Below are 60,948 nucleotides of genomic sequence, written 5' to 3' on the forward strand. Positions count from 1 at the left end.
ATCTTCACCACTGTGCAGGGACTCGGGGCTCTGTCCAGTGGAGGGAGCAGCTTCTGATCTCAGGGCATCACCTCCTTTCCCCTGCCCCTCTAGTCCTCCCAGCACTGTGACCAGCACCTTGTGTTAAATCCCCTCTGTTTGAATACCTGGATGGGTTTCTGTTTTTCAGACCAAGAAATTACAGATCAGCTGCTCATGAGAGCTGACGTCACTGTAGGTACAGAGCAGCTACAGATAAGGGCTCACAATGAAATCTGGAAACCCCCCATGTCTCCCCGGGCCTTCACCCCACATGCAGTGTGGTGGAGAAGGCACAGGGCCCCTGTGTAGAACCACTTGACAACCATGGGCCCTGGGGTCCAGCTGCCTTCAGAACAGGCAGCTCTCTGTCCTCTGAGTTCCAGGAAGAACAGCTGGGAACACTTTCCAGAAGGTGACAGACTCGGAATCAGAGAACCTCAGGCAGGAAGGACGTGCAAGGTGGCGGATTCAACCCATTTATCCTGCCACTCAACAAATACTCACCAAGCCCCATGGCCAGCCAGGCCGGTTGCTGGGCTCTGGGGGCAAGGTCCGGGCACAAGAAGGGCCTGAGCTCAGCCCTCCCCCGTCCAGGGCGGTGAGTCGCAGCCCTGCCACCTGCCAGCTGTGGGGCTCAGGCCTCTATCTCACTGTGCTCACTTACCAACAGAGTTACAAAGCCCTATTTTGTGTGAGATGCTATTCCACGAACTGTGCTCCCAGGTGCTTGCCGGATGGAGCTGTCTGAAATCCGTGGGCGGCAGTACAAGTGCTCTGGGGGGCGGAAGCTGGTGGCAGGTGTGATGTGAGGCCTAGTAGGAAGAGAAGGTCCTGGGAGCATAGGTAGACCCCGTCTCTCCTCCCTGTGCAGGGTGCTGGCAAACTCCCTCAGGAAAGGGAAGAAGGAATAGCCCTGATCTGTAGAGCTTGACAATTTCCAGGGCGTAAATCCACCCAGCTTGGCTGATTCAGAGCCACCAGCCCTTTACTGCTGCTCCAGACATTCCTGAGTATTTAACAACCTGCTCTCCAGAAGATGGGTGCTCCAGTCACCGCTGCCTGCGGGAGAGAGAACGGGATTGCCCAGGCTCGTGGCACCCACCCCAGGGCGCCCAGGCCATCGGTCCAGACCACCAAGCCCACCTCGAATTAGGGATCTTGAGATGAGATCACCCTGGATTAGGATGCATCCTAAATCCTTATAAGAGAAGGAAAGGAGAGAAGACGTACAGAGAGGAAGACCATGTGATGATGGAGGCAGGGATTAGAGGGCTGCAGCCACAAGCCAAGGGTTGCCGGCAGCCACTAGAAGCTGCAAGAGGCAGGAAGGGTTCAGAGGGAAACAGCCCTGCTGACACCTTGAATTCACACTTCCGGCCTCCCGAACCGTGAGAGAATAAATGTCTGCTCCTTGAAGATGCTCAGTTTGTCCAAGGGGTGAAAGTGGTGGTGGTGGGGGGATGAACTGGGAGATTGGCATTGACATGCATACGCTAATATGTATAAAATAGGTAACTAATAAGAACCTGTTGTATAAAACAATAAATAAAATTCAAAAACAAAAAGATGTTCAATTTGTGGTGGTTTGCTACTGCAGCCATGGGAAATTCCTGGAGATGCTACCAAGTGTGAAATTCCAGGCTTCTGCTACTTAGGGAGGGGTTGACAGGACACACATGTGGAGACAACACACAGAGTGCCCACGCGCCCAGACTGCAGCACTGCCGTGCTGTGTGATGCTGGGCAACTTTCTAAACCTCTCTGTGCTTCATTTCCCTCCCCTGTAAAACAGGGTCATAACAACCCTCCTCCTAGGGCTGCCGAGGGGACTAGGTGAGACAGAGCACGGGAGGCGCTAAGAACTCTTCCCGCAGCAGTACCCGGTCATTACCCTCATTGTTATTTTTTTTCTTGTCTTGGGGCAGAGAAATGTGTGTGCTGACTCTAAAACCAAATAAAAAGATAGAGGCTGAGGCTCCACTGCAGGAGGAGGAATCCATGGGGGACTAGTTCAGGGGGGGCTTTGCCGTGTGGCCCCAGGACACTTGTCCAGGGAAGTGGGCGGTGGGAAGTGGGAGGCTCAGGACCGGCCTCGGTGAGGGTTCTGCCCTGTGGACTCAGACGCTTGGTGGAGAGACTGGATTCTGCGTGGGGGTGGAGCGTGAGGGTTGCGAGATGACCTGGTAAAGTGAGACCTCGGAAAGGGGCAGGACGCTTTGACGAAGGTGTCCAGGTACACTCTTGCCCCTCCTCTTCTAGAATGGTCAAGAAAGGACCCCTCTTCCCACAACCCCCCAAAATAAGTTTCCAATTCAATCATTTTTTTTATTGAGCACCTACTATGTGCCAGGGGTGGGGTCGTGGTGCAGAAAACCAGATCCAATGCCTGCCCTCAGAGGACTTACAGTTCTAGGGGGTGGGGTGGTGGGCCCTAGCAAACGCTTGCCCACCCACATGGAAAATTGCAGCTGTGACAAGGGCACCATGAGGCCACCAGGAGCACCTTCCACAGGGAGAAGGAGGGCTGAGCCAGGACAAGTGGGAGGGACAGGCAGGAATGCTGAGCCACCAGCCCTGGTCCCACAGGACAGAGCAGAGATGGAACCCTGGTCTTCTGCTGTAACCCAGAGACCCTGTCTCCGGAATAAGTGAATGAGTGAGTGAGTGAATGAATATCTCTCTTGGTTTCCCTGGTAGGTCAGGGACAGTGTGAGCCATTGCTGTGGCATCTAAATGATAAACAAGATAGGAAGAGAAGGCGGGGGGGAGGGACAGAAGGAGGGAGCAGTAGCCCTGTTGCTTTGACACTGCACACCAGCAGGAAGCATCTTCCTGTATTTCACCCTGACTGTTATCTAGAAGCTGCAGCCTGGACCGAGGGGAGGAAGCTAGTGTGGAGTATAAAAGGGAAGACAGTGACTTCTCTGGAGGCCTGTGGTGCAAAGAGCAAGGAAGGCAGAGTCTGGCAGATGCAGCTTGTAGGCTCAGCTGTGGCCGTGATGAGCTGTGCAACCTTGGGTAACTTCCTCAGCTTCTCTGAGCCTTGGTTTTCTAAGAGTTCTTTCCTTAAGGACTGCAGACTCTATGGGGTGATGGACACAAAGAAGCCCTGGGCTGTGCGTGTGAGGTGTGCTCAGGTGAGACTGAGTGCCACGTGGACATGGAAGGCAGGGGCTAAGGGGGGAGAGAAGGAGGGGAGAGCTTGTTGGGGAGGAGCAGGGGAGGGAGAGAAAGAGTAGAGGGGGTGGAGGAGCAGGGAATATTGCTCCCCCTGAAAAGAGTCAGGCAACAGATGTCCTGCAGTGGAGCTGAGGCTCAGCCTGTCTCAGAGCTTCAGCGAGCTGCCAGGTGAACAAGACGAAGCCTGCACGTAGGGAGAGCTTTCAGCAGGGCAGGGAGAAGCCCCTGTGGGTGGGTACCTGACTGACGACGGCTAAGGGAGAATGTGGGGGCTGTAGCTGAGGACGGAGTTCCAGGTGCCAGGCCTCCACCCGTGCTGGCAGAGAGGCTGTACCCAAGCTTCTCTCGGACCACAGCGGCAGCACTAACAGCTGTGGCAGTGGGAGCCCACTGGTGCCCACACCTTCCTCTGCCAATCAGAGGAGCTGAAATCCCAAGAGGTTGGGACAAAACCAGTTGCTTTTTGCCCTGTCCTCCTACTACTTGGCCCTAGACTCAGGTGTAGTCTCAGGGAATGTATAGCAAAACAAGGTAAACAGAGCCCTAGCCTTTCAGCTAAAAGACAGAGGAGGGGACCTCAGGGAACATCATGAAGAGGAAGGAACTTGGACTCTGACATCATAACACTGTTCCTGAACCCCTGGCTTGCCCCCTGGGCTGCACACGTGTAGATCTGACCATAAAGAGCCAAACAAGACATTGAGAACCCATTTAAGGTAGACCGCCTCTCAGGTCCTGGACTGGCCACTGGGTGGCGCACACACAGGATAAATCACCGCAAAGACTGAAAACAGAACTGATGTTAAAACCACGACCCACAGAAAGCTGGTGGATCCTTGTGAGCTGGACCCAGCCGGATCCATTGCCTGCTACAACAAAAACATCAATATTCTCCATAGGACTTAAACAAGACTCAGAGTCTCATAACATAATATTCTGAAGGTCCAGGATACAATCCAGAATTACGTGGCATACGAAGAACCAGGAAAACTTCCACTTACCTGGGAAGAGACCATCAACAGATAGCAATGCCAAAATGTCATAATTGTCCGATTAAAACTTAAGGCAGGGCTTCCCTGGTGGCGCAGTTGTTGAGAGTCCGCCTGCCGATGCAGGGGACACGGGTTCGTGCCCTGGTCCGGGAGGATCACACATGCCGCGGAGCGGCTGGGCCCATGAACCATGGCCACTGGGCCTGTGCGTCCAGAGCCTGTGCTCCACAATGGGAGAGGCCACAACAGTGAGAGGCCCACGTATGGCAAAAACAAAACAAAAAAAAAAAACAAAAAAAACTTAAGGCAAATATTGCAAAAATAACCCAAGAAGAAAAGGTGAACACTACTAAAAAAAAAAGATTAAAAATCTAGGCAAAGGAATAGAAGATATAAAGAAGAACTAGATGAAAATGTTAGAACTGAAAATAAATACAATTATCAAACTCATTGTATGGACTCAGTAGCAGAACGAACATGATGGGAGAATAAGTGAGTGAACTTGAAGATAGAGCAATAAAAATTATCCAGTATGGAAAAAGAAATTAAAAAATGATCATAAAATCCAACACCCTTTCATGATGAAAACACTCAACAAACTGGAACAGAAGGAAACTTCCTCAACCTCATTAAGGGTGTCTATGAGACAAGCACGGCTACCATCATACTCAGTGGTGAAGATTGGATGATTTTCCCTAAGATCAGGAACAAGGCAAGAGCATCACTTCTACTGAACATCGTCCTAGAAGTTATAGCCAGGACAATTAGTCAAGAAAAAGATAAAAGGGAACCAGATTGTAAAAGAAGAAGTAAAACTATCTTGATTCACATATGGCATGATCTTATATATAGAAAACCTTAAGAATCCACTGAAACATCTGAGTCACTAAAAAGGGGAGCAAGGTGGTAGGATATGAGATCAACACACAAAACTATGTTGTATTCTTATACAGTAGCCATGGACAATCCAAGAAAATAATTCCATTGATAGCATCAAAAAGAATGAAATACTTAAGAATAAATTTAACCAAAGAATAAATTTAACCAAACTTCAAAACAGTGTTGAGGGACTTCCCTGGTGGCACAGTGGATAAGACTCCATGCTCCCAATGCAGGAGGCCTGGGTTCAATCCTGGTCAGGGAACTAGATCCCACATGCCACAACTAAGAGTTTGCATGCTGCAACTAAGGAGCCCACTTGCCACAACTAAGACCTGGCACAACCAAATAAATAAATACATATTAAAATTAAAAACAGTGTTGAAAGGAATTAAAGGCCTAAATAAATGGGAAGACTTCTTGTGTTCATAGATTGGAAGGCTTAATATTGTAGGCAATACTCCCAAAAATGATCTACAGATTCAATGCAATCACCATCAAAATTCTAACTTGCGGTTTTTCAGAAATGGATACACTGACCCTAAAACTCATTGAAAGGGAGCCCAAATAGCCAAAACCACCTTGAAAAAGAATAACAAAGTTGGAGGATGCACACTTCATGGTTTCAAAACTTACTACCAAGCTAGCATCATTGAGACAGTGTGCTTCTGGTATGAGGATTAACAAATAGATCAAAAGGAGTAGAAGCTAGAAACCAGAAATAACCCATACACTTATGGCCAATTGATTTTCTACAAGGACACCGAGACCATGCAATGGGGAAAGAATAGACTTTTTAACAGATAGTGGAGGAGTAATTGGACAGCCACATGCAAAAGATAATGAATTTGGACCCCTACCTCACACCATATACAAAAATTAACTCAAAATTAACACAAAGACCTCAATGTAAGAGCTAAAACTACTAACTCGAAACATAGGTATAAGACTTTGTGACCTCAGATTTGGCAACAGTGTTTTTAGATATAAAACCAAAAGCATAATCAATAAAAGAAAAAATATATACACTGGACTCCATCAAAATTAATAATTTATAAAGAGTGTTACAAGAGATAAGGAGGGATAGTACGTAATGATCAATGGATCAGTCCAAGAAGAACATATACCAATTATAATGTTTATGCACCCAACACAGGAGCATCTCAATACATAAGGCAAATGCTAACAACCATGAAAGGAGAAATCGACAGTAACACAATAACAGTAGGGGACTTTAACACCCCACTTACACCAATGGACAGATCATCCAAACAGAAAATAAATAAGGAAACACAAACTTTAAACGACACAATAGACCAGATAGATCTAATTGATATTTATAGAACATTCCACCCAAAAGTGGCAGAATACACTTTCTTCTCAAGTGCACATGGAACATTCTCCAGGATAAATCACATTGTGGGTCACAAATCAAGCCTCAGAAAAGTTAAGAAAATTGAAATCATATCAAACATCTTTTCTGACCACAACTCTATGAGATTGGGAATCAATTACAGGAAAAACAAAACTGTAAAAACCACAAATACATGGAGGCTAACCAGTGTGCTACTAAATAACCAAGAGATCATGGAAGAAATCAAAGAAGAAATTTAAAAATACATAGTAACAAATGACAATGAAACACAACGACCCAAAACCTACGGGATGCAGCAAAAGCAGTTCTAAGAGGGAAGTTTATAGCAATACAATCTCACCTCAAGAAACAAGAAAAATCTCAAATTAACAATCTAACCCTACACTTAAAACAACTAGAGAAAGAAGAACAAAGAAAACCCAAAGTCAGTAGAAGGAAAGAAATCATAATGAGCAGAGCAGAAATAAATGAAATAGAAATGAAGAAAACATAGCAAAGGTCAATAAAACTAAAAGCTGGTTCTTTGAGAAGATAAACAAAATTGAAAAACCCTTAGCCAGACTCATCAAGAAAAAAAGGGAGAGGATGCAAATCAATAAAATTAGAAATGATAACGGAGAAATCACACTGACACTGCAGAAATACAAAGGATTATAAGAGACTACTACAAACAAATATATGCCAAAAAAGTGGACAACCACGAATAAATGGACAAAATCTTGGAAAGGTACAATTTTGCAAGAGTGAAAAATTAGAAAATATAAACAGACCTATCACAGGTAATGAAATTGAACCCGCAATTAAAAATCGTCCACAAACAAAAGTCCAGGACCAGATGGCTTCACAGGCGACCTCTATCAAACATTTAGAGAAGAGCTAACACCCATCCTTCCCAAACTATTCCAAAAAATCGCAGAGTGAGAAATACTCCCAAATTCATTCTATGAAGCCACCATCACCCTGATACCAAAAACAGAAAAAGATATCACAAAAAAAGAAAATTATAGATCAATATCACTGGTGAACATAGAACCAAAAATCCTGAACAAAATACTAGCAAACAGAATCCAACAGCACATTAAAAGTATCATACACCATGATCATGTGGGATTTATCCCAGGCATGCAAGGATTCCTCAATATACACAAATCAATCAATGTGATACACCACATTAACAAATTAAGGAATAAAAACCGTATGATCATCTCGATAGATGCAGAAAAAGCTTTTGACAAAATTCAACACCCATTTACGATAACAACTCTCCAGAAAGTGGGCATAGAGGGAACCTACCTCAACATAATAAAGGCCATATATGACAAACCCATAGCAAGCATCACACTCAATGGTGAAAAACTGAAAGCATTTCCACTAGGATCAGGAACAAGACAAGGATGTCCACTCTCGCCACTCTTATTCAGCATAGTTTTGGAAGTCCTAGCCACAGCAATCAGAGAAGAAAAAGAAATAAAAAGAATACAAATTGGAAAAGAAGAAGTAAAACTGTCACTATTTGCCAATGACATGATACTATACAAAGAAAACCCTAAAGATGCCACCAGAAAACTACTAGAGCTGATCAATGAATTTGGTAAGGTTGCAGGATACAAAATTAAGGCACAGAAATCTCTGGCATTCCTATACACCAACAATGAAAAATCAGAAAGGAAAATTAAGGACCCACTCCCATTTACCACTGCAACAAAAGGAATAAAATGCCTAGGAATAAACCTACCTAAGGAGGTGAAAGACTTGTACTCAGAAAACTATAAAACACTGATGAAAGAAATCAAAGATAACATAAACAGACAGAGAAATATACCAAGTTCTTGGATTGGAAGAATCAATATTGTGAAAATGACTGTACTACCCAAAGCAAGCTACAGATTCAATGCAATCCTTATCAAACTACCAATGACATTCTTCACAGAATTAGAACATAAAATCTTACAATTCCTATGGAAACACAAAAGACCCCGAATAGCCAAAGCAATCTTGAGAAAGAAAAATGGAGTTGGAAGAATAGGCTCCCCGACTTCAAACTATACCACAAAGCTACAGTAATCAAGACAGTATGGTACTGGCACAAAATCAGAAATATAGATCAATGGTACAGGATAGAATGCCCAGAGATAAACCCACGCACATATGGGCGCCTAATTTATGACAAACGAGGCAAGAACATACAATGGAGAAAAGACAGCCTCTTCAATAAGTAGTGCTCGGAAAACTGGACAGCTACATGTAAAAGAATGAAATTAGAACACTACCTAACCCCATACACAAAAATAAACTCCAAATGGATTAAAGACTTAAATGTAAGACCAGACACTATAAAACTTTTAGAGGAAAACAGGAAAAACACCCTTTGACCTAAACCACAGCAAGATCTTTTATGACTCACCTCCTAGACTAACAGAAATAAAAACAAAAATAAACACATGGGACTTAATTAAACTTAAAAGCTTTTGTACAGCAAAGGAAACCATAAACAAGACAAAAAGACAACCCTCAGAATGGGAGAAAATATTTGCAAATGAAACAACAGACAAAGGATTAATCTCCAAAATATACAAACAGCTCATGGAGCTCAATATCCAAAAAACAAACAATCCAGTTAAAAAACAGGTGGAAGACCTAAATAGACAATTCACCAAGGAAGACATACAGGTGGCCAAGAGGCACATGAAAAGATGCTCAACATCACTAATTATTAGAGAAATGCAAATCAAAACTACAATTAAGTATCACCTCATGCCGGTCAGAAGGGCCATTACCAAAAAAGCTAGAAACAATAAATGCTGGAAAGGGTGTGGTGAAAAGGGAACCCTCCTACACTGTTGAAGGAAATGTAAATTGATACAGCCACTATGGAGAACAGTATGGAGGTTCCTTAAAAAACTAAAAATAGAACTACCATACGACCCAGCATTCCCACCACTGGGCATATACCCTGAGAAAACCATAATTCAAAAAGAGACATACACCACAATGTTCATTGCAGCACTATTTACAATAGCCAGGTCATGGAAGCAACCTAAATGCCCATCAACAGACGAATGGATAAAGAAGATGTGGCACATATATACAATGGAATATTACTCAGCCATAAAAAGAAACGAAATTGAGTTATTTGTAGTGAGGTGGATGGACCTAGAGTCTGTCATACAGAGTGAAGTAAGTCAGAAAGAGAAAACCAAATACCGTATGCTAACACATATATATGGAATCTGAAAAAAAAAAAATGATACTCATGAACCTAGTTGCAGGGCAGGAATGAAGAGGCAGACATAGAGAATGGACTTGATGACATGGGGTGGGAGGGCGAAGCTGGGGCGAAGTGAGAGTGGCATGGACATATATACACTACCGAATGTAAAATAGTTGGCTGGTGGGAAGCAGCAGCATAGCACAAGGAGATCGGCTCGGTGCTTTGCGATGACCCAGAAGGGTGGGATAGGGAGGGTGGGAGGGAGGCTCAAGAAGGAGGAGATATGGGGACATGTGTATGCATACGGCTGATTTGTTTTGTTGTGCAACAGAAACTAACATGGTATTGTGAAGCAATTATACTCCAATAAAGATCTATTTTAAAAAATGAATAACTTTCTGCCAAGGACATTCTCAAGGAAGTGAAAAGGCAACACACAGAACGGGAAGAAATATCGGCAAACCATGTATCTGATAACTATCTGCTGTCTAGAATATAACAATAAAAAACCCAAATAATCCAACTTGAAAATGAGCAAAGGATCTGAAAGACATGTCTCCAAAGAAGATGTATAAATGGCCAACAGGCACACGAAAAGATGCTCGACGTCATTAGTCATCAGGGAGATGCGAATCAAAACCACAGTGAGACATCACTTCACACCCACTAGGATGGCTGTCACCAAAAACAGAAACAGCTGGTACTGGTTAGGATGTGGAGAAATTGGAACCCTTGTGCACTGGTGATGGGCATGTAAAATGGGGCAGCCACTGTGGAAAAGTTCTCAGTGCCTCCAAAAGTTAAACATGGAATTTTCATGTGACACAGCAATTCTACTCCTAAGTATATAAGAAAAATGAAGAGAACAAGAGAAATGAAAACATAGGTCCACACAAAAACCCGCACATAGATGTTCATAGCAGCATTATTCACAACAGCCAAAAAGTGGAAACAGCCTACATGTCCACCAACGAATGGATTTTTTTTTTTTTTTTTTTTTGCGGTACGCGGGCCTTTCACTGCTGTGGCCTCTCCCGTTGCGGAGCACAGGCTCCGGATGCGCAGGCTCAGCGGCCATGGCTCACGGGCCCAGCCACTCCGCGGCATGTGGGATCTTCCCGGACCGGGGCACAAACCCGTGTCCCCTGCACCGGCAGGCGGACTCTCAACCACTGCGCCACCAGGGAAGCCCAGATTTTTTTTAATGTGGTCCATCCAGACGATGGAAGATTATTCAACCATTAAAAGGAGTGATGCACTGACATAGCTACAACATGGATGAATCTTTGAAAACACTACGCTGACTGAAAGAAGACAGACACAGAGGCCACATGTTAGTGGATTTCATTTATAAATGTTCATAGTAGGCAAACTTATAGAGACAGAAAGCAGATTAGGGGTCATTAGGGGATGAGGGCGAGGGGGGAATTGGGAGTGACCACTGACAGGTGTGGGGTTTCCTCCTGGGATGAGAGAAATATTGTGGAATTAGATCGTGGTGATGATCGCACGACACTGTGAAGATACTAACGCCACTGAGTGGTGCACTTTAAAATGGTGAAAACGGTGACTTTTATGTTACATAAATTATATCTCAATAAAAAATGCAATTTAATAAAAGGAAAAAAATGGACTTCCCTGGCGGTTCCATGGTTAAGACTCCGAGCTCCCTCTGCAGGAGGTGCGGGTTCGATCCCTGGTTGGGGAATTAAGATCCCACATGCCGTGCAGTACAGCCAAAATTTTTTTTTAAAAAAGGAAAAACCTGAATAAAGTTTCACAGGCCTGTGAGGAATAATGTAAGGTCGAACGTTTGTGTCATCAGAGTCCCAGACAGAGAGGAGGAAGGGGACAGTGCAGAAAAAAAATCTCAAGAAATAGTTGCTGAAAACGTCCCACATTTGGCAAGACATAAGCTTGAGAAAACCCAAATGTCCTTCAGTGGGTAAACAGATAAACGAACGAGGTTACATCTGTACAACGAGAGCCACCCAGTGGACAAAGGAAGGTCCCGCTGACACAGGAAACTCCTGGGCTGGTCCCCAGGGCATCTCGCTGAGGAAGGAAGCCGTTCTCCAGGCCTCCCTGTCCCCCTGGGTTTCTTTCACAGTCGTTGCTCGAAGCCTTCTTCAGATCATCCCAATGTCCTATTTCATCTATAAGATGTTCTGGAAAAGACAGAACGTGGTGATGGAAAGTAAGTCACTGGTGGCCAGGGGTTACGGCTGGGGGAGACCACGGGCAGCTCTGGGGTGGCTGACTGGACCCCTGGGCCAAGGAGGAGAGGAAATGTCAGCTCCCCAGACGCGAGAGTCCTGACACTCGACCTGTGATGTGTGGGCACCACGCCGGGTCCAGGAGGAAGCCGGGGACGCACGGAGCGGCCAGCCCTGCTTCCCCAAGGAGCCCCAGGAAGACTCCAGCACCCGGGCAATGAGCCCATCACCCTCACTGCCTGTCCCGACTTTGCCGTGGACACCCGCATCCTCCCCTCGAGCTCAGCCAGGCGGTCGCCCAGACCCCTCTCAGCACGCGACCCAGTTCACGGCCACCAAGCGTGTCCCCAGAAAGGTGGTGTCTGGCGCTGAGATGAAAGCGCCAGGTCTGCTTTCCGGGCAGCGGGTTTTGTCTCTTAGCGGCAGGTAGACGAGGGAGCGTCTCGCAGTGGTCCGTGTCTAAGAGTCAGGAGGCTGTGCTGGTTAATCATTCCTGCAGCTGACACAGGCAGTGTGCCGCCAGGGGCTTCACTGGAGGAGGAAGCCGGGCCCAGGGCCGTGGACCATGCAGCCCTGCACAAGCGGGGTGAGTGAGTGGCAGAGCAAGGTCGCCCCAAGTGTCCACGCTCTGAGCTCAGCTCTGGCCTGATATCCGCCCTCCCCAGGCACCCTCCCTGCCCGAGCCCCCTCCACTGCCGACCTCGGCCCTCCCCAGGCCAGCTCCGGAGGCCTCTCCGGCCCTCACACCCTGGGAACACAATCCTTCCTTCCTCTTAAACTGGGAATATTTGAGATTCCACACAGTGCCCCATTGAACTTTTCCAGAAATATTTCCTGAGCAGCAAATTCTTGAGCCTTTTTTGCAATGCATTTTCCTTCTGTCCTGCTTTCTCTGCTGCCCTTTGCCTCTCCCGTGGCCCAGAAACTTCTCTGGCTCACAGGAAGACCTGTGTCCTTTTGAGCAGGGTTCCCTGGGGGGCCTTACTGAGGGGCTGTGAGTTTTCAGCCTCCATGGGTCCCATGGGCCTCCGTGCAGATGGATTCTGAACCTTGTGTCACCTTGGGAAACACCTCCCCCGGGAAGCCCTCCTGACAGCCAGCCCCACCCCGGGGCAGCACGTGGGCAAGGCGTCCGTGGGGAAGAACCAACTCATCCCAGATCCAAACCTACAGGTCCTACCGTGCGTGAGCGTGCAGCCTGCGCCACGTGGGATTCGCCACGTAACTGGCGTGTCCGCATCAGGATGACATCTGATGAGCACGTGCTGGGTGCTGCTACCAGGCAAACTGCGATGAAGTCTCCCAACGCTTGCCGGGAACCCGGGACAAGCATTCTGCGACAGCCCCATGGTGCGAACTGCGCAGAATCGCCTGTCGGGGCCTCTCAGCTGTGGTGTGTCCTGATCCCAGGCTGAGCCCCCGAGCAGCGAGTGGGCGCCACGTCCCAGCAGGAGGCCTCCGGGCAGAAGCCGCGTTGAAGGAAGAAAGGAGTGAGTGTGAGCGAAGAATGAGCAGGAGAAGGGGCCCGTGGCCGAGAGGAGGGAGGCACCCGGCTTCCGGAAGGGCACGGTGAGCACCGGAGGCTGCCCTTCGCAGGCATGTGCCGTGTGAACGACCCCGACTGTGCTGTCGGTACCCTGCAGCACACGCTGTACACCGCTATTTCCTTTTATGGTCTGGACTTTCCTGTCCCGGTGAAGAAAGCATTCTCTAACCTGAGATCACAAGAACATTCTCCTGGATGTTCTTCTCAACGTTTTGGAGTTTTGTTTTTCCCATGTAGGTCTTCAATGCGTCCAGAATTTGCTTTGTGTACGATGGGGCCCTATGTCTTCATTGCCCACACAGACAAGCAATTATTTCAGCCCCATCTGTGAAAGTGCCTGCCCTTTCCACACTACATGACAGAGGGGAGCCAAGACCAGCTCTCTGACTTGCGATCCGGAATGCCCTCCTCCCCCTTAACCAACTCCTATTCATCCTTCAATACCCGATGTGCTCACTGCTCCCAGGCAGACTTCTCTGATGCCAGGCCTGGGTTTGGTGTCTCCTCTGGGCTCCTGCAGCCTCTCTGCTTCCCTCTGCCACAGCAGAAAACACAGAAATGAAGTCTGATAAACTGGGGTAGGTCGTGAAAGGTTGAAATCCTTCTCTTTCACTTGTGTGACCTTGGGAAAATTCCTTAACTTCTATTAGCTCAGTTCCCTTGTCTATAAAACAAGGGTAATAATGTATGCCCTAAAGGTTGTGGTAAGAATTAAATAAGGAGGGGCTTCCCTGGTGGCCCAGGGGTTAGGAATCCACCTGCCAGTGCAGGGGACATGGGTTCCAGCCCTGGTCCAGGAAGACCCCACATGCCGCAGGGCAACTAAGCCCATGCGCCCCAACTACTGAGCCTGCGCTCTAGAGCCCACAAGCCACAACTACTGAGCCCACGTGCCACAGCTACTGAGCCCACGAGCCACAACTACTGAGCCTGTGTGCCACAACTACTGAGCCTACGCTCTAGAGCCCACAAGCCACAACTACTGAGCCCATGTGCCACAGCTACTGAGCCCATGAGCCACAACTACTGAGCCTGCGTGCCACAACTACTGAAGCCCACGCGCCTAGAGCCCATGCTCCGCGACAAGAGAAGCCATGACAATGAGAAACCCACGCACTGCAACGAAGAGTAGCCCCCACTCGCCACAACTAGAGAAAGCCCGCATGCAGCAACGAAGACCCAACACAGCCAAAAATAAATAAATTTTAAAATAAATAAATTGACACCTTAAAAAAATAGAATTAAATAAGGAATCTTTATAAGCTTCCTAGAATATTACAAAACTCCATGAATGATCATTATAGCTGCAGTGCTGCCTGTGGGTGTTGTGACCATCTCTTTCCTTGTCTGTTTCCCCCAGTAGATGGAAGGTTTCCTGGGGGCCGGAACTGGGACTGCCCCGGGGGGTGTTTGTGTTTGCATCCCAGGACAGCGAGAGGACACAGCTTCGGCCATCGCGGCGGGGAGCAGGCAGTTAAAAGGAAGAGCAGCCCGGGCTTGGCTTGGAATCGGGGCTCCAGTCCGCGTGGCCACCCCATCCCTTCCAGAGCGTCTCTTTTCACAGTGGAAAATCAGCCCTGGCAACCTCCCGCCGGAGGTACAGGCACTAGCGGGCGGGCCCTGCAGAGGGTTTCTCCAGATGGCCCCGGAGCAGCGCGGCTGAATTCCTGCTGAGAGCGCTCCCCTTCCCGAGGCGGCAGCCCGGAGCCCGGCGCGGGGGGTGGGCTGCTCATTGCCACCTTGTTTCCCGTCGCCCCGCTGGGGACACAGCCAAGCAGCGTCAGCACAGGGACCCAGGCCTTCAGCTTCCTCTCCTGCACTAAAAGTCAGAACGGAAAAGTTGACATGTTTAAAACCCACCGGTCCTTTCAACACGACTTTCTTGCCCTTTCTGTGTCCAGCCTGTGATAGGAGCAGGGGGTCAGAGAAGATGGAGCCCACCCAAGTCCCGGGCCGAGACCCCGTCGCCGAGAGAGGAGCTGACGGGCCCTGGGGGGTTCTGTCCGGCCAGTCACAGCAAAAGGCCCAAGGCAGCTGCTGTCCAGCCCCCAGATGGTCTGTACCGAGCCAGCTACTGACCCACCCACCTCCCTCCGGCCAAACCCGGCTCTTCACGTCAAAGGCAAGATAGTTCATGGCCGAGCCCAGGAGGCAAACTGGCCTTTCATTTGTTCATCCATCCATTCATCCATTTGTTCATCTCTCTGTGCTTCAATTTCTTTCTTTCTTTCTTTCTTTTTTAAGTGAAATGTGATTTATTTCAATGTTTTTATTTATTTATTTATTTTTGGCTGTGTTGGGTCTTTGTTTCTGTGCGAGGGCTTTCTCTAGTTGCAGCGAGCGGGGGACACTCTTCATGGCGGTGCGCGGGCCTCTCACTATCGTGGCCTCTCTTGTTGCAGAGCACAGGCTCCAGACGCGCAGGCTCAGTAGTTGTGGCTCACGGGCCTAGTTGCTCTACGGCATGTGGGATCTTCCCAGACCAGGGCTCGAACCCGTGTCCCCTGCATTGGCAGGCGGACTCTTAACCACTGCGCCACCAGGGAAGCCCTGTGCTTCCATTTCTTCATCTGGAAAATGAGGATAATAATAGTGCCCGCAGGCTTCCCTGGTGGCACAGTGGTTAAGAATCTGCCTGCCAATGCAGGGGACACGGGTTTGAGCCCTGGTCCGGGAAGATCCCACATGCCACGGAGCAACTAAGCCCGTGCACCACAACTACTGAGCCTGCGCTCTATAGCCCGCGAGCCACAGCTACTGAGCCCACACTCCACAGCTACTGAAGCCTGCGCTCTAGAGCCCGCGAGTCACAACTACTGAGCCCACACTCCACAGCTACTGAAGCCCGCGTGCCTAGAGCCCATGCACTGCAACGAAGAGCAGCCCCTGCTCGCCACAACTAGAGAAAGCCCACACACAGCAAAGAAGACCCAATGCAGCCAAAAAAAAAAAAAAAAAAAAATAGTGCCTGCCCCATAGGGATGGCGTGTGGATTACTTCCCGGAGGGAGGAGGTCTTCACTGATCAAGCTCGTGTGTCCTGCCCAAGACTGGAGCCAACTGGGGACAAAGAAATCAGGCAGGTGGGATTGGGAATAAAGCATCAGCTTTATTACTTAAAACAGGCAAACAAGGCTGGATTCAGAAGAACAATCCTGGGATGGGTACCAGCAGCGGCTTCCTAGTGCCGCCCACCACAGTCAGGCTATCGTCGGGCCACAGGCATCAGTGACCCCTGCAGGCCTCCTGTCGGGGCTGCCCCGAAACCCGGCCACCAGGTGGAGCTGACCACGCTGCGAACTTGGAGGGGACACGTCCGACCACGCTGCAAACTCAGAGGGGACAGAGAGCGGAGAAGCTTGTGCACGGCCTGCTGCCCCAGCAGGGAAGAGGTCTCTCCTCCAGGCAGGTTTAGGAAAATCCCTCCTTAAGGAGACTAGGTGAGGAAAAATGCCTTCTGCCGCTCCCACTCTGTCTACACAGGGTTGATATTGATATAAAGTGCTTAGACAGTGCCAGGTGTGGAGAAGGTGCACACTGACCATTGGCTGTTATGATTCTTACTACTATTATTTGCTAAGCCCTTGCTATGTGCCAGGCACGAGACTAGAAGCTGAGGATGCAGAAGTGAGCAGAGCGGGCACGGTCCCGCCCACCTGAGCCTCCAGCCCAGCACCCACGAGCTGTGGGATCTGGGTAAGGCAACAACTTCCCTACACCTGCTTCCTCTTGGGCTCGTGGAAAGGATGCCATGAGATACCGTGTTGTGTGTGTCCTCCTTCAAATAGTGGATACTTCAGCTTCACTTTGTTTGTTTGTCTGGCTGTACCACGTGGCTTGCAGGACCTTAGTTCTCCAACCAGGGACTGAACCAGCATCCTGGGCAGTGAAAGCACCAAGCCCTAACCGCTGGGCCACCAGGGAACTCCCAGCTTCGTTCTTTTCAACTTGTTTTGGACACTTTGGGTCTTTTGCATTTCCATATGAATTTTAGAATCGGTTTGTCAATTTCTACTAAAAAGCCCCCTGAGAGCTTGCCCGGGATTACATCAAATCTACAGATAAATTTGGGGAGAAGAGTCATCTTAACCTCTTCTGTGTCTTCAGGTCTTTACTTTCCGCAGTATTTTGCGGTTTTCAGTGCACCAGCCTTTCAGCTCTTTCGTCAGATTTATTCCTATTTCGCACTTTTTGATGTTCTCGTAAATGGTTCTTTTATATTTCAATTTCCAGTCATTCATTGCTAGTGTATTAAAAATGGCTTTATATATTGAACTTGTATCCTGCAACCTTACTTATTCGTTCTAATAGCTTTTTTGTAGATTCCATCAGATTTCCTACATAGATGACCACGGTGTATGTGAAAAAGACAGCTTTACTTCTTCATTTCCAATACGCATGCCCTTTCTTTCTTTCTGTTGCCTCCTTGCACTGGCCGGCCTTCAGTACAATGCTGACCAGGAGTGGGGCAGCATATAACCTTGTCCTGTCCCTCTTCTCAGAGGCAGTCTGTCTTCCTCCACAAAGTACGATATGAACAGGGGTGTTTTGTAGGTGTCCTTGATCAGCTGAAGGAAGTTCCCTTCTATTCCTAGTGTGCTGAGAGTTTTTATCAGAGATACATGTTGGGTTTTATCAAAGCTTTATTTGCGTCTATTGAGATAATCATGTGTTTTTTCATTTTCAGCTTATTAATGTGGTAAATTACATCAATTGCTTTTAAAATGTTAAACCAACCTTGCATTCCTGGGATAAATCTGGCTTGGTCATAACATATTATTCTATTTATATATTATTGCATTCAACTTGTTTAAATTTTTTTCACTTATGTTCATAAGAGACGTTAGTCTGTACTTTCTGTAATGCTGTTGTCTGGGTTTGGTATCAGGATAAGGCTGGCTTCATAGAAGGAGTTGAGAAATATTCCTTCCTCTTCTATTTTCCAGAAGAGTCTGGGGATAATTGGTGTTATTTCTTCCTTAGATTTTGGTAGCATTTTCCAGTGAAACCACCTGGGCCTGAATTTTCTCTTTGGGGAGGTTTCAATTACTAATTCAATTTCTCTAATAGCTATAGGGCTACACTCTGAAAAGAGAATCTTTTTCTTCTTAAGCTTCGGTAGTTCATGTCTTTCAAGGAATGTGTCCACTGTAGCTAAGTTGTTGCGTTTTATGAAGTTGTACGTACTATTCCCTATTTTCCTTTTAATATCTGTGAAATCTGTAGTGACGTCACCTCTCTCATTCCTGATATTGGAAATACCGGTAGGCGTAGCCCAGACAGGATTTCCTACAAAATAGTAAAGACATGCTGAATTGGCTTCTCCGGTAGCTACTTCACATTCTTTCTGGAACCCCTAACGTTTCCTCCCCTCCTTCCCTTCTGCTCGTACCATCTGGTCCTATATCCAGTTGAGCCCCAAGGATGGCCAAGCAAGGTAGGACCAGGTATGGCTGCACACAACAGAAAACAGAATTAAATGGCTTAAAGAGTCCAGCAGGAGACATGAGGTCAGCGGAGACCCCAGAGCCTGCTCCCTTCCTGCTTCCACATACTCACTGTGCGGTAGGTATCTTCAAAGTCACAATCTGGCTGCTACAGCTCCGACTAGCACATATGCATCCCAGCCAAGAAGAAGGGAAGAGGAGAGGTTAAGGGGGTGAGCACCCGCTATCTGTCCCCCTTTAAGGAACATTCCTAATTTTCTACTCCAGTACCTCCACTCCACTTCACTGGCCATGCCTGCAGCTCCAACTTCACCTGCTCTTCCCTTCAGCCCGTCTCTTGGGGTCTCACCAAGCCCACTCCTTCCCCAACACGACTCTGCACCAGAGTTCTGTGCCGCATCTCCTTCCCACCAGAGGCTCAGAGGATGGTCCTCATTCCCCATCCCTCTACAGATGGGGAAACTCAGGCCCCAAGAGAAGGGGCTCACCCAGGGTCTCACAAAGTTGGTGCCCCAGAAGGGCGACCACGCCAGCCCCTATTCCCGCCCAGAGCTCTAGTTGGCACAATCCGTCTGGCTCTCTGAAGACGACATTCCAAGAGATTGATTGCAGGATCCAGGACCACCCAGAAAGCGGCTGAATGAGTCATCTCACAGCCAAGGTGCCAGGTGCCTCTGAGCCCTCCAGAAACGGGGCTGTGGTCCTGCTGACCACGGCGGGCGGGGTTCTCTCATCCACTCCCCAAGTCTGCTCAGCCCCCAACACGGGTCAGACGTGGTGCCGAGCATGAGGGTTCAGCAGAGGGTCCTTTTGTCTTCCTAGAACGGTGCTTCAGTCCCCAGTGCGACTCACTCGCCTCCCATCTCCCAGAGGGTGGGCACCGCTCACCACTGCCCGTGTCCTCGGCCGAGGAAGCACTGGGACAGAAACAGGCAAATGACCCCAGAGCACGGGCACAATCCCACCCTACACTCAGATCACCAGGGTTGGAAAGAACTGGAGAAAGTTCTAGACGATCCTACAGCAGCCCCCCTATGCTGTCTTCTGTCCCCCGCCCACAGGTGGACCACCTGGGGGTCCCAGAAGCACCTTGGAGCGCCATAAGAGTCAGGGCCTGGCTGCAGGCGGGCTGTGAGCAGAGACGCGTCCGCAGCAAAGGCTACTCCCTGCCCTCGGTCAGTCATCTCCCAGCCACCCTGCACCGGGAAGGCCCTTCCTCATTTTGCAGACGGGAAGTTAAGTTAAACTGCCCCAAGGTATTTTAGACCCCTTGCTCTGCTGTCCCACCTGGAGCCCTAACTCCCCTGACCCAGCCCCTTTGCCGTCCACCCCATACCAGCCCGGTCAGGAGAACCTCGGCAGGCTTCCTGCCCCCCTTCTGCCCTAACACCCAACTGAAGCCTGGACGGGCAGAGCCAGGCCAGTGAGGGCCAGCACAGGGAAAGGGCACTGTCAAAGCAAAGAGATTCCTGAATGCAACTCAGTTCTTGGAAGTCACTTTTTCCTTCTCTCTCCCCAGGTGCCCGCCCTCTTCGCGTCCTGCCAGGAGTTTGTACCTCGTGAAAATCCTGAGAGGAGGGGGCCGCCTCCCAGCTGTGGGCCTGCAGCTGACGTGGCCTCGAGCCTGGCCACCAGCAGGAGGACGAGGGGGCCAAATCGCCTGGGCCCCTCCTGGCCGGAGAGACGAGCCTCCACCAGGATGTCTTTGGGGGCTTTCTGGGTGAGGGGGCTGGAGACGAAGCGGAGCGGACCCCCTCAACAGGCGCCTGGGGCTCCCCTCTGTTATTTGGCCCCAGGGGTGCACAGACCCTGCAGGGCCTCCATCCCAGCCCCTGTCCCCCACAGCAGCCCCGCCATACCCTCCCTCCTTCCTGCAGACAGGAGGTGCTGCCCTGGGCACCTGTGCAGGTAAGGGCAGAAGGGTCTGACCCAGGTTACTCAGAGTGCGTGCCAAGGCCAGGTGTTCCGGACCCCAGAGCCTGTGCCCTCCCTGGCCATGACCTCTTGGGGCTGAAAACAGACTCTGTGAAGGAGCAGGAACCCAGGAGACTGTCAACGTCAGAGGACACCTGAGCTGGAAGGACGAGAGAGCCACCCAGCCTGTCCTCAGATGAGGATTTGGAGGCCCAGAGAGGGTGGGGGCCCCGACCTCACACAGCAGGTTGGTGAGAGGGCTGGGACATGCCTGCCACTGCCTCCCAAACCCAGGAGACTGTGCCCCTCCCCTTCAAATGGCCCCCCTTCCCTCAGCTCCCTCCCCCTCCTCCCTCCCTGGCACTAAGGGAGAGAACTTCCCCAGGGTCTGGCCCTGATTACCACTGGATAGAAATGAATTTCAAAATAAATTTCTGGATGAACCATGGCAGCAGGAAACCAAAAGCTGCCTGTGTCTGCTGGAGGCTTCTGCCCCGTCTCACCTGTCAAGCGGCTTCCTGCTGTCTCCTTTTTTAAATCCTGGAAATAACTCACTGCTAATCGTTCATTTGGAACAAATGCTATGCGGCTGCAACACTGGGCCACCCAACCAGTTAGAGCTGCACTGAAGGCTGCCTGGTAATTATGACCAGTCACCCAGTACTAGGCACCTTCTGCAGTTGTTCAAGTTCGTTCTCTTTCCAGACACTAATGAACTGGGTGACAGAGCATCGCCATCAAGAAGAGGCTCCCCCTGTACACTAAGCCCTCATGCAATGTCTGAAATCAGCTAGGAGAGACGCCAGGCTTCTCAAGAAGTTGTCTGCTTGGTCGCGCGGGTTACACCGTTACAAGGTTACATTACTGCAAATGTCACTAGGGACACCGCTTGGGATAACACAGTGCTTAGCGCATGGAATGTCCCTGGTTCAATAACATCTTGCTGGACTGAAGGAAGAAAGCAGGGAGGGTAGGAGGGAGGGAAGGAGGAAGAAAGGAAGGGAGAGAGAATGGATAGACAGGTGGATGGTGGGTAGATAAAGGATGGATGGATAGATGGATGAGTGGGTGGTTGGATGGATGGATGGATGGATGATGATGGATGGCTGGAAAGATGGGTAACTGTGAGGATAGATCCTACATCCCCACAGGTACATTCATTCATTCATTCCACAAACATTTATTGAGCACCTATTATGCACCAAACCCATTCCAGACACTGGGGATTCAGTGGTAATCAAGAAAGACACAGTCTCTCTCTTCCTGGAGTTCACAGCCTGGAACTGGAAGGGGAACAAAAAGTCAGGCTCCATTTCCACAGAAGGAGTGCAGAAGGCAGTTTCCCCTTTTGCATAAGCCAGTGCACTTCAACCTTGGCTGGATATGTCTGCGTTTCTGTTGTGAGCTCAGTCATAATAAAAGGCAGTGTGGTGCATGAGAAGGAGCCTGCACTCTGGAGTCTGATCAGGTTAAATCAATGCATTGCTGCTTACCTGCTGTGTAACATGGGCAAGTCAGTTCACTTCTCTTGGTCTGTTTCTTCACCTATACAATGGAAGTAACTGTCCCCATTTGCAGTGCCGTTATGGAAATTGAATGAGAGAATGTAAAGCTCTCAATAAGTGGTAGCTTCTATGAATGTGCCTCAACTGTCAGCTTTATCCTCCCTCTTGAGTACTGCAAACATAGGGGTGTTTACCTATAGGACCCATCCTGTCCCTTGAACCACGGCTCCCTTCCTGGAGGAGGGGTCTTTCCAGTGCTCCCTATGGCCCCGTGAACCTACCTAGGCAGCTCACAGACATTCTGTCCAAGGCCCAGGCCCCACCGCAGCCGTCCAACCCCCTCTCGATGTGCTGTTGATGCTGCCAGGCTGCCCTGGGCTATCAGAGGGGCAAGGAGCAAACCCCACTGCCGTTTATCTCCCCACCCCTCGTTTCCCTCTTTGGTCCTCCTGCCAAAGTTGTAAAGAATCATGAAATTCCCTCTGAAGGTTAAGAAATTAAAAGACACGACAGTGTAAAAAGGAAAGAATGTAAACCTGTCTAATCAGACTGACTTTTCACACGGTCCAAAGGGAACCCCCCCCCCAAAGTTAAGCCTTCCTTCCCCAGCCATCTTCCTTGTCTTCAGAGGCAGCACATCCACCTGCAAACTTCTGCCCGTGACCCCCATCATCTCTCAGGGTCACAATGGACTTGGCACCAGCCACCCCCCTCAGGCGCTGAGTGGCCCCAGGTGGACCTGGGCCTGCAGCTCCACAGGATGCCCAACCCCCAGGGCCCTCAGGCCTCTCAGCTTCCTGAGGCTGACCCTGCTGGGCCAGCATGACCCCGAGCTAGCCCTGGCCCAGAGCCATCAGCAAACCGTTGTGACTCGTCGGGGGAAAAAGGCAGAGAAATCGAGAGTAGACAGAAACGTTTGTGACAGCTTGACAAAGCGACTTTGTTGTTAAATCTTAAAACAATGATTTTTAAATGAGCCTGTCTTTTGAATGACTTTTTATTTCATTTTCTAACAGTTTACTATATTTTCCAAAGGTATTGCTCTGACAGATTGGGAAGTTTTTGAAACTGTTCTTCCCCATAGATCATTTGAGAAGTGCAGATCTGAACGCGTAAGAAAAAAGAGGGTCTATCTTCCTGAGGGCCTTGCCGCCGCAGCCCCGCACCGCCACGCGGGGACTCAGGGTGTCTCATCCTCACACAGAACCAGGCTCCTTTCTGTCGGCCCATTCCTCTCCCCCACCCCTAAACTCCCCAGCTCAGGGACCTCCTGGGAATAGAAACCAACTTATTCGAGACTCCCTCTTAGCAGTTGATCCCCTCAGCCTCGGCACCCGCAGGGAACCTTCCTGATGGCTGCGTAAGAGGCCCCAGGGAAGCCAGAGGAGCACGAAGGCCAGGCTGTCAGGGACAGAGGCCAGGAGGGGTCTGTCCCGTCTGCAGAGAGTCTGGGCCGGGCCCCCACCACTTACGTCTCTCTTGTCTTCAGCAGAAGGAAAGCAGACAGTTTACAAATAGAAGACAATGTTGGTGCAGCTGGCGGCCTCCGGGCGGAGCGGGGGATTGGGGGTGGTAGGTAGCAGGCGGGGGTAGTCACAGGCAGCCTGCGGTGTATTCCGGGTCACGAGATCCGAGCCCAGACAAGCGGCACAGAAGGGTCTCGCCGGCTGTGCCGGTCAACGTGTCGGCCTCTAGGGGTGCTCATGTTGAAGCCGGTGGCCATGGCCCTGACTGGCCAAGACTCAGGCAGCCCAATCCTTCCAATAAATGGCCTCGTACAAAATAACAGTGTCTTCTGCAGCCGCTGAGCACCTGCTGTATGCCGGGCTCTGACCAAGCGTAGGGTGCACGTGTAGCTCCCTTGAAACACAAGGGAAACCAGGACTCAGAGAAGAGACACGTTCTGACCAAAATCACAGAACATTTAAGTGTTAGTGCTGAGACTGGGACCTCGAGCACCAGCAGCAAAATCTGGCATATTTTTAGCCAAAAGGCCCATCTCACAAGCACAGAAAAGCCGGCCCAGAGCACGGAGGTCCTGGCTGCTACGTCAGCCAGCTGACCAAGCATCAGCTAGACAAATATTTCTTGAGCTGCTAGGACATACCAGGCCCTGGGCCGGACTCCTGGGGTCCAGCCAGGCAGAACACAAAGTCCTGTTTCTAGAAGCAAAAGTGAACCGCCTCAGATCTGGCCCAAGGGAGGATATTTGAGCCAAGCCTGAGAGGGAGCAGTGAGTGAGCTGCATGAGTATTTTGGTGAAAGAATACTGCAGGCAGCGGGACACCCTGCTCCCTGGCCCAGAGGCAACACCAACCCCTAGTCCAGCCCCAGCCTCCTACACGTTCTTCAGGCTCATCCCAGGGTCACCTCCCCGTGGAAGCCTTCCCAGATTCACCCCTCCCCAGCCTGGGTCCGACACTCCTCTGGGCTCCCACGGCCCTGGTTCTGCCGCTGGTGACACTTGTCACCTTTGAGTCCTCGTCAGCCCAGGAGCAGCGTGGGGACAGGGGCTGTGTCTGCAGCACCATTTCAGAGCCTGGCACAGAGTGAGAACCCAGGGTGCGAGTCACCGGGCACCCTTCACTGGATGGTGAGCTCCTAGCGGTCAGCTTGGCGGGGCTCAGCTTGGATTCCTCGAGGTCGCTTCCTCGGAGCCTAGAACAGGACCCAGCCCAGAGCAGGAGTTCTGAGAGTATTTGTTAAATAAATGAACTCGAAGTCCCGGTGCGTGTGGACGGGCATCTCACGTGGTTCTCCCAACACGCCTGTGTGCCGGGGAGTCTTGTGAATTGTCTCACTGCGCAGCCCTGAGTTGGGGGGAGTATTTGGTAAATTTCTTAAGTAGCTAGAGAAAGTACACTCACTGGGCAGCTGGACGAAGTTTCATGAAGCGGCCACAGCCGTGCAGTCGCTGCCCAGATCAGAAAACACAGACCAGCACCTGCGCTCTGAGGCCTCTGCCCGCCCCCCGCAAGCACCACATCCCTCCTGAAAGCAGCACATTCTTCTCCCGCAGGCGCAGATGGCCTTGCCTGGGCGGGACCTTCTCAAAGGCGGCACACACGACACATCTCCTCTGTCCGGCTGCCCCGCGCAGCAGTCCGGTGCCCAGGACCCACCCACGCCGTGTGCCATGCGAGGCCGTGTCACTGCTGTGCGGTTCTCCCTCGCACTCAGGTCGGCCACTCGCTGTTGGAGACACCTAAGTGGTTTCCAGTGGGTGCCCGACATGCGCGTTTTTGCTGGGTGTCCACCCGGGAGCGGGAGCGCTGAGTCGCCGGCCAGCAGATGCTGCCAGACGGTGTGACCCAAACTTTGGCTCAAAGCGCCAGAACCCGCTTGCCCCAGCGGCAGCGGCGCCCCGCGAGCTCCGGCTGCCGCAGCACTTGGAACGTCTGGTGTATTTCAGGACTTCTTTCTGCTGGGTGCTGAATGACCCTGCGTGTGGTTCAATCTGCATTTCCCCGCGGACTGAGAAAGCTGAGCACCTCTTCAGGGTTCCCGATCCTTTGAATATCCTCTTTCCTGAGGTGTCTCTTTAAAGCCTTTTCCCCGTTTGTATGTTTTATCTGCCTTTTTCTTAATGGTTTGCAGTTGTTCTTTATTGTAGATTCAGATATTTTTGTCCATCGTACGTACTGCGAACACCTCCGTTTTCAGCTCGCTGGTTCCTTTTCTTACCGGTAGCTTTTGACGGGCTGACATCCTTAATTCTACTACAGCCCAACTTACAATGCTGTCTTTATGAGTAGGACTCACGTACGTGTCCCGGTGCAGAAACCTCTGCCTTCCCCCCCGCCCACCCGAGCCCTGAAGATGGTGTTCTACGTTGTCTTCCAAAAGGCTTCCTGTTCTGACCTCCACGTTCGGATCTGCGGTCCATCATAGACTGAGCTGGGGTGTGCGGAGAGCCGGGGGCGAGGCTCACTTTCCCAAAGACACGCACCTGAACGGGAAAGTGCACGCTTCCCCTGCAGAGGCGCCTTCCTCCCCCATCAGTGCAGGGACTTGGGGGCTGCACTGGATGTCCCGCCCTCTCGGTCTGGCTGCCTGTCTGGGTGCCAACACCTCCCCGGCTCGATTACGCCCCTTTATCACAGGGATGAACCCTGTCAGTGAGTCCCTCCAGCGTAGGTCTGCTTTTGCAAGATCGCCATGACTGTTCTCGGTTCTTCACACTTCCACGCACCTTTGACATCCCCCGTTGATTTTTCCCAAAGAAGGAACCACTGGGGTTTTATTGGCAGTTATTTTCCTTCAGCCCTTCACAGAGGTCGCTCCCGTTTCTCCCGGTTTCCATCACTCGTGTCGAGGAAGGGGACAGCGCCGCACAGGTTGGACAGCCAAGACCCAGGGAGACGGCCCTCGGGCTGTACTGCTCACCTGCCGCGGAGCTGACTCGGCACAAACCGGCTTCCGGGGCGCCTAAAGCCGCCCGGGGCTGCTCTTCCAATTCAGGCAATTCTCTGCGCCCAAGTCAGACTAAACTGGTGTAGGTGGATCCCTGTGGGAAATGACGCCAAGGGAAGGCTCCCCGTCGGGAGCTCAAACGGTGGGTCATCGTGAGCCCCTGGTGCACCCAGAACGCGCACGTTTAGCAAGCAGGTACCGGCATCCCACCAGCCTCTCATCCCGCCCTCCCGAGATCCCACCGGGGAGGCCAGTGCCCCATTTTACAGATGAAGAGGCTGAGCTGCAGGCTGGTGAGGGAGTTTCCCGAACGCATTCTCAGTGGCTGAGCTGAGACCCCGGGCGGGTCCGCCTGGCTCCCTCATCTGCGACCCCACCAGTGACTCCCCCAACCCGTCCCTACCACCCCAATCCAGGTCCCAACATGTGTCCTCCGGGCAGGCGACGGGAGGCGTGTCGCCGGGGGCAGGGAGCCACTGCAGGGCTGGAGGAAGGTGCTGAGCCAGACGCCTGCCCAGCTCTGCTCTCCCAGCCCCCGGGTCCTGCCGGCCACGGGAGGCACACGGCAGCCTCCCCCAGGGATCTGGCCCCTGAGATGCACCCAGCACAGGCCGCAGTGCCTCCTTCCCTCTGTGCCAGCCGGGAGCGGGGCCAGGACACAGACAGGGGCCTGCGCAGAGGCCGTCAGCAACCGTGAGCACAGCCGAGGGCCCGGAGGAGGGAGCCTGGGCTGCGCCACGGCAGATGCAGGCCGGGAGCACCCGCTCCCTCGTCCACGATGTTTGCTGTGTCCACTCTGTCCCGTCCGGTCCTCGTGCTGAGCACACAGCAGTGGACCCTGCCAGCAAGGTCCTTCAAGCTCCGTGCTGCGAGGCTGACCCCAGCACCCAAAGTCACGTGAGGGTGGGGACGGCCGGTAGGGCGGGGTGCGGGGTGCGACTTGAGAGAGGAGTGGTGGCGACGCTGACAGGGCTAGGCTGCTGACCGGCCCTGGGGTCGGGGAGGAGACACCGGGCGGACCCCAGGCTTCTGAGCAGGGCCAAGACAGGGACGATGTCACCCGCAGGAGCCGCTGTGGGCCTCGACTCCGCTCACAGGCCCGGGGCTCCCGGAGGCCCCTGCTCTGTGCTGCCGAAGTGGCACGAGCCCCCTCCCCCGGGGCTCGGCCCTGCTGCCCCCTCTCCCAGGTCACGGCCCCGCACCCCTTCCCTCACCCGCTCCTGTCTCTGCCGGACTGTCACCTGCCATCATGCCCCCTGAAGCGGTTCCTCGGAGGTTCCCATCGACTTAGCACTCGAACCTCTGAGATCACTGGGCGGCTCACGTGCCCACGTACCTGGGTCTGTCCCTCTGTCAGGGGCAGGTGCAGAGCCGCCTGGCCGATGGACACACCCGTGCTCTTTGGGGGCCACCCACACGGGGAGCGAGGAGGGCGGCTGGCTTCGGGTCCCCACGGTGGGAGACATCTTTGGGGGGCCGTCATCACAGACCACCACCGGGGAGAAAGTAAGCAGCCCCCGGCATCAGTCCCCCGGAAATCACCACTCAGCATTTTCCCATGTGTCCTTCCTGATTTTCTCTGAGCGCGCGTGGTTTCAGGAAGGGACCCACGCTCTCTGTGACTCGCTATTGTGAAAGCTCAGGGCGTCCGGGGCATTTCAGTGACACTCAGCACAGGGCCCTGTATGGCTGCGAGGACACCGCCCCCCCCGAACCCCGCCCATCGGACACAAGCAGCAGCTGCGGCCTCTTTCCCCGGTGGGACGCTCAGGCGGTTCCCACAGTTGGTTACATAGACTGCAGGGAGCATCCTCTGGTTCCCTCTCCACGCTCACCCTTCCTCATCAAGACCCTGGGCTGAGCTCACTCCCCAGCAGCCTCTGGCCGTGGCCAGCTTGTCCTCTTCGGGTAGCCGACGGTCACGGTCGCAGGCGGAGGTGGCCAGGCAGAGCGCGGAGACCGGGGAGCAGCACAGACTCTGAAGCAGACCCGGGACCCTGGGGGCCTGCGCCCCTCAGTCCCATGGCTCCCTTCTCGGCTTCCGTGTCCCAGAGCCCCAGGGACCCCCATTCAGCCCCCTCGCTGGCCCTGCCGGCTCCACACTGCAGTCCCACCTCAGATCCACGTCTATACCCCTCTGATGGCCCCCGTGCTCCACCCTCTGCACACACTCCCTGCTTGTTTCATCCCCTCCCACTACCCCAGGTACCATCTGGGGTCAGGAGAATAGTGTCCCCTCCACCCAAGACGTCCCTGCGGGAATCCCTGTAAGCCGTGAGGTCAGGTCACGCTGCAAGGGGGAGTGAAGGGTGCAGACGGCAGGAAGCTGCTCACCAGCTGACCTTGAGATGGGCGATGGTCCTGGGCTGTCGGGCGGGCCCGATGGCATCAGAGGGTCCCTCAGTGTGGACGAGGGAGGGTCACCAGCAAGGACGTGACTGCGGAAATGGGGCAGGGGATGTGACAGGGCTGGCTCTGCAGATGAGGAGGGACCGCAAGCCAAGGAGTGCGGGCGCCTCTAGGAGCTAGAAAAGGTGAGAAGTGGATTCGCCCTGGAGCCTCCAGACGGGGTGTGGCCCTGACCACACCTGACTTTAGCCCATGAGACCCCGATGATAATTGGGGTTGTATAAGCCACCATTTCTGTGCTAATTTGTTACAGCAGCAAAAGGAAGCTAACTAACATCTCCATCTCTACCTGGGTGGTCCAAAGGACAGCTCCAGCCCAGATCCCGCTCGAGTCCAGACACATGAACCCAGCTGCCCCCAGTGTCTCCACAGGGATGTCACCCCAAACTCAGCACACCCAAGTATGAATTCACCACCCACCCTCTGTGCCACCCCTTTTGCATCCCGAGTGACGGACACTGGGTCAAACACCATGACTGGAAGCCAACCGAGGTGGGCTTTGACGCGGGGGGGCACGTGTCAAACGCCTCTGCTCCGGTTCGCCGGTGAGACCCGCCTCGCAGGGCCCAACCGCGCGGGCTGCGGTTTCCAGGCTGAGACGGGTTCCTGCTCACGAGAGCAGTGCAGCGGGCAGGGAAGGCCTGGCTCTGCCTCTTTCCACGGAAATCGCCCTCAGCACAGCCACCCCTGGGGTGTTGCTTCCCCGCCCAGCCCAGAGCACAGAAGGTACAAAAGGGCCCTCGCTGCCAGCTGGGCCTGCCGGACGGCACTGCTCACACACAGCTCCCGAGGGACCCAGCACGACTCCAGCGAGACTACTTTCTTGCCTAACTCCTTGCCCTACCTGGTCCTGACGTTCCGGGGTCCCTGTCTCGGGCTCCGCTTCTGGGGGACCTACCCCCTGCTTCGCACAGGGGGGTGCAGAGGTAGCCACCGCCCGCCTGGTGTTTCCCGAGCGTCACTTGTGCAGGGTGGCCCAGCGGTCAGCGGCTGCGGCCCTCAGCTGTCCTGCCCGTCGGGAAGTGCCGGTGGGCATCCACCGAGGGACACGGGCGCCCCTCCCTCCCTGCCTCCCTGCCTCCTCGGGCTCCCCTTTCACGGAGGCACCGCTGCTCAGGACTGTGGAGCAATCCCAACCCCTAAGGCTAGAGTTCGATTTACGATTGCTTGTGCTTCTCTGGTTACTCTAGGAGAGGTACAATCACAATCTCAGGCTTACCTGTACTCTGCTTCCCAGTTTCCACGGAAACCCCAAACGTTACCTGGCATGTGCTCAGGAGAGGAGTGCCCGACTGGGCCCCCTCCCAGCCGCCAGCTGCCAGCCCTTCATGGCCTCACGGGTTGGGGTGTGGGGCTGGCCAGCCAGCGCCTGATCTGGGAAAGGGAAGGGCCCAGAGGAGACGGGCAGCCCGAGGTCTCAGAAGAAGCTACTGGCTTGGAGAGGGGCTCCTCCCCCACTTTACAGGCAGGTGAGCAGGCTGAGGCTCGGGGAGGGGAAGGGACTTGCCCAGACCCCACAGACCAGTCTCAGGACCCTGGCAAACATGACTGTGTTGTGGGCACATCGTCTGAGGCTCACAGCCAGCACTTTATGTTACAGCCACTGTCTGGGTCACCAAAACCACATGGTCACAGTCAGGGCTGGCGGACCCCAAGGCCCTGAGGGACTGAGACAGGCTTCCCTTCCACCCAGCCCCCCTGGGGCCTCCGAGCGTCCGCCTGCACAAACAGGTGACATGCAGCAGCCTTTGGGTGCATGAGGCGTCCCTCTGGCTGGGGAGTAGCTGGGGAGGGGGTTCTGGGGCTCCTGCCGCCCTCACCAGCCCAACAGTAGCCTACAGCCACAGGCAGGGCCGGCAGCCCTCACCCGCCCTTGTGGCCCCTAGCCACTGGCTACTAACAGCCTAAGTGCCTGGAATGTCACCTTCCTCCTCTCCCAGCCCAGTCCGGCTCTGCGGCGAGTTCAGTGCTGGTGGTGGAGCGCTTAGAGGGGTTCGCTGGCCCCAGGCCGGGCAGGGGAGGCTGGCATGGTCACAGGCCTTTCAGTCCTGCCAGGCCGTGGGCTGACCCCTGCACCAGGCACCGGGGGGCTTCGAGGGCAGCTCCGTCAGCCCATCTAACCGAGGCCCCCAGCTTCCCGGCTGCAGCCAGGCCTTCAGGAAGCCGGGACAGGGGCATGGGCTGCCCTGCTAACCAAGCCACAGTTTTCATTTGGGGCCAGAGGGAGCTTGAGTTGGGGTGTTCACTTGTGCCAGGAAACAGCTCCCAGCACTCCCAGCTGGGCCTCTGCTGGAGCCTCGGACGGGTGGGTGCTGGGGAGGGGTGGCGCCAAGGGGAAGAGCAATGCAGCACTTGGCCTGCTTCCCCGGGCAGAGCCCTCGCTCCGCTGCTTGCAGGGACCCCCGGCCGAGGGAGGGAACTGCCCGAGCCAGGCAGGGGCCGCAGAGACCGAGGTTAAATCAGGCTAAGCGGGCGCTGGGCGCTGTGGGTCCCTGGCCGAGGCCCAGCTGAGAGGCTCTGCTTTGCTTTTAGTGGCATCAAGTTCTCATGGTTAAAAGGCAGTTTAAGAAACGCGGAATTCCAGCAAAGTCGTTTCCTGGGGCGCTGAGGGTTTAGGAGAAATTCCTTTCGCTTCACCCCCTGCTGTTGAAAGTCGGGGGACTGCCCCGTCTGGAGCTCTGTGACACCCTCCTTCGGCTCCTGGACGTCCCTCTGAGCGCCATCTCCTCGTATAGTACCCACTAGAGTAGGGAGCCCTCTCTCCTTTCATGTCCCGCGTGCACTCCTGCCAGACAGCCCTGGGTTCCAGCTCTGGTGTTGCCATCGACTGTGTGGCATTAAGCAAGTGTCTCAACCTCTCTGTTGTCTCTGACTTCTCATCAGTACAGAGAGGGACAATGAGGACACCCTTCTCTGGAGGTTGAGGATGAGCAGCCAGCTTCCTGCACCTCCCCTGCGTCAGCTCCACCTCACCCCGTGATCCCAGCCCACCCACCCTGCTGCCTCTCCAGGGCCACAGAGGAGGCCATGGGGGGTCTCTAGCCACCCCAAGTCTCACAAGCCAAGGCTGCAGCACTGCCAGCTAACCCCCCACCCGGGACATCCACCCACGACCTACATCTTACTGGGCAGGAGAGTCCCCTGCCCTCGCCAGTCGGCACGTGGCCCTGCTGCCTTTCTGCTCGGGACTCTCCACCTGAGCCCACACCTCGCACCTCTCGGGTTCACATTCCCACATGACTGAGTCTGTTGCTTCCGGCTGGTTCCCTGGGGTCTGGTCCTCTGGCCTGGTCCCATCAGCTGTGGGTGGGCAGGTGTGATATTGTGATTTATAGTAAGAAACATATCACATGTACCTTCACCAGGCGTGGAGAGGCTGGGTCTGCACTGGGTGGACCATGTGAGCCCCTCTCACAGCCGGTGTTCACGTTCCCATTTTACAGATGGGAAATCGAGGCTCCCTAACCTGCCTGAGGTCACACAGCTAAGAGGCGCAGCCCACATTCAAACCCAGGTCTGTTTGGGCTGGTTTTATTGTTTTCTCAGCTTGGCGGAGAAAACCGGCTTGGGTGTCTCTTCCTGCCCCGCTCCCGTCCCCACTGACTCTCTACCGGAACAGTGCATCCAGCCCACGATGCCCGGTGTGGGGTAAAAAGCAGAAAAGCCCCAGTGGGCAAACGCCTGGCAGCCATCACCTGGATAAACCACCTGAATGGGGGGGCTGCAGGGGCTACTACAAAGGCCTGCGTCGGCCTCTGCAGACTAAGAATCACTGGACTGCTAGTCACCCAAGGAGGAAACCTACTGGTTGTGAAGGCCAAGTGGATTCATGCGCTTTCAGTTAACCTCCCAGCCGGTCCTGAGCCATCGGGCCTTCCTGGAGTCCGACCCACTGCAGCAACTGACACCATACCAACCACCCAGCCGAGCTCCTGCCTGGGGCCCGGCCGGCGACCCCGAAAACCCATCCACTCCTCCCCCCTTAGTTGCATCCTGAAGCCTGATAGACAAGGAAACAGCCACTGCCACTGTGGCTCAGGGTGGGGCGGGGACAAGGAGATCAGCGGTTTCTGCCTCTGAAACAGCGAGACGTGGACGCTGCCCCATCTTGGTTCTGGAGGAAGTTAGAGGGTAGCGATTTCCACGCTGGGACCATTCGCGTCCATACCACTTCTGTGAAGCTGGCCCCATCCCCGAACCAACTAAATCATCTACTTAACATTTTGTATTATATATTGACTTGCTTTTCACTAAAACGGATTCATTTTGAAAATACACTTCACCACTGACCATGGGAGACCAGCACCACCTGCCCTAAATGGTGAGAAATAAACACACACCCAGATTAAACCTCTGCTCGGCCCCTCGGCTCAAGGGCCCCCCCAGGAAAGAGCCACCTGGGAGGGGGGCTCCCAGGTTTGAATCTCGACTCTGGCAGCTGCTGTGTGATTTGGGGCAAGTCACCCAGCCTCTCTGAGCCTCAATTTGCTTTCTGTGGCACCAGGTCACTGACAGCCTATGGGTGGTGAGGTTTAACTATGATAACAGATATAAACCGTCAAGTGCAACAGGACTCGGGGGACGGCGTGGCTGTCCTGTCCGCCTCCTGTCTGGACGAGAGCAATCTCTTTGCAGGCAGCCCAGCCTCGCCGGGTCCAGGACTTCCCAAAAGTCCTGTCACCCCACTGGACCGAGGGCTCCATCCGGGATGAGTCGGGTGGCTCCAAGCAGCTATGGTAACCGTTTCCTGCGTGGAGGCCCACTGTTCACCCACTTCTAATGCACTTTCCTGTGAGCTGCCTCTTCCCCTAACCACAGAGCCCCCAAGAAAAACGACCCCAGGAAGGGGCCAGCCGGAAACAGGCGAGGAGAAGGTTAAAGGGTGCTCTCACCTCTCCGTGCCGGGGCTCTCGCTGCAGCAGCCCTGGGCCTCCATGGTGACCCTTGGTGGGCAGTCATCCCAGAAGCAGAGCCCAGAGGGACGAAGCACAGCCTCAGCTCCCGATCCCCTTCGAGGTGACAGCGGTCTTTAATGGGGAGACGGGGGTGGGGGTCACCTCTGGGTGGGACAGGAAGGTGGCTGCCTAGGGGAGCACACCCCCCACCGGCCAGGGACACAGAACAGGGTGGAGGACGGAGAGAGGCTGGACAGCACCTGGAAGATGTGCCACGTGACCTGAGGTCACTCCCCTGCCCGCAGGACCCCCCAGGACCCTCCCCTCTGGGTCTCACTCCACCACCAGCACCAACTCAGCCCACAGCCTCTAAACGCACCAGCCACCAGGCTAACAGCCACCCAGCCCTCGGGATACTGGGAGGTCACCTCCTGCCCTGCTAACCTCGACCAGCCCCGGCTGGTGGCAGGCCAGTCACTACGGTAACCACTCTGTTCCCCTTGGTGCACCTCCTCCGAGGCAGACGGGGTGAGCCAGGCTCTGGGGACGGGCGAGAGCTGCAGGGCCACGCACCTATGAGCCCACAGGGCTCCCTGGGTCCTCGTAGGAAATGGGACTTCAGGCCGGGCCACCTGGACACAGGCCGCTTGTGGACCCTGACGCCGCCCGGCCTGCGGCTAGACCGCGTGGGCCTGGTTTAGTCCACCTCACAGCCACCTGTGGGCGCTCACGAGAGCCCACTTCCCACAAGACGCTCAGGCTCAGCGCCATCACCTGGCGTGTCCTCGGGGCAGGCCGCAGCCAGGCCACCGTGCTCAGCCATCGCCTGGCCTGTGCACCCACAGACGTGTGGCACACTGCTGCGAAGCTATAGCGTGTGTGACGCCCAACGCCACGGTGACCTCTGGGCAGAGGGCACGGCGGTCCTGGGGGCTGGTAAGAAATGGCTCCCGGAACCCAGAGGTTGGATCTGGGTGACACGGCCCAGCGCAGCCATTTCGGCAACGCTGGGTGGCAAACTGCAGGCGTGGCGCCCCGCTCAGCGCAGCTCTCAGCCGGGCAGCCCCCATTGGGACAGGCAGAGAGCACGCCGCCAGCTGGGGCAGGTGTCCCCGGGGCAACAGGGAGGGCTGAGGTCATTTCCCTGACCCCAAACAGGACGCGGGGCTGAGAACGTACCCTTGGGGCTTTTCAGGACAAGATGCCTGTCCCGGGACCTGGGGGCAGGGGTGCAGCTCATTTTCCTGAGGGCCACCCTGCCTGCCCCAGGACAGGCAGCTCTGGACGGGGTTTTGAGTCCAGATCCTGCAGACCCAGGCTACGGTGGCCGCAGTGCATCACCCTCGTACTGGAAAATGAGAGCGGGGTCTCGCCGGCTCGGGCAGACGGGCTGCCTGGGGGCACACCCTGCACGTGGGGCGGGCCTGGGGCAGCCCCAGGGCTCACCCCGCAGGGATGCTCCCCTTCCAAGAGGAGAAGGGGGGAGGATGCCAACGCAGGGAGGCCAGGGGGCCCGTCCCGGGCAGCTCAGCGGCCTCGAGAATGCAGGCCCCTCGGCTCTGGGAGTAACAGCTCAGAGGCTCTGCGAACCTGGGCTCCTCCCAGCTTGGCTCTGCCCCCTTGACTTGCTACACCAGGAGGGGTCTCCACAGGCAGGAAACCGCCCCCGGGAGCCCCAGTGGTCCCCCACCCACCTCACTGGTCAGAACGGCCCCACCTGCACAGGCCGAGCCAACCACGGCCGGAGCGGCGTCACTGCAGCCACTCAGGCCCTCCAGGAGGTCCTCGCGGGGCCTCACGCAAGGGAGAGGCTGGGCGGCTGGTAGTCAGGCACAGCCCATGTGCCCACCCGGCCAACTCTGCCCATTCCTGGAGGCTGGCCAGGCGCCTGCTGGCCTGTCCTTGACCTCGACCTGGCACCGGGGGCTCCCAGCTGACCAGGGCTTCCCGAGCGCAGGGCCCTGTGCCCCGCGGCAGCCCCCGTCCCAGCCATGCTGCACAGAGCGGAAGGGAGTGGGTTCCTTCTCATCTCTCACAAATGAACGGAGAATCCCGCAGGAGGAACACTCCACAAGGAAAAGGCCGCCGGCTACGTTCCACGGAAAATCAAGGGGCAGAACAGTGTCACCGACACGGCCTTTTGTGTAAAACTACAAACACAATTTTAAATAGAAGCACATCAGGATCTGGGGATTATTTTTGTTTTCCCGGAACGAGAATTAACGGTATCTGTGGGGAGAAGATCTACGGCAGGAGGAGGCGGCCAACCCCGGAGTGGCTAGTGGTTGGCGGGCACGGCCACCCTGCTGGAGAAGGGCCAGTTCAAGCACTTCCCGCACCTCCTGAGCCACGAGACACCACGAGACTGTCACTCTCTCTCCCCGATGTAAAGATGCTAAACACATTTAAGGGCGACCACATTTAAAACCAACCCAGCACTGGGACGGGGCGGGGGCAGGTGTGAGTGACTGTAGCTTCAGTGGGGCGTGAGCACGTCCCCTGTGAGAAGCTGGAGCGAGGAGGAAGGAAAACGACCTTGAACGCCACCAGGGCAGAAGCGCAGCGCGGGGGAGCTGGGAGCTGCCCTCGGGCTCGGCCTCCCCGCCCCAGGCCTCCCGCAGGCGGAGCAGCTCACAGAGGCTGCTCGCTCTTCTTGGTGGTGGCTGGCCGCAGCTCCCCAGGCCCGTGGGCAAACGGGCAGCGGTCGGAAGGCAGAACACAACCGTCAGGGTGATGAGCGAAAAACCAACAGATGCGGGTTTTGAACGTTTCCGAAAACTGCCTCCGTTTTGCTTCTGGTTCCTTTTCCTTCCGAGGCCTCTCTTCCCTCCAGTCGCGGATGCGAACTCGCCCGTTCACAACTGGGGTTGGGAACAAAGAGAAAAGACACAGCCGAGGCGTGAACTGCGAGCTGGGCAGGCGGCCGGGCTCTGTGGGGACAGCTGTCCAGGGCCGGGGTGCGGCCACAGGAGATCCCGGGCCGTGGCCCCAGCCCCCCACCCGCCCACGGCCTGCAGTCCCACCTACACACACACACACACACACACACACACACACACACGCGCACACACACACACACACACACACACGAGCACGAGGGAGGGGCCGAGGGGAGCAAGGACCAGGTGCAGGCGCCTGGGGCTGGGAGCCATCAGGAGGGGCTGCCGCACGCCAGGTGGACGGCAAAGAGCTGGTGCCTGAGGTCCTGCTGGTGACGGGACCCGGGCGTGGCCACTCGTGGGCACCGGCTCGTGGAACAAGGCCAACGCCGACCACGAGCGTGGTCCCGACGCGGGCAGGACGTCCGCGTGGCGGCACTGGCCCTCGAGGGCACGCGTCCGCATCATAAGGAGGGAGCGGAGCGAGCGGGGGAGAGGCCCTGTCCAGGCAGGTGGAGACGAGGGGCAGGCTGCGGGGGCCAGCAGGGTCACAGGCAGAGCCCCCAGACGTAAACGGGAAGTAGGGGGTAGGGGCACGGCAGCCCTGTCGGCAGGGGCAGGGCGGGAGGCCCTCACAGAGCAGCAGGGGGCTGAGATGCGGCGGGGGGACCTGTGTGGGCGGGGTGGCCGCAGAGCTGGGCGGCTGGAGGACCCCAGGGCGGTGCACGGGGAGAGCCCGGGGCCGCCCAAACGCCTCCTGAACCAGTCGCCCCAACTCGGCTGAAGCCGCACTGGGAGCTTCCGCTTGGCCGCTTCCTCCCGAGACGCCAACACCCCCACGTGGGACGGGGCCAGAGCAACCAAACCCGTCCTGCTTTTCCCTGGAAGCTGTACAGCCGCCTGGAGACGGAAAGGCTCAGCAGAAATAAAGGAAGCTCACTGAACAAACCTGGCTCTCCAGCTTCTAAGGAAAACTTGAAAGTGTGCATTCACGCTTGGATTTCGCTTTCAAATTGCCTCGTGTTGCAGCAACACGAGACTGTCTGCCTCTGCAGACTGATGCTTATTGAAAACTGTCCCCTGAAACCAGAGGAAGGAACCGCAGAGGTGCCTCTCCGCACGAGGGACACAACGCAGGGATTCACCCTCAGGGGGCAGCCGAGAAGCACCTAGGAAGGGCCAGGCCGGCCCTGCTTCCCACGAGGCAGACACTGAGAGCTCGGCTGCCCCGGCCCGGGAGCTGGGCAAGCAGCCACCGCCTTCCACAGGCGCTCCCACAGCAGCCCCTCCTGGCGCAGCCAGGAACAACACACCCCAGCCGTGTGCAAAGGAGCCTGGGAGGTGAGACTCCCCCAGACTCCCGCCGTGGGTGCCCCAGAAAGACGAGGAGCCCCTGACGGCCTGGACAGGCTCAAGAGAAGTCCGGGCGAGAGGGTGAGGGGCTCACTGGGGCCAAAGCCAAGTGCAGACCCTCACCCTCCACAGAGGCTGGCCCGTCCACGCTCCCTCAGGGCGGGCTGTCTCGCAGCGGGCCCTCCACCGGCCGTACCACGTTTCCGGAGCAATCCCCGCAGGGTCGGGGGAAGGGGACCCAGGCAGGATTCGTAGGGCCTGTGGAGCAGGCACTGGTGATGAGGGGTGGCCCTGCGGGGGGGGCCAGGCCGGCTGACAGGCCCCCGCCCCCAGTCTGGGCAGGCCCGTGCCCTCTGCCTGCGCCCCTCCAGCCGGCTGGCAGGCCAGACCAGCAGACTTCCCGATTTTAAGTGCATCACAGGCACAAAATGTGCTCTACGGAACTCACTTCTCACCCGACATTTGTGCGCCCACTTCCTCCCCAAAGCGTGAGTCCCTCAGACTCGGTGGACCTGCTGTTCGGGCTCCCCCGCTGTCTCTGACCACAGACGTCACCTGAGCCACAGTGTCCTGAGGAAGCGGCTGAGGATTCTTCCAGAATCCCACTAGGGAGGTAAATTTACCGGGACAGCGCGGCGCGCTCAGCAGCACCAGTTCAGGGTCCCTCTCGACCCGGGGGGCCGGCCCAGCCCCCAAGCTCGCCGGAGACCCTGGGCCAGGGACCGACCTCGCTGAGCTGCGTCCGTGTCCTCAAGGCTGAGCGCGGGCGCGTGCCCAGCCCACAAGGTGCTCAGGGCAGGTGGAACTGAAGCATCTGAAACTCTTTTCACCTCCTCACTCGTGTAAAACTAACCATGTTAGTTTTAAAAAAAATCTCCTACGAGATAAGACCCAGCTTTGGTGCTTATTTTTTGCGTGACTGGGTGTAGAATGTTTACTGGAGTTCAACCCCCAAGCCTCGTACTCAGAAGCGTTTCCAAAAATAAACGCGCTCAGCGATGCAAACCGCACAGAAAACCAATCGCACACATGCATATTTACGATGGGGGAGAAAAGAACACTCTTTCATGAAACCACACAGAAAACCGTGCTGGGAACAGTAGGAAGCAGAGCAGCCCCCTGGGCACAGCGAATGTCAGTCACGAAAGCTCCACGCGGTGCAGCCCAGCTGGGCAGGGACTCCCAGCCGCAAGGCCCACCTGCCCCCTGCCTCTCCGCCCACCAGTGGGCTGCCCTCCACAGCCCCCAACCCTGGACCCGCCAGCTCCACTGCGGGGCTCACTGCCATAGCAACAGCAGCATCTAGCCGACTGAGGTCAAGCGGAAATGAAAACCAACGTTAGCTCTGGAAGGCCCCCGACGGTGCTGCGGGCGTGAACACGCGAGCTCTCAGGTGCACACACAAGGGGCAGGTGGTACAGGTGTGTGTGCCTCGGGGTGGTACACACACGGGCGGCGCGCACGGAGCTCTCAGGTGCACACGAGGAGGTGGGGCCGCAAGGCGGCAGCACTCGCCTCCCGAGGAGGTGCACAGGCCGAGGAGTGGGCAGATGTGCTGCTGCATCTCCGTGCGCGGTCCCTCCGCTCACGCCCCCCGTCACGGGGCAACCACCCTGGCGGCAGGAGTACAAAGGTGCGGGGGGAGGGACTGGCCCACATCCCGGGGCGCGGGACGAGGCCTTCAGGCCCAGTGCTGGCCAGCGCCCTCGGGTCAGACTGCTATTCCGTGCTGCCACAGTGGCCTCCCCACCTCTGCAAAGGCCCCCGCCCAGCAGGGCCCGTAACCCCTCCCCACACAGACCCCCAAGGCACCTGTCCCAAGGGAGTGCCCACCCACCCGCCGGGCGCTGGGGACGGGTGGGGACAGGGAGGCTGTCATCTGGGCGTGCAGCCGCCAGCACGGACCGGGGGGTCAGGCAGGCACGGCCTCCTTGCCGGACGCCCCGCTCTGCATCCACGCAGCTGCTGAGCCTGAGGCTCTGCTCTCCGGGCGCCCCTCGGGCCGCCTGCACGAGCTCACGGGGCAGCTGGGCCTGCTCCTCCCACCACCACAGCGAGTCAGCGCGCCGCTGCCCGTCACAGAGGCCCAGGTCCCCCTCACGGCCACAGGGGGCTGCAGCCCGCCAGCCCTACCTACCCCGCCCCCACCCCGTTCAGCAAGGCCCCATCCTGCTACTTCGCACACGCTGCTCCCTCTGCCTGAAGTGTTTTCCTTGTTCACTTCACCAAGTCCCAGCTCAGATGTCATTTCCTAAGCGAAGCCTTCCTGATGCCTGTCTGAGGTGAGGCCAGGCCTCCCTGGGCGAGAATGTCACCTACGACACTAGGGTGATGCAAGAAGACACCCACTATTTTTAAAGCCACGCACAGAAGTACTTAGGGGTGACTAGCATGTCAGATGGGATGTGCTTTAAAATACTTCCACAAAGACAAAGGGGAAAAGGCTTTAAGAAGCAAACACGACGACTTATGGACCCTCTGGCGGATGTGTACACAGAACTTCTTGAACCCAGGTGCCCATGTAAACATCTGCGACGTCTCCCCTCCCTGTCAGGCTGCAAACTCCAGGAGGGCAGGGGCGGCGGCGCCCCGCTCTGCAGCGCTCTGCAGCCTGCGTGGAAGAGCACGCAGGCCCCGGGCCCTCCTCCCTCCGCCCACCTGGATCCCAGGGCGCCAGTGTGTGTGGGGAGGGGGAGTGCAGGCACACGGGCCGGGGTAGGGAGGCCTCCCTCCTCTAGGCCCAGGGCCTGGCTGGGAGCTCAGCCAGAGGCCAAAGCACAGCAAGTACTGAAGCTCCACCCGGAAAAGCTCCCCAGCGACGGGAGGCCCTGCCAGCGTGGGAGGAGGGGGCGCGTCCTAGACGCGGCGGGGCTGGGCCCGGGGGTGCCGGGCAGAGGCTGGCAGCATCAGAGAAGCAGAGGGGCAACCCACATCCTGCGCGACTTGAGATGCACGTGAGGGGATCTATCCTCTAGCTCTGAAACTCCTCTCAAATAAGGTTTATTTCATTTAAAAAAAGGGGGGGAAAGGCAGGAGAGGGCGGGGGTAGAATCTGCACGAGAGCAGCTTCTCGTTGCCTCGGGAAGCGTGGAGCCCGTCCTCGGGCGCTGAGAACCGAGGGAGGCCCGGCCCACCCCTCACCTTGGAACACCTGCGAGCTGTTCCTCAGCAGCGTCTGCAGGCCCCCGCACTCCCGCTTCAGCTTCTGCAGCGTCTCCCTGTCCAGCTCCCCGGCCACTTCCGCCAAGGACAGGCTCCCTGTTGAAGACAGGGTTTCCCCCACGTGAGAACTTTAGTTAAACGGAATCCACAGCTTTGCCGGAACTCCGCAGGCAGAGCCATCGCACCTGAGATGCCAGGCCGCGCCCGCCGTGTCTGACCCCCGAGCCTCCCAGACACAGCAAGTCAGCCCTGCCGCGTGGCCCAGCCGCTGCTCGGGGCAGGGACTGCCATTCCACGTGCCAAGCCCGCCTCGCAGCCACCTGGAACCCCTTCTGAGAGGAGACGGGAAGTCCGGGGGAAAATTAAATCCTGGCCCAGAAGCCTGCCCTCCTCCCCCACCCCCTAGCCTAGAGCCCCACGACGCGGGCTCGCACGTGCAGCTCCGCACCGCTGCCTCTCACCCTTCCACGTGCGCGTGTCCCGAGCCTGCCACCTCCCACCCGGCGTCCCCTCCGCCATGCCTGGCAGAGGGTAGACCCCAGCCTGGGATGAGTGAGGTCCTGGGGACAGACCCGCTCACTGACGTCGCTCAGGGCTCAAACACACTGGGGGTCCCGAGCCTGACGCTGGGGCAGGGGTCACTAAGTCCAGTGACCAAGGGCGGAGCGTGTAGCTGCGAGGCTGAGGGTACCCCCCGCCCCCGCCGGGATAGGCTTCTCACGCCGGGCGGGGCAGTGGGAGTACCTCAGACCAGCCCGGCTGTTGGAGACCCACCCGGGGAGGACGGCACCCCGGCTCTCCGACGTTTCCAACGGGCGGGCAGGCCTGAGACCCCATCATCATCGGAGCCACCGCTACCCACCCAAACTGAGCCCAGGTAGAGACCCCATCTTTGCTCACTATCAGGGCGTCCCACCCCAGGCACAGGCCAGCGTTTCCTGGGCACAGTCATTCCCAAAGGACCCCGCAGAGGAAAGGACCATCCTGGGAATTAAAGGTCAGAGTCCATGTTTTCGGAGCCGCCCGCAGGTCCGAGGACCCTGAGCCCTTCGAGGCCCCGCTCCGAGCCCCGAGGCAGCATCCTCCCTCTCCACCTTGGCCCGCCTCTGCAGGGCGCACCGAGGAAGGGGTGCCGACCCACAGAACTCCCCAGGCAGCTGGGCCTTGTCCGCAGTTATGCGGACAGTCAGCCCCCTCCACCAGGGCGGCACTGGCTACGGCCGCCACCGGGTCCCCAGAGAGGCTCTCCCAACCAGCTGCTCCCAGGGTCAGGTGATCCCTGGAGGGGGTCAAGCTCGAGGGCACTGCCGCATCACACGTACACAAGGGATGGGAGGGGCGTGAGGATGAAGAGAGACTCAGCAGAGCACCATCCACGCTGTGGGGGGAGAAGGACCCACTGCTCACCGCTCCCTGGGCCGGCCCACCCACGGGGCCAGCGGGCAGCATCCCCAACAGGCTGAGGGTGGGGCCTCCATCTCCTCCAGTGACCCCAAAACTCAGAGGGCGAGCGCCTGGCTGCTCAGGAAGCCCTACAGCACCCTCGGGCAGCAGCCCACCAACAAGCTCCTTCCCTCAGCCCATGTGCACACTCCTAACGACGTGACAAAAATGATGAAGACTCCTCCTGACATTTAATTAAAAATGACCACACAGGGACGTGCCTGGTGGTCCAGTGGTTAAGGCTCCACGCTCCCAGTGCAGGGCGCCCAGGTTTGATCCCCGGTCAGGGAACTAGATCCACATGCTTGCCGCAACTAAGAGCCCACTTGCTGCAACTAAAGATCCCGCACGCCGCAAGGAAGATCCCGCAGGCGGGCAACTAAGATCCGGTGCGGCCAAATAAATATTTAAAAAATGACTAAAGGGGGCTTCCCTGGCGGCGCAGTGGTTGAGAGCCCGCCTGCCGATGCAGGGGACACGGGTTCGTGCCCCAGTTCGGGAGGGTCCCGCATGCCGCGGAGCGGCTGGGCCCGTGAGCCACGGCCGCTGAGCTTGCACGTCCGTCCGGAGCCTGTGCTCCGCAGCGGGAGAGGCCACAGTGGTGAGAGGCCCGCGTACCGCAGTTTGAAGTTGGCTCTGAGAAGAGAAGAGCCCCTGCCTGGAGCCCAGCCAGTGCCCAGGGCGCCCGTTACCTCCCCGACTCCAGGCCTTCGCGCTCCTGCTCTGACCCAGGGCGCCCGTTACCTCCCCGACTCCAGGCCTTCGCGCTCCTGCTCTGACCCAGGGTGCCCGTTACCTCCCCGACTCCAGGCCTTCGCGCTCCTGCTCTGACCCAGGGTGCCCGTTACCTCCCCGACTCCAGGCCATCGCGCTCCTGCTCTGACCCAGGGCGCCCGTTACCTCCCCGACTCCAGGCCGTCGCGCTCCTGCTCTGACCCAGGGTGCCCGTTACCTCCCTGACTCCAGGCCGTCGCGCTCCTGCTCTGAAAGCTTGTCACGTTTGACTGCTTTCTGCCCAACAACAGATTCGCCACTTGCAAAACCACTCGGCCAATAAAATCTCGAGGGAGGGCGGCACAGTTCCTCACGCGCTTGGCTTTTTCTCTGGGGCGAAATCCAGACAGCCAGAGTCCTTCGGCGGGGGACTCCAGTGTGTGCCCGGCCCCGGCGTCCAGGGCTCCATGCCCCTCGGGGCCATCGGCACCACCGGCGGCCCCGGGTGGACGAGGGGCAGGGACCTGGCCAGGTGGGCTCACAGGACCGCCCCGCCTGCTGTTAATGTAGCGGGTTCTCCGCTCGTCCACAGAATCTTCTCCAGCGGGCGGGTATGTTCTGGATTTCCCAATGAGACACACCTACACGTGAAAAGAGCACAGGAAGTACTTCAGCAGGTTCCAATAGTATCTCAGCGTTCTCCAGGGAACTCTCTTGTTCTGGAGAATAAATTCCACGAAAGTCTTCGACACCTATCATGAAAGGAATCCTTATTTTAAAAAGTCATACCAACCAATGACTTAATATACTATCAGCAAAAGCCCACAAGAAGCTTCATTCCTGACTTCCACAGCGCCTAACAAACACGGCAGACCAAGGTCACCTTTACTGAGCCAACCAGCCGCACCCCACTGCACCCCTCTTCCGCCCCACACACAGACCCTGACGGTAACCCTGCAGGGCTCTCAAGGGGCAGCGCTGCCAGAGTGAGGAGAGCACGTGTGCACCTAGCAGAGCACCTGGCACGGCGGGGATGTCCAGTTCACGCTGTCCCCTTCCCCGTTCGCACGTCCAGACGAAGGCTGCCCTCAGGAGCCCCGGGGAGAGCCAGGCCCCGTCTGGCAACGCTGCAGTGGGTACAGCGTCTCTGGACGTCCTCTCCGGGCCTGAACCCGATGAAGGCGAATCTGGTTGCATCAGAGCCATCCCTCACTGCTCTCCAGCTGTGCCACCTGCTAAATGTGTGATCTCGGGCAGGTGACAACTTCTGTGTGCGTGGAATAAGGCGTGGCACGTAATCAGTCCTCAATTAACAGCTGCTGTGTGTGGACACCGCACTTGCACCTGACCCCCGAACCTTCCAGTTATAGGAAACCTGAGGTTCGGAGAGATTAAGCAATGCTCTGTGGTCTCCAGCAACCAGTAACGGAATAGCAAATGCAAACATCAAAACGGTAGGATCCTCGTACCTACGTGACCCGAACTCCAGCAAAATTCCATCCAACCTCAGAAGACTGACTTGCCAAAAGAGAGGACATGGAAGAGCACGACGTGAAGGCTCTGAAGGTGAGCCCTAAAGGACACTTCCCAAACGACCTTGAGCAGCGACAGCAGTGTACCTGAAGCCGACAGAGGGGCCCAGCGCAGGCAGCTGAGCCCGAGCGAGGGCCCGGCACCGGCCGGCGAGCTGCTGCTCCCTAGTTGGCAGTGAGGACACAGGCAGGGAGTGTCTGTGATGTGCCCCCGAACGCACTGCCAGGAAGTGGCAAGTCGAGAGTCAAGCTCAAACCTTCGATCCTTTTCACCACCGTCACGCAATCAAGCTGAGATCGGGTGACAGGTTGTCGTGTTTAGTTTTTCACAAAAAGCACTGAGGTCCACAGAGTCTCATGAAAGAAAGTTAACAGAGATTAATGAAACCAATGTCAATGGTTCCCCTGACTCTCTCAGTAGTTCAAGCCCCCTGCGTGGTAAGCAGGTCGGCCCCGACCACCTGGCAGGGTCACAGGCAGTGCAAGGGTCAATTTCTACCTGGAAAAGTTCATTTCAAGCAAATCTGAACTAATAAGCCTTTTGATGAGGACATGTGAAATCCTTTTGAGCTTCTGAAGCCATTTCAGCCTGTAATTTGGGACCCTAAGTCCGAAGTTAGAGCGTTCAGCCCCAGGCAGCACTACGGCCAGAAACCTGTAGCGAAGCCAAGCTGACACCCACTCTGCGAGGGTCCCCGAGGGGCAGTCACAGTTTCTGGAAAAGGGATGAAGACCTGCTGAGGGTTCCTGCAGAGCTGCCACAGGGCGGGAGAAGGAAGTACCAGAGCGCCTGCAAAGCAGGGACCTGCAGGCACAGAACAAGCCTCTGGACCCGCCAGTGATGGACGGGGATGCTGGGATCAGCAAGGGCACCTCTGGGACAGTCACACCTGCAACCATCCCAGTGCCGTCTACGGTTCTGTGACAAGGACGGCCCCAAGCTCTCCATCTAAACACCTCGGTGTCGCCCGCCGAGGACAGCCCAGGTGACCAGGACGCACCCTCTTGGTGGAAGGAATCCTAAGACAATCCTCCTCTACGTGGAAGCCACAGGTCGTCCCCACCTCGGTGATGAAATCCAGGTACCCTCGGTACTGGGTCTTCTTGCTCTGCCTCCGCTGATACTTCCCAACGAAGTCAAAGAAGCAGCAGGGCAGGACGAAGAAGCGGCAGTTGTAGGAGGACCTTCAAAGACAATCAGCGACATGGAAACCCACAGTCTTAAAGAGATTCAATAAAGAAAAGTCCTCAGAAAGCCACGCAGCAACGGTGTGCCCGGGGAAAACGCAAACGAGGTGCTACTGGCTCATTTTGTTTTTTATATAAAAAGAAGCATATAGCCTTACCCAATTTAATTTCTAGAAACAATGCAGCATAGCACCTTTTCAATAAAATATGAATCTAATTACTTCTATTAAAAATATTTTTTCTATTGCAATTATGATCATCAACTGTAATCTAAAACTTTCTCAAGTACTTGGAGATTTCAGCTGTTGGACAGGAAATTTCAGAGGTAAGCAAAAAAAGATTATGATTTGCTCCTTGACCTATATTATCCTAAAACAGTCCAAAAGGATGGCCCTGGAAGGTGTTATGCTTAGTGCAATGAAGTCAGACAGAAAAAGACACATACTGTACGTTATCACTTGTCTGCTGAATCTACAAAACAAAACGAATGAAAATAACCGAAACGAAACAGACTCACAGATACAGAGAACGACTTCGTGGTCACCAGCGGGGAGAGGGAAGCGGGGAGGGGCGAGGCAGGGGTAGAGGAGTAAGAGGCACAGCCTACTACGTATAACACAGATAAGCCCCAGGGATATGCTGTACAGCACAGGGAACACAGGAAGTATTTTATGATAACTACCAATAGAGCATGACCAAAAAATTTTTAATCGCTACGTTGTACTCCTGAAACTATATAATATTGTAAATCAACTGTACCTAAAAGAAAAGGGGTGGGGAGGGCATTAAAAAAATAAATAAATAGAACAGTCCAAAAGAACCTTGGATAAAAGAGACCCGGCAATGAAACGTGAAAGGGCAGCAAGGTAACGCGCATCTTAAAGAAGTCTGCCCGAGGCAGAGCGCCCAAAACTGAGACAAAACATTTCAGCAGAGGTCTCTACTCTGAAAGACAAACCCTCCTGCTATCAGGAAAAACACACCTTTCAACACTGGATATAAACACTGTGGAAGTAATCACAACGAAAATATAATGTGAACATGTGAACCACATACATAATTTTATATTTTCTAGTATCCGTATCTCCAATAGCAAAATAAAACAGGTGGAATTTATTTTAAATTTAACCCAATATATCCAACAGATTATCGTCTCATCAATCTGGACCAGCCACACTTCAAGTACGCGATAGCCCCAAGCAGCCAGTGGCTACGGTTCTGGACAGCGAGGTTTAGGCAACAAAACATCCCCAGCCACCACTGTGCTAACACCTCCACCTACTCACCTGGCCGCAATCACAGGTATCCATGGCGTTAGTTCATCGGAATGGTTTCCGATTAACCAATCGACGTCCGGGAAGAGGGTCTTATCATTTGGCGTGATTGCACTTTCCTACAAGAAAGACACAGAACAAGACTGAACGTGTAGTAAATAGAATCAGAGCACGGAGGGAAACAACAAATGCAACCACCCCTGCAGAACCGCAGCTGTTCCCGGCCCGGTCTCAGCCCCTCTGGGCTGCAGGTCTTCATTTGCAAAAGGCGGAAGCTGGGCCAGGAGTGAGGAAGTGTGTGCCCAGCCCGGCCTGCCCGAGGGCACGGCTCCTGACAACTTTTAGCATCATCGCTGCGCCGATGAGCCAACAACACTTCTGGACGCTCATCTTCTTTTGATATTAAAAATAGCCTTTTTACATAAATATAAGACACCTAAAGGAGACAGGGGACATGTGAACCACTTTACTTTTGACAGGAGGAGGGGCAAGAAACGGCCTGCAGAGGGGTGAGCGGAAAGCTGGGAGGTCTGAGGCTGACTTGACATAGACCCTGATGCACTTACACAACCCGCGGAATGAGCGCATCTATGAAAAGAGAAAATATAGGAAGAATTTGCAGAAGTGTGCACCAGCCTTTGCTATCACACTATTACCTTTTGTGAACTCTCAGACAGCAAGTTTTTACCCACTGAACAGGCATGTTCACCACTGTGATCGTTTCTGTAGTTAAGCTGGGAACAGCTTGCTTTGAGGATTTAAGAACTTTAAGTGAACACCTTATCCTTTCTGCTAATCAGCAGGCCGTCATTAATTATCAAAGTCAACAGTCTCAATGGTGAAGATGTCAGTGAGAACTGGAGACTGTACAGCCGAAACTAACACAACACTGCAAATTAACTATACTTCAATGTAAAACAAAGGGTTAAAAAAAAAAACTGGAAAGAGAGACTATATAACCACTCAAAATCCACTAATTTTAGAATTGAAGAATGAACCCCCACGGCAAGTAAGCAGACGTGTTAGTTCTCGGTCAGAACAAATGGGGAAGACACGATGTTAACCCTCACTTTGACGGCCACAGGAGTGTTTTGCAAAGCTGACGGATATAAAAATTGAATTTAAATTCATCTTTTTGGCTCTTGAATAAGCATATGTGCTTCTATTTTCACATATATTAATACTATTTATTCTTTCTTCCCACCCATTCTACATTTAAATTTGCCTGCCCCTTTAAATGGTCTATATTTACAAAAACGAATTACGCTTAGTAATTACCACAATCACGTTTACAGTTTTCTTTCCAACAACATGCTAGACGAGAAAGCTCTACCTGTCTACCTGCCAGCCTCCACCCTCACATTTAACACGGGAAGATGCAGGACTCTTCCTCCAGCTCGGCGACCAGAGGTCCAGGTGTAACGAGAAAAAAATGCAGAAGAGGTGAGACACAGCACTCCTACTAGCAGGCCTTCACTGAGTGATGGGTGGGGTTTCCCCCACTCCACAGGGAACCTCGAATAAAGAACCAGAATCTTCCACCTGTTCTCCAAGGGGCACGTTGTGCCAGCCAGCTCTTCCTTGGGGTCATGATTTAAACAGAGCCTATTCAACTGCTGTGTGAACTTTTTACCCAAAGAAATCATTTTGCTGTTTCTCCCGGGACACAGGGGATTTGGGAATCAACCACGTTATTCCCTTAGCTTTGATCATCAGCCTCATCGAAATTCAGAGCCCAATTCTATTACCTGTGTGAGGACACGTGGTCTGTGCATGTGGCTGCAGAGCCTCCCCTGGTCCTTCATCTGGTTTACCACCATTCCTCAAACCTGAGATTTTTTTTAAATGTTCTAATTTATTGTAATGTATGAATATACAAGCAAATGTAAACTCTTATAGCATAGAACAAAGTATAAATATATAATGAGAAACTGAGCAAATAAAAAGCTGTCGGGCAGCTGCAATGAACCTCCCTTCCTCCAATGTTTTTATATTTTGCAATAATATTCTCAACTTTAATAGAAAGGCAAAGAGAAAATATCCAAATAAGTCTTGAAACTTTCGTTTTCTTTTCACAGATGAAATGATATACCCGAGATCTGCTTGGAAACCACGGCTGGGCTGATGCTGTGGTCGGGGAGGGGGAGGGATGAGACGAAAGAATCGCTGAGGCGGCCGATGAGTTGCTGGGGCTTGGCACGCGGGCGTCTCTCCACTCCGGTATATTCCTGACGTTCTCCACGACGAAAAGCGAATGCCCTTTTCATTTCTCCAGTCGGCATCCTGCCCTCGGGCGGATGAGACGTCGCGTCCCGGTCACCCCCGCGCGTCTTCACTCGGGGAAAGGGTCTAGAGGCGATGCGGGCAGCTGCACAGCAGAGGCCCCATGGCGCCCCGGGGCCAAGGGTGCAGCCCCACCGTCACGCTCCCCCGCCGGCTTGGAGGCCTGGGCTCTTAGAGACCAACACCGGGAAACGCTACAGCCCTGACCTGCCACAGGGTGCTGCGGAGGAGACACCCCTCTCTGATGGCTCGGAGCTGCTCTGGACCACGGCAGGGTGGACGGGGCTCCCTCCAGCCCCGCGGTCACGACTGAGGCGAGGTGTGCTGTCCGTCCCCGCTGGACGGCTGCACGTGTGCAGCCCGGTCCGGCCACTCCACTGCGCTCCCCTCCTCCGACTCCTCGCCGGCTCGCCGTCTTGCTGGAGGCCACTCCTGGCCACGCTGCTCACAGAGTGGGACCGCCCATGGTGCCCCTGCCCTGGCCCGGTCCTGGCAGGGTGGGCACCCACTGCCTAGCGGAAGTCTGAACATGCGGCCTGTCCCAGGCACCAGAGGAGATGCAGAGGAGGGGTCGTCCTCCGCCCCCGCCACCCAGGCAGCCAATAGCCCCCTCGGGCACCCACAGGAGATGCAAAGGGCCTGCGGCAGACCCGGGGGAGGAGACACGCCTCCGGCTCCGGCATCCCTCCTTCGGTTTAACCAGAAGGCTGTGGAGGTCTAAAGCTTCATCCGCTCCTACAGTCTCAGGGCACTGAGACGAATGTGGACTGCTGTGGTTATGAGCATCTCTGACTGGCCCGTACACAGAGACACCCCTTCAAATAACCGCGCTGAGGTCAAGGGCAGGGACAGCGCCAGTACCTCTAAGTGCGTCTCTGGTCCGTACATGTCCCAAACTTTTCGTCTTCGGACATCAATCCCTCTGCCTGGATGCTGAAACGAGGAATTTCAGGAATCAAAGGTCCAGGTCAGTACACCACAATAAATTAGCAAGAACAGATCAAACTCTGCAGGTATCACCCCCTGCGTTAAGTGCAGGAGACCCTCAGCTCCTCGGCTGCTGAGAACAGACACTTGCGTCCTGCGGGGCACAGACAGAACCTGTGCTGCCGAGGCTTCGGGAAGGGGAACAGAGCCAAGGCGTGCAAACACCTCCACGGCCACACGCAGCCCTGGGAAATACGCCTGCCCGGAAAGGGAGCCAGCTCCTCTGAGCTGGTCAAGTTCAGCTCTCGGGCTCACCTTCTCTTCCAGCCCCCAGACGAGCCTCGTCCTCAGGGTCGTTCTCATCCAGCGCACCCTGACCACACGCAGCTCTCCCGGGGCCCCACCCCCATGTCTCCACCCACTGGCTCCTAGTCACCACCAGATGCGCTAACACCCCACAGACAACCTGTTCACAGGGGTCACAACTGCAGCCTCACTCTTTTACAAAGCACCTCAGAAAGCCCCGTCTAACAACCCCATTCCAAAGTCCCACAGGTGAGGACAAATGTGTCTGTCCATAAGGCAGGATGCTACGGTCACAAGAAAACCAGCCTTCGGGTCACCACGACTGGGCTGCAATCCCCACTGTCACTCTCAAGCACGAAGCTCACTGGGCCAGGTGACGGCGCTGCTGCACCCAGTGCACTGGCCTCGCCGGACGCCACGAGACACCGGGGGAAAGCTGACGCCTGCGAGTCCTGAACTGCTCCCAGGGCCGGGGCTGTTCTCAGCTCTCAATGCCTCTACTTCACAATCCAGAAAATGGGTGCAAGACTGACTATCACAGTTTTACATGTGTATGTGTATCAATACAATACACGGGTGCCTGACTGTCCTCTGAGCTAGAATCTAAACTTCTCTAGGGCAGAACCCACCTTATCCTTTATTCCCCTCTCTGTGCCTTGAAATGGTGTGTTTTCCAAAGAAAATACTGACAACAAAAACATCAGAGCTGCTGAAAGCGTGCTGTTCCGCAGGCCGAGTGTCTGAGAACCCTTTTCTAGTCTCACGAGACCGCTGTCTTTGGTCCTGTTTACAAGCTGCCCACCCCACAGAGTTTGCAACCAGCCACTATGCCGACAGCCAGGCCACCTCTGAATCCCGATCGGACCAGCAGAGAAAGACCCTGTGCTGGGCCTGAAGACGCTCTAGCGAAGGTACGAGAAACGGCCCCAAGCATGCTTTACCCCTTCTCTGCTCAGGATGTGGACCAGGAGGCCGTTCCCACAACCGAGGTCGACAAAGCACTGCCTGGCTGTCTCTCCCCGCTCAGCTCTCTCTTCTTCCCATAGAATCTAAGCAAACAGAAAAAAAAAAAACCAAAGTCAGTTTGTGATTCACTTCACCCCAGAGTAATTCAGACACAACCCCACCTGGAACTGCAGATCCTCTCCCACAACAGGAGGAGCGGCCTCCTCCGAGGCCCCGGGCGTCCGCGCATGTGATGCCCGGGTGAGCAGAGCGAGGCGGGATCTGCCCACGGCCCTGGCCGGATGCTGCGCGGGCATCAAAGCCTTCTTCTTCCACCCAGAGTCCACGTTCACGTGGTCATCTCTGGGCAAGAGCTGTACACATTACTGTCAGTTCCTTCAGGCATTCTCTCAATTCTTCAAGTGTTGTATACTTTGAGAAGCAATGTTATTTCGAAGACTAAGAGAATTACGGCTGAAAGGCAATTGCAAGGTATCTCCTCTAAACATCTCATAGATGAGAAAATCAAGACTACGAAGTTAAAGGCCTGCCCAGATCCAGGTGGTCAGCAAGGCAGCCGAGAAGGTCTAGAACTGGAAACACTGAACGCAAGGACTGCTAGGTAGGCATGTGCGTATCAGATGGGCCCCGACGGCAGCTCCCAGACGTAGCCAGCATCTCCGTGTTCTGCGCTGACTACTAATCAGGAAGGCACTGCTTCAGTTCAATTCCTGACGTTACATTTCACAATTCAGACTCGTTCTACATTCATGCAAGAGCACCATGCAAAGTTAAAAAAAAAAAATCCCTTGTGTAACCAACCCTGGCCAACTGAACTGTAGAAGTCCTGAGCTACCCGGAGCAACCTCCCGCCCTTCCACCTAAACTCAGCCCGCTCAGCCTTACCAGCAGGTAGGCAGCAAGAGCCACGTCTTCATGCACGAACTTCTCAGGGTCAGTTACTTCAGGCCACACCTACAACATTTGCAAGGGCATGTGTAAGTTTTCACCGCATCTGTGTGTGGAGTCTGAAGCAAGACTGTGGAGTTAAGACATTGTCTGTAAGACATTTAGGTGGGGCCGCTGGGCATCAGAGGAAAATGCTGAGCTATGCTACCCTCGTCACTTATCTAGACAAGTATGACAGACAAGGAAATGAGGGGCGGGGGGGGGGGTCGAGGAAGCAAAGGCGCAGGGGTCAGGAGGTCAGTGCTGCACCCTCTGGCCTGTCAGTGAGTTGCCGTCACTTGTCAGGAGTGTCACTCAGCTGTTTGTCCCCGTCTCCCGATCTGTAAAGCGGGGATTGACTCTGCCTTAATTACCACGCAGGATGACCAGCAGGTACTGTGAAACTAGAAAATACTGGCTGTGCACGTGTGAGGCCTCGTTACTAACATCAGTAACGTGCAGAACGCGAGTTTGGCAGATGAGAAAAAAACCGATGGCCAATACTAAACGTTCAGATTTCTGTTTCCAGTCTAGTGGATTAGAGAGTTTGGAGGAACCATCTCGCCAAGGACAATTTTAAAAGCTGGAAGAATAAAGAAGTCCCTTCTTAAAGGTACTAAACAGTAAGATAATGAAGAAGCGCTAGGCCAGGACCTGGGAGAGAAGGCGAGGCCAGCCGAGGCCAGCCAGCCCCAGCAGGAACGCCTGAGACGCTGGGGGATGCTCTGCTACACAGCAAGAGGGGACTGACACAAAAACACGTGGCAACGATGAACCGTGGTTACTTCTAGGAGAAGGGAGGGAGATACGAACAGGAAGAGTACAAAGTAGGTTCAACTCTGTTAGCACAGGCGCCTCGGAGATATTGCGGGTTCAGTTCCAGACACCCCAACAAAGTAAATATTGCAGTAAGGCGAGTCACGCAGATTTTTTGGTTTTCCAGTGCATATAAAAGTTCCGTTTACACTACAGAGTAGTCTATTAAGTGTGCAATAGCGCTGCGTCTAAGAAAACAATGGACGTACTTTAATTAAAAAATATTTTATTGCTGGGAATTCCCTGGCAGTCCAGTGGTTAAGACTCAGCACTTTCACAGCAGAAAGCGTGGGTTCAATCCCTGGCTGGGGACTTAAGATCCCATAAGCCGCCTGGGGCAGCCAAAAACTAAAATACTTGATCGCTAAAAATGCCAACCATCACCTGGGTCTGCAGTGAGTTACAGCAGTAACATCGAAGGTCACTGATCACAGGTCACCGCGACAAATACAATAATAATGCAAAAGTCTGAAATATTGTGCAAATTACCAAAATGTGACACAGAGATACGAAGTGAGCAAACGCTGTTGGAAAACGGCGCCAATAGACCTACTCCGTGCAGGGCCGTTACAAACCTTCAATTCGTAAAAGCTACAATATCTGCAAAGCACAATAAATGGAGACATGCTTGTGATACTTTATTTCTTAAGCTGGGTGTGAATACACAGATGTTTGTGGTTACCTTGTTTTTACATCTTCAAGTTAAGGACCTTTTACAAAATTGGTCTCCTTTTTGGAAGTATGTGCTTTTGTACTTTAATTTTTCATATATTTTCTTCAAATACCTTTATGTTTATACTAAAGAATTATGGTAACTTAGTATTTAAATATTCCATTATTTTAAATTAAATTATTCTCCTTTTGTTCTCTTGAAAAAAAATAGTAACGTGCCAAAACAAAGCAAGACACAAAAACCAAATCCTTCTCCACAGCGTAACTGCCAATGTTTTCATGGTCTGCATCCCTAACTATGTCAAAGTCCAGGCTGCGATGTGGGGCCCTGGGTGGGTATGTTTTGACTTAATGTCTGCATTTGTAGCTCACAGGCGAAACGACGTCACCTGGAGCAGCTTGGTACATCACCTCGTTTCAATGGGGGTGGGGGAAGTCACAGACGTCTCTGCCCAGAATTACCTTGGTCATGTCTTTATACTTCTCTTTAAGCGCCTGGTGAACCCTGCTGTACTTCATGATGGAAATGAGGGACAGGGTGCTTTTGAACCCACTCTGCCTGCTCTCCACACACCACCTGGCCAATCTGGCCAGCAGCTCTTCTCCAAGCCAGGTGGGTTTGGGATACACAATGCCATCTGAATGCCATCTTTCTGGACAGAAAATTAAAACAGATATGAACCTTTGAAAATAAGAGAGATATGAGTAAGTACAGCTGGTTTCAATTCTTATTTTCAAATTACACATTTCTTTGCCAAAAGAAGAGAGAAATTAAGACAGCTACGATGACAAAATATGGTACCCCAAACACAAGACAATCTGGAACTAGTTACAGAATTTTCATCCTACAGAGAAAAACACATTTAAAAAGTAGAAAGAGTTCCTCCTCTCTTGCAAACGTTGTTAAAATGCATTCACACATCTTACGACGCCCATCAGCCCAACGACAAAGTCCCTCTCGCCTCCCGCTTCACGCACCGATCAGCTAGATGCTCAAACGTTTACGGATCGCTCTAACTTTCCTAGGGTTTACACATGTCACATGTGCTACCCAGATGTAGAACGCTGGCCCACTGAGTACTCCCCATCCAGGAAGCTGAGCGCTCGGTCACCAAGCTGAGGACACACACACAGTCCCTGTGGCTCACAGTCCTTCTAGGTCACCGTGTGTCCTCTGCCACCAAAATGCAGAGGCTGCGGCCCTGTCTGTTCTGTTCGCCGCTCGACCCCGGCCCCAGCAGTGCCTGATCACGGCGGGCGCTCGCTGTCTGGGCGCCGAGTAAACGCGCAACCCGCGGGCCTAGGTCACGACAACACATCCACCGAGGCTGCGGCCCAGGCAGTGCGATGAAGGGGAGAGGCATCAAGTTTGCTGGCGCACAGAAAAGGAGGTGGCGTCCAGAAGCACAGGCGGCTGGGTGACGGGGCAGAGCTGGAGGCAGGCGCGGGCCAGGGGCAGGGGCAAGGGGTCGCCGGTCTGGTGAGAGTTACGACTGTCAGGTTTTTGCCACCAGGCGCATCAAAGGGACACAGCTCACTCCCATAAGTAACAGGTGCCAAGTGTCCGCTGAGAAACACGCCCCAAGACGCTCACCTTTCCCGTCCCTTCCCTTCGGAAGCTATCCTGCTGGGGCTGATGGCCTCGGGCCTTTCCTCTGCTCTTCCTGGGCCCCACGCTATTTCCCAGGTATCACCGGGGTCATCACGGCTTCCCCCTCACCCGCTCAGGCCTCAGGGGCCTCTCCCGCCCACCCTGGTACGATGGGCACAGCACTGCCCTTGCCAATGAAGGGACCGGGAATAGAGGCCTGAGCCACCTCTCACTTCTCTGCCCGGCACTCAGCACCACCTGGCATTAGAGCATTCACCTGTCTCTCCCGGGCCTTGCTGACCCCCAGCTGCCCAGCACAAGCACACGGTGGGCACACCGAAGTCCTGCTGAAGCCAAGCACGGACCAGGAGTGCTGCATCCCACGGTGGCAACCACCAGACGTCCATTTAACTCGTGTTCTGCTGAGAAGGCCCCATACCTGGCCCCACGGTGTGGCCAGCTCCCAACGCAATGCAGGTGACAGCTGCCCGGCAGGGCAACGACAGGAGATGTCAGCCGGGAAAGATGGGGAGTAGCCACCCAGGCACTCGGAAGCTCATGGAGAACAGGGGCTGGGATTCCACCGCATCAACCACACTGAGCGCCTGCCGCGGCCGGACTCGGGCCGGGCTTCCCCAACCAGGCGAGGGGACAGCAGCCTCCAGCGCTCACCCCGCAGCTCCGCCATCGGCACCCCCTGGGTGACCCACACGGGCACACCCGGCTTTCCCACGGGGTCTGCCCTCACTCTCCAGGGGAGAGGAAAGGGCCTCGGGGCAAGGCCCCTTGGGGAGCATTTAACAACCGGCAAGAGGCTTCACCCCGGCCGACCCTGAGTACCCCACCCAGCGTGTAAGCCTACAACAGGTCCCTGGGAAGCCCGGCCCAGCCCCCTCCTGGGGGGCTCAAAGATGATTAAACCCGTTTCAGAGATGAGAAGACTGAGGGCCACAGAGGCAACGTACCCAAGCTCAATGCTGGTGGGGAAACGCAGGTCTATGTGACTCCAAAACCAAGCTATTCCCAATGCAGCCCTCAGCTCCCTAGGAAACCACGTGCAAAGCCCATCCCCAAGGCTGTCTTGAAAGAATAGACGCATGTGGCTCTCAGGAAAACACCAGCAGAAGAACAGCAAGCGATTTAACCTTCCTCTGACTTTTTCATTTAAAAAATACCAAATGGAAGTAAGTCAAATTTCACACTGTCCAGACAGGCCCAAACACCACGTGGAATTAAGGGAACGGATGAAACTGCTGCTTTTATGATAAACATCACAGAACACCCGCTACGTCTAAGACCCCGTGAGCCTCAGTGGACAACGAAAAAGAAGGTTCCACTTATCACCCGTTACCAAGGGGTAAGAAATAACAGAACAACGAATGCACTGTGTTTATTTGGATCCGGTGCTAGAACCAGGTGCTACTAGCCATCGAGGCTGCACAGAATGCACGGGCCCTCCAGCCAGGCTGTGAGCACCCAGTGCCAACAGGAACAAGGGCGCGTCAGGGAAATGCCAACCAGAAAGCACGCTCCCACAAACCCGAACCGCCTAAGAGGCAGTCCCTGCTGCTCCTTGGTGACCGGAATCTTACAGCTGCCTAAAGAAATCACTGACTGGGGACTTCCCTGGGGGCGCAGTGGTTAAGAATCCGCCTGCCAATGCAGGGGACACAGATTCGAGCCCTGGTCCACGAAGATACTACATGCCGCGGAGCAACTAAGCCCAGGCGCCACAACTAGTGAGCCAGCGCTCTAGAGCCCGCGAGCCACAGCTACTGAAGCCCGTGCGCCTAGAGCCCGTGCTCTGCGATAAAAGATGCCACCACAATGAGAAGCCCGCGCACCGCAACGAAGAGCAGCCCCCGCTCGCCGCAACTAGAGAAAGCCCGCGCACAGCAACCAAGACCCAACGCAGCCCCCCCAAAATAATTAATTCATTAATTTAAAAACATCATTGATTTAAAGCATCAATCACTGAGAGAAGAATAAGTTATTCGGTCCTTACCATTCTCCTTCGCTCTGACTGAGCTGAATTTGATACACGTTGCTCGTCTTAACCTTTAAATTCCCTTCACTGTCTTCTTCCAAAGGTAAAAAAATTACGGTTCCATTGAGGACATCTGGGGGGAAAAAGATAGGGATAATCGATTAAAGTGCTTAGTTCAGAGTCTCATCAAAAGCGGTCTTAAAAAAACAGTACTGAATCCACCGTGCCTTCAACCCCCAGGGCTTTTCCCCACTCGATTTACATCAGCGAACGTCCTGGCCACGGCCCATCCCCAAGCCTGCACCGCGCCGAGCTGAGCGTAGTCCTGAAAGGGCCCCCCCGTGGAGGAGCGGTGCTCACCAAGAGGAAGAGGACAGGCTTAGCCCGCCCTGCTCTTCTGCGAAGCCCATGTGAGAATGCAGACATCCACGTTTGAAGGCCTCGTGGGCACTGATGCGCTCATCTCCTCAGGCCAGGAGAGGTGAAGTTTAAAAGGTGATAAAAGCTGGAAGGGCTCCTGAACTAGTCTGGGCAGCAGGGTCAGCGAGGGCCTCCTGGAGGAGGGAACACCCGCGAAGAGTCTTACAGGGGCACAGAGGCCCGCAGTACTGGGGGGCGGGGAGGGGGTATGCAGCCACCAGTAGTAATTCAGCAGCGCTGCTTGTGGTGGACAGAACAGCCTCCAGAGACACCCACACCCTGATACCCAGAACCTGTGACCACACGGAGTTGTTTCATGGCAAAAAGGGACTCTACAGATGTGAAGAGGGTTATGGACCTCGGAAGAGAGAGAGTATCCTGGATTACACAGGTGGGCCCCGTCTAGCCATGTGAGCCCCGAAAAGCTGAGAACCGTCTCCAGCTAGAGGCAGAAAAGATGCAGCAGCAGGGGAAGTCAATGAGGCTCTGAGCGTGAGTCAAATTCGGCACGGGTGCGGCTCTGAGATGTAGGGAGGCCTCCACGAGCTGCCCCAGGAGCTGGCCTTTTCCCTCATCCCTTTACCACTCATGGTCCAGCGCTCCTTCACCATCTTCCCCAAGCCTTCCAGGCACCACCCCAATCCACAACCCCACCCTCTGTACTAAGGAGTCACATTTCTACGTGCCCCCTCCAAAAACAATGAAAAATCTACAACCTCCCTGGGGCATGGCAAGGAAACTGGCAGACTAAGTGCCTTTAGTGCCTTTTCACTTACTGGCTGGTTTTTAATCTAACTGCAGCCTCTGCGAGAGATTCTCCCCGGGACCAAACTCTAGGCAGGCTCCTCTGAGGCCTGTCTCAATTAGGGTTCAACCTTGGCCTATGAAGACCTGAACAAACATTGTCACAGCTCAAGGCCACATCCCTAGCATGACCCTAGGCCCCCTTAAAGTGCCCACCTGAAAAAACTCAAGGTTGAGAGAAGAATAGACTGTTCCAGCCCACACCTGAGCAAGAGCCCCTGGGACCGCCTCTGTGGGAGGGGAGGTCCTAACATCCACAGGCACCAGTTAGCAAACCCAGATGGTGTCACAGGGACTGATCCCCACCTTTCCTGCTTCTGGTTAATTTTTCACCTCCCGGGCTCTACCGCTCCATCCTCTTCCTTCATTCTCCCTGTAAAAAGCCCAGTCACCTCTGCACAAATCGCAGTGGAGTTCAGTTCACGCTGGACTCTTCCCCCTACTGTGATAGTGCATTACCAATTAAAACCTATCCTTGCCACTTTCACTAGTGTCCGGCTCTATGTATCTTTGACACCTGCCACTATCAGAAATACTCTTACCTTGCACGACTATTTCTCTCTTCGGAGCACAAGAATGCGCGTTCATTTTTGGGATGACGGTTCTGAGAATCACGTCGAGCTCGTGCTGAGCCTCTAGCTGTGATTCCGCCCCGGAGCGGGTGAAGAAGGCTAGCATCTCTCGATTGCCGCTGGCGAGGCTCCGGGAGAAATCGTCCCAGAGAGAATCCAGGTCCGGGGCGGGGAAGTCGCCCTCCCCGGCTCCAGCCTTGCCGGGCTGCCCACGGGCCCCAGAGAGCAGAGGCGCTTTGGCTGCTTCCCGCTGGTCCTCCCCTTGCTGGCGCCGGCCCTGGTTCTCCTGGGGGCCCTGCTCGGGGACTGCGCCCGGCCGAGGGCCCGGCCCCCCCTCGGGGAAACACTGGCCGTGTCCCGGCCCCTCCTTGGGCCCGCATCCCGCCGGGGCACGCTCCTCCGGCTCGGGGCCTGAGCTCGGCCGGGGGCCGGAATGCTCGACCCGGGGCAAGCAGGCGCTCCGCCGGGCCTCCAGGCGAACGCCACACAGCCGCTTGTTGGCCACCTGCGGCCTCTCCACCCACACGGCCACCGCCGCCCAGAAGCCCCCAGGGAGCAGCGAATGCGGATCGCGAACTGCAACCCTTCCCAGCTCCGCCATGTTCTGTCTCCGCCGAGAGCCTCGGAGGCGCGCCGGGATGACGCACGTTACGGCGCGGCGTGTTTGCGTCATGGGGGCGGGACGCCGCGGCCGGAAGTGAAAGGGAAGAAGACGGACCCACTTCCTTTCCTGCTTTGGGTTCTTTATCGTTATTCGGCTGGGGAGTTCGGGGCTGAGGAATTTTTTTTTAAATTTTGTTTTGTTTTATACAGCAGGTTCTTATTAGTTATCCATTTTTTACATATTAGTGTGTACATGTCAATCCCAATCTCCCAATTCATCACACCACCAGCTCCACGCCCCGCCGCTTTCTCCCCTTGGTGTCCATACGTTTGTTCTCTACATCTGTGTCTCTATTTCTGCCCTGCAAACCGGTTCATCTGTACCATTTTTCTAGGTTCCACATATATGCGTTAATATACGCTATTTGTTTTTCTCTTTCTGACTTCCTTCACTCTGGGGGCTGAGGAATTTAACTTTTGCTTTATTCTCCAGGGAAACATCCAAGGGTGTCGGCGCCGGATAGTAA

At 54.7% G+C, this 60,948-nt stretch overlaps 1 protein-coding gene across 13 annotated transcripts; it reads right to left on the reverse strand.

The window, feature by feature from the left end:
* Positions 1 to 23,268: 23,268 nt before the first annotated feature.
* Positions 23,269 to 60,460, reverse strand: TRMT44 (tRNA methyltransferase 44 homolog). Of its 13 annotated transcripts, none has more exons than XM_073804796.1 (13): positions 59,789 to 60,458; positions 58,041 to 58,155; positions 54,907 to 55,126; positions 52,915 to 52,983; positions 52,005 to 52,112; positions 50,692 to 50,763; positions 47,560 to 47,666; positions 46,087 to 46,270; positions 43,792 to 44,194; positions 41,376 to 41,492; positions 34,000 to 36,863; positions 29,033 to 29,136; positions 23,269 to 24,145 (listed from the first exon to the last, which is right to left on the reverse strand). In XM_073804796.1, exons 1-11 carry the CDS (start codon positions 60,417 to 60,419, stop codon positions 36,634 to 36,636), a joined length of 2,256 nt encoding a protein of 751 aa, XP_073660897.1. In that variant the 5' UTR covers positions 60,420 to 60,458; the 3' UTR covers positions 23,269 to 24,145; positions 29,033 to 29,136; positions 34,000 to 36,633. The 13 variants fall into 13 exon arrangements, with proteins under 13 accessions (XP_073660897.1, XP_073660896.1, XP_073660894.1 ...); XM_073804795.1 differs by having other exon boundaries at positions 28,035 to 29,136; XM_073804793.1 differs by having other exon boundaries at positions 23,269 to 27,727; positions 28,035 to 29,136.
* Between the last annotated feature and the right edge of the window lie 488 nt (positions 60,461 to 60,948).

The sequence above is a fragment of the Tursiops truncatus genome, chromosome 5 (assembly GCF_011762595.2).
Source record: "Tursiops truncatus isolate mTurTru1 chromosome 5, mTurTru1.mat.Y, whole genome shotgun sequence".
In the NCBI taxonomy this organism is placed as follows: Eukaryota; Metazoa; Chordata; class Mammalia; order Artiodactyla; family Delphinidae; genus Tursiops; species Tursiops truncatus.

Excerpts from the sequence above, each read along its gene's own strand:
- TRMT44 (XM_073804796.1), bottom strand. The coding sequence starts at position 60,419 with ATGGCGGAGCTGGGAAGGGTTGCAGTTCGCGATCCGCATTCGCTGCTC. Across the intron at positions 52,113-52,914 it reads CTCTTGCTGCCTACCTGCTG|ATTCTATGGGAAGAAGAGAG; the intron begins GTAAGGCTGAGC and ends CTGTTTGCTTAG. Across the intron at positions 44,195-46,086 it reads GGATTCCTTCCACCAAGAGG|GTGTGTCTCATTGGGAAATC; the intron begins GTGCGTCCTGGT and ends TTTCACGTGTAG.